Source organism: Hippoglossus stenolepis, chromosome 14 (assembly GCF_022539355.2).
Source record: "Hippoglossus stenolepis isolate QCI-W04-F060 chromosome 14, HSTE1.2, whole genome shotgun sequence".
Classification (NCBI taxonomy): Eukaryota; Metazoa; Chordata; class Actinopteri; order Pleuronectiformes; family Pleuronectidae; genus Hippoglossus; species Hippoglossus stenolepis.
In genome coordinates, this window is record NC_061496.1 from 16,650,137 (window position 1) to 16,719,923 (window position 69,787).

At 42.1% G+C, this 69,787-nt stretch overlaps 7 protein-coding genes across 10 annotated transcripts in view; 1 reads left to right on the forward strand and 6 right to left on the reverse strand.

The window, feature by feature from the left end:
* Nucleotides 1-2,945: 2,945 nt before the first annotated feature.
* Nucleotides 2,946-4,452, reverse strand: LOC124854777 (transmembrane protein 275-like). Its single transcript, XM_047343149.1, has 2 exons — nt 4,321-4,452; nt 2,946-4,095 (listed from the first exon to the last, which is right to left on the reverse strand). The coding sequence occupies exon 2, from the start codon at nt 4,013-4,015 to the stop codon at nt 3,392-3,394; it is 624 nt and encodes a 207-aa protein (XP_047199105.1). The 5' UTR covers nt 4,016-4,095; nt 4,321-4,452; the 3' UTR covers nt 2,946-3,391.
* Nucleotides 4,453-4,929: 477 nt separating this feature from the next.
* On the reverse strand, nt 4,930-13,288 carry mknk1 (MAPK interacting serine/threonine kinase 1). Its single transcript, XM_047343153.1, has 14 exons — nt 13,152-13,288; nt 12,438-12,499; nt 11,830-11,932; nt 11,062-11,160; nt 10,851-10,948; nt 10,563-10,642; nt 10,396-10,469; nt 10,181-10,285; nt 10,040-10,095; nt 9,852-9,947; nt 9,337-9,531; nt 8,197-8,361; nt 8,048-8,091; nt 4,930-7,028 (listed from the first exon to the last, which is right to left on the reverse strand). The coding sequence occupies exons 2-14, from the start codon at nt 12,489-12,491 to the stop codon at nt 6,806-6,808; spliced, it is 1,392 nt and encodes a 463-aa protein (XP_047199109.1). The 5' UTR covers nt 12,492-12,499; nt 13,152-13,288; the 3' UTR covers nt 4,930-6,805.
* Nucleotides 13,289-13,694: 406 nt separating this feature from the next.
* On the reverse strand, nt 13,695-21,245 carry mob3c (MOB kinase activator 3C). Of its 2 annotated transcripts, XM_047343289.1 has the most exons (4): nt 20,771-21,223; nt 16,491-17,102; nt 14,946-15,148; nt 13,695-14,129 (listed from the first exon to the last, which is right to left on the reverse strand). In XM_047343289.1, exons 2-4 carry the CDS (start codon nt 16,906-16,908, stop codon nt 14,100-14,102), a joined length of 651 nt encoding a protein of 216 aa, XP_047199245.1. In that variant the 5' UTR covers nt 16,909-17,102; nt 20,771-21,223; the 3' UTR covers nt 13,695-14,099. The 2 variants fall into 2 exon arrangements, with proteins under 2 accessions (XP_047199245.1, XP_047199246.1); XM_047343290.1 differs by lacking the exon at nt 13,695-14,129 and having other exon boundaries at nt 14,953-15,148; nt 16,495-17,102; nt 20,771-21,245.
* A 1,535-nt stretch (nt 21,246-22,780) lies between these two features.
* elovl1b (ELOVL fatty acid elongase 1b) lies at nt 22,781-42,232 on the forward strand. Of its 2 annotated transcripts, XM_047343214.1 has the most exons (9): nt 22,781-22,925; nt 25,350-25,490; nt 39,888-39,990; nt 40,085-40,275; nt 40,494-40,574; nt 40,690-40,746; nt 40,830-40,935; nt 41,199-41,335; nt 41,414-42,232. In XM_047343214.1, the coding sequence occupies exons 3-9, from the start codon at nt 39,921-39,923 to the stop codon at nt 41,720-41,722; spliced, it is 951 nt and encodes a 316-aa protein (XP_047199170.1). In that variant the 5' UTR covers nt 22,781-22,925; nt 25,350-25,490; nt 39,888-39,920; the 3' UTR covers nt 41,723-42,232. The 2 variants fall into 2 exon arrangements, with proteins under 2 accessions (XP_047199170.1, XP_047199171.1); XM_047343215.1 differs by lacking the exons at nt 22,781-22,925; nt 25,350-25,490 and adding an exon at nt 36,300-36,643.
* Nucleotides 42,233-43,400: 1,168 nt separating this feature from the next.
* On the reverse strand, nt 43,401-53,561 carry zfyve9b (zinc finger, FYVE domain containing 9b). Of its 2 annotated transcripts, XM_047342791.1 has the most exons (16): nt 53,225-53,558; nt 50,492-51,273; nt 50,258-50,357; nt 49,974-50,176; nt 49,703-49,814; nt 49,081-49,203; nt 48,722-48,877; nt 47,761-47,985; nt 47,593-47,675; nt 47,359-47,463; nt 47,108-47,258; nt 46,170-46,250; nt 45,754-45,916; nt 44,940-45,045; nt 44,672-44,851; nt 43,401-44,126 (listed from the first exon to the last, which is right to left on the reverse strand). In XM_047342791.1, exons 1-16 carry the CDS (start codon nt 53,286-53,288, stop codon nt 43,965-43,967), a joined length of 2,796 nt encoding a protein of 931 aa, XP_047198747.1. In that variant the 5' UTR covers nt 53,289-53,558; the 3' UTR covers nt 43,401-43,964. The 2 variants fall into 2 exon arrangements, with proteins under 2 accessions (XP_047198747.1, XP_047198748.1); XM_047342792.1 differs by lacking the exons at nt 43,401-44,126; nt 44,672-44,851; nt 44,940-45,045 and having other exon boundaries at nt 45,773-46,041; nt 53,225-53,561.
* A 2,708-nt stretch (nt 53,562-56,269) lies between these two features.
* Nucleotides 56,270-59,229, reverse strand: ptgfr (prostaglandin F receptor (FP)). Its single transcript, XM_047342793.1, has 2 exons — nt 58,438-59,229; nt 56,270-56,578 (listed from the first exon to the last, which is right to left on the reverse strand). The coding sequence occupies exons 1-2, from the start codon at nt 59,227-59,229 to the stop codon at nt 56,270-56,272; spliced, it is 1,101 nt and encodes a 366-aa protein (XP_047198749.1).
* A 9,928-nt stretch (nt 59,230-69,157) lies between these two features.
* The window catches only part of st6galnac5b (ST6 (alpha-N-acetyl-neuraminyl-2,3-beta-galactosyl-1,3)-N-acetylgalactosaminide alpha-2,6-sialyltransferase 5b), a 12,421-nt gene continuing 11,791 nt past the window's right edge, over nt 69,158-69,787 (reverse strand). Inside the window, exon 5 of the mRNA XM_047342786.1 lies at nt 69,158-69,787. This exon is cut by the window's right edge and continues 373 nt beyond it. The gene's annotated coding sequence lies outside the window, so the exon portion shown is untranslated.

A 69,787-nucleotide genomic window follows, 5' to 3' on the forward strand; every position in this document is an offset into this window, starting at 1 on the left:
CTTATTGAACAGTTGCAAGTGATTCCAGTTCATTGTTCTCTCACTGGACACGTTCATGTCTTTCTAATGGGAGCTGCAGACTCTGTCTCCTGTGAATCATTCAGCCCTCACTGACACTTCATGTGTCATCATGAGCCTTCAGCCTCACATTCAGTATTATTACATTCACCAGCCATCACTGTAATGAGGGGGCTGGAATTAAATAAATAAAATTACAGCAAATGTATGTGACTATTCAAGACAATTATCACTGATGATGATACTGAAAGCATCATGAGAAGATTAATCTGAGGAGCAACAGGGTGCAAAATTCTGCCGTGGCTCCAACATGGTAAATAAAAACAATTGAAGATATTATTTATCTTCACAAGCAACATGAAGAAAAGAGTTAATGAATCCCTTTGTTTTACATCGACTCTCTTTTTTTCTCTCTGCCATCGCTCAAAATGACATGATTTTATTACTGTTCCTATAAAATTAATTTATGTTTCCGAGACATAGCAAGTCCTGACTCAGTGTGTTTACAGAAACACTGACGTACACCCATTCATGGAGAAATATGATGCCCCAGCTGTCTCCTGTCGTCTTTTCTTCTGCTTGTGTTGTTGTGAGCAGAAAGGTTCTGCAGGGTTATTATCACAGCAGTGTGTTTGTTGGTGCTGGTGTGGAGGAAGGATCCCCACAGAGAGTCCACAGCACCGGGGACATGCAGGGACAGGGCTCAGCATCTCAGTGGGCTGTGCAATGATTTGTTCTGCTTTTCAACCAAATCATTTCTCATAGGGGCCTTTATATAATTTTAAGTATTTAAATTTTATCTTTGCCTGGAAATCTTAAAATATTTAATATTTCAGATGCATGGTGGGAGACATATTAAGATCCTTTCAGTGAATTCTCCTATGTTAAAGTAGCCTACTCTATTACAAGTCAAAGTAGCTTCAAGGTAAAACTAATATTCAAGTAAAAGTACAGTAGTATAATCAAAATATATTTTAAGTATCACAAGTAAATGTACTGTTCTGCAGAAAAATGCCTCCTTTGACTTATTTGTTTTTACATATGAGATAAATAAGTTGTTCTTGATTCATTAATGCATAAACAGCATTTTACTGCTGAAGCTGTTGAAGGTGGAAGAGAGAATCACTTATCTTCCACCTGGGTGTCAAACTGAGAGCAGCCCCTCCTGACCTGTGTTCCCTGGAGTTTGTCCCTTTGCTGGAGACCTTTAATGGAAATTCTTCCCCTACGATGAGCCCAGTGACCCAATGGGTCTAAGTTTGATCCTGACGACGGACTTAAGTCTCCACTCAGCAGGGAGGCTGCTCCACGTTCCAGTCCTCCTTAGCAGACCATGCTGCATAACTGCAGACAGCAAGCTGGGATCACTGCTACCCTCCCCAAAACAAGAGAGGGGTGAGGGAGGACATCACTTCATGTGTCAGGGCCTCCTGCAGCTGCAACTTCAGGACAAGAGCCAGTCAGATGGATTATGAGAGTTCAGAAGCCCATCAAAATGCTTTTATACCAACTCTTCTTCCTCCTCTTTTTGCTATGCAGATGAAAAGCTGTAGAACAATTAAGAAGGCCTGAAGAAACTAAATATGGTTCTGGGTTTGAACATCAGGCTTTTGGAGTTTGCACGTTCTCTCTGTTCCTGCAGACACTCAAGCGCACTTCCACCCTGTGATGGACTGTTGACCTGTCAGGGTACACCATGTCTAATGTCCGCTGGGATTAGATCTAGATCCTTCGCCACCTACAAAGGAGAGGCAATGTAGAGGGTGGATGGATGGATGGATGGATGGATGGATGGATGGATGATGAAGGGGTCAATGATGGATATAGGGATGGATGGATGGATGTGAGAAAAATTGTGATTTGTGAATATGGGCTATACAAATAGAATTTGATTGATTGATTGATTGGTGGGTGGATGGATGGATGGATGGGTGAGTGGGTGGGTGGAGGGATGGGTGATGGATGGGTGAGTGGGTGGGTGGATGGAGGGAGGGATGGATGGAGGGATGGATGATGGATGGATGTGAGACAAATTGTGATTTGTGAATATGGGCTATACAAATAGAATTTGATTGATTAATTGATTGATTGATTGATTGATGGATTGATGGATTGATGGATGGATGGAGGATGGATGGATGGTTTTCCCTCTGTTATTAATTATTATTAATGTTATTAATGAGTAACAGTTTTATTTTTCAATTCTATGACATATTCAGGTATTAAAATGTGACATTTCTGATCAGTGTGGGAGTAAGTAATCAGAAAAACTAAACTAGTGCAGACTCAAAAAGTTGCAGGGACCTGCACACGTTCAAAGGAAACTCTGAACTAATTCCACTGATTCATCCTTCAGAGCAACGTGACCTTGTTAGTTTAGCTAAGTGAGCTCAGGTTGCCAAGACATGTCATCCTCGTTGTAGAATCACCAGCGTTCCTATTTCTGACTCCCTGGATGAGTCCAGGCAGCCACACTGTCTCCATGCTGCCATTCATAAAGCTTCATGCACAGACCTTAATAACATCAGGCAGCAGCTGCTGTTATCTCCTCCAGCGGTGGAGCTGTTTGATGGGATCTCACTGTGTGTGCTGCTGTGTTTGTGGACGGCTGACGTAATGAAGAGTAAACAGGGCTCTCGCCTTTTTGCCGGCAGCTGTTGGGTCAGACGCCAAGTAATGGGTGACATGTTAGGAGGGGGCTGTTTGCACGGCCGCCGCCGGTTTCCCCCAGATAACAAGTGAGTTATCTTCACAGCCTGCACACCTCTCTTTTACAGCAGCGTGCGTGTGTGTGCTTTTGTTTTTATGGATTATGCACAAAAAAATCTGTTTCTGTTAAATAACTTTTAACATAATAACAGAAACACACCATATACAGTAAGTTACAATCAAGTAAAACTTTACTTATAAATTGTAAATGTCCCAAACATGTATAAGCATCTGTAGCTGTTATAATCATGGCACGACAACATGACCAATTCACTGAAAACACTGATTTGTTCCTGAACATCCATCTTAACACACCGCGACGTTACGCACTCACTTTGCCCAAGTAAACTTTAAAAACACTTTTTACTGCACTCACACAGGAGCAGCATGATGACTCAGAGAAGCTGCTCGACCGGACGCACTCATTTTCTCTCTGTACGGTGACAAGTTGATCCACGACACATGAACGCAGGATAATCTGCCTTCATCCGATGCATTGTACAACAATAAATACACAAACATTATGGGGCTGAGGGGCGACACTGAAGAAGTTACCTTCACACATGGTTTTTGCACAACACATTACAGACTGCAGCCTGAGAGTCTGCAGGTCATGGAGATATTTGGTCTGTAGGCTTTTGTACGGAAAGGCCAATCAGTCCTGTTAATTACTACAGACACTTCCATCCTGTGAACAGTCCAGGCGACGAAGAGGAAGTGCTGTGAGCATCTGTGTGGGATAGCTGCTGTCAGAGGTCACGGAGGGTTTATCTCCAGGGCCACACATCTCCCTGGCTCCATCCTGACAGGCAGGTGGAGAGGCGGCGGCGGCGTGGCCCCCCTGGCTGGAGCTGGAGCCGGACCTGTGCGAGGAGCTGGGGGAGTTGGTGGGGCTGAGCTGCACGGCCGTGGTGTCCTGCAGCGTGTGCTCGCTCGTCTCCATCTCAAACGCCGCCGTCCCAATCCGCATCAGCCCCCACTTCTCGCCCCCCGCGGCCTTGCGGGCCACGTGGGTCGGGGGCCTCCTGCTGACCACACAGCAGGCCGCGAAGAAACCCAGGGCTACCAGTAGGAGAATGGGCCCGATGACGATGGGGGGGTTGCCGGTGGGGATGAAGGTGCCAAAGGCGAAGGCCCCCACCAGGGTGATGTTGATGCCGGCCAGCATGATGCACAGGCCGCAGGCGCAGCACAGGGCCGGAGAGGGCAGGCTCTGGTGGGGCAGAGCGCGCTGCTTGGGGACCCTCTTGGCAGCAAGGGGTCTGGAGGTTTTATCAGTCAGTACCATGTCTCATGAAGAGCTCTGTGAAGATCAGATGAGCCACTGATCACTGGACTCATCACCTCTGAGAGAAGAAGGTGACAAGGCTGGGGAGGAAGTGAAAATAACATTTAGTTTAGCAAATAAAATAAAAAAAACATGAATGAAAACACTTGCAAAACTACAGCAAAAGGAAAACACATCATTCAAGATGAAAAACCACAAAAAGTGCAACACCTCCTGTAATTGTGAAGCAAAACAGAAGCAGCATTACTTTATCTTTTCATTCAGGTGATAAACCTGACAACACAATCATGCTCAGTGTCACTTACATGATCTCAGTAGGATCCAGGGAAGTGTTCTGCCGCGTGTCGTCCGTCCATCATGATGTGCAGGAGCTGGAGGAGGTGTCTCTCTCCTGCTGGTCAACAGCAGAGTGAGCGTCTGCTGCTGCTGCTCCTGCTCTCACACACACACCACATGTAATTATAAAGATGGGCCACTGGGGACGCTATATAGCTCCTTGACATGAGGGGTCCAATCAAACCGACATGTGAAGTGATGAAGTTTTTTGCTCAGTAAATTATACAAAGACACAGGATGAGACGTGAATGCGGTTGGTACTGTTCTAATCTATTACTGCATTTTCATTAAACTAGTTATTGTTAGATCATGTAAAGGTTTTTGGCATTTTAAAACCTTATTGTTCAGCAGTCGTTTCTCTAACCTTCTGATTTTAAATGAGATCTGAACGAGGACACGGCTTCTCTCAGAGCGATGCTATCTGCTCAGTGTGGTCAGGTTAGTCACGTCCTCGCAGTGCAGTGGGGGAGGACCTTCGCTGAACGAAACCACATTTCCTCATAACTCCTGAATGAAATCTCACAGTACAATCGATAACAAATACAAAGTTTATATAACAGACCAGACAAGAGAAGACATAGAGGATCTTTGTTTTGTTTATTGAGAACACAGCATACCAGGGAAAATCTGCATGTGAGTGAGACTTTCATGAACAGGACCCCATATGAGCTTCCCACTCAGAATTGCACACCAATTAGGCCACTGGATCTCATTCGCTGCCATTACAGGTTGATGTGGAGAAACAAACGAGCCCTTTTTATGGCTCATAATGAGAGCGAGAGGGCTTTAATGCAGCAAGTGGTTGTTTCCTCATGTGTGTTTTCCCTCTGAGCAAATCTCATGTCAATTCCTGCCAGCCAATAAAGGCCCTTAGTTGCTATAGGGATGGGGTGTCCATGGCAACAGTGTGAAATCTGGGGGCATGTCGTTTAGAGGGCAACACATAAAAGTAACAGTTCGGGGGAAATAGAAATGATAGATGGCCGTTGTGAGTCCATTCAAACACAGATAGGGTCCTTAAGTAATGAAACAAATAAAAAAGTAAGACTATATTTTTTATATTTAAAAAAATGGGGATGGATCTAAATCAGACAGTAAATTACTGCAACTTGATGGACCGAAGAAAATCAAAGATGGTGAAGTCTCGGTTTGTCCATCATTCTTTCAACGACACATTCACAGAACCCACAATACAAAACTGAACAATATACAAATACTTTCAACTATTTATAAAAATAATTCCCTTCAACCTCAGTATAGAATTCAATCTTAACATCAACTACGCACAAAACCTCCTTTAAGTCGTATTAGCTATACGGTACATACCATCAAACACAGATGAAATTCTCCCATTTCAAGTCATTCGGACCAAAATCACATCAAATCAATAGGACTCCTAAGTCTTTTTGGGATGATGCATTTGTTTACAGTACAAACACAAAGACGTGGTGCAAATAAGAGTCTGAGGTATAGTTGGACTCTACCGAGGAGAAAAGGTTGTTAACACCTCTTTGAAGATAGTTATTGTTGTAGGTGTTGTATGCGCATGACCAAACTGATTCAATGTTCTCCCTTTGAACTAAATACTTTAAAGTACATCAGTGCTACAGGTAGCTTGTGTTAATGTGAAAGCTGGAGATCAAAAATAAATACAAAAATATCTGATCTAAGGGTTTTCACTAATCAGATTCATGCACACTTTAAATCGCAAGGCTAGAACAGAATTACTTAAAAATGCAGGTAAGAACGGAGAAAACGCCATCGTCTCCTCCAAGTGTTAATTTTTTATCTTAACCACATACACACTCGCACTCGCACACACACACTCCAGATCGCATACAAGTACTGGCTTAAAAAATAAAATCCCTTTCCTCCAGTGACTGAGAAGCAGTTAGTAGCATTTAAATATCACATCAATTAATTCACAGTTGGACAACAAGGCAAATAAAAGCTATTAAATGTATATAATGTTGCATTAGGAGAGCAGCAGCCGCACAACTGTGCTGGACCTATGTACTGGATATGGCAATGTATAAAACGCTGGCATTAAGAGCCTATAGTCAGCTGTTCCTTGTTGATCATAAATAAATCTGTGGAGATTATGTGTAAATTTCTAAAACTAAAGATATGTTCAAATAAATATTTCCTTGTTTGAAATCTAGGCAGCTTAAAATGAAACCTGAGCAAATCTCAGGAGGTCCAACTAGGTTTGTAACTCTGAGGTGGTAGCTGAGGATGAACTGTTCCCTTACTGCTCAAACTCTGAGTGCTGATAAGATTACTGGCCAAGAGGAAGAGCTTTAACACCATGAACAGTCACTTCTAATTGCATGTACCTCCTCCTAGAAGTCTCCCAGTGAAACACACACTCACTCACACATGCACACAGGAGGAGAAAGCAGAGGCTGAAATCAGTCTGAGAACATCACAAAGGGGGGGTGTAACACTGGTGCTTCAGGCAGCAAGGTCGTCCGAGGCGGGTTCGAAGTCACTGGTACGCAGAGCATTGGACTGCGCCCGTCTACGAGCCAGTCTGGAGTTGGAAGGAGGAGAAAGCCTCATGGAGCAAACGATCCCTCCGACGTCCTCCTGCTGCTGCTCGTCGTGCTGGGATAGCTGCCGGTTGAAGGCGATGGCTTCTGCTGCGAACTGGGTCAGGTCTTTGGTGCTGCTGTTCCTGGAAGACAAGAGGAGGCAGAGGAGGATGAGAAAGGAAGCTGACGGTTTGTAACCTGCTCCAGTGTTCACATTGTCTTCTCTCTGCATCTTCTCATTCACTCCCACACTCAGGAGGTTTTCCAACCAACCACACAGGCCTATTGTTTTGTGTCAGCTCACTGGTATTTTCCAGGGAAGCACTTAGGTTATTTCTTTGAGCTCAACAGTTTAGCATTTTGGGTCCAATGAGAGGAAAGCCACATCAGAGGCTGTGGTGATGCCTATCCAGTGGCCCACTGTCATCTTGATGGCAAACACCAGACATGTTAAATAACCACAGATCAAATGAACGGGTGTTTTGGAACAAACTAAAAAACATTTAGTCTCGTGAGAAATCATAGATCAAATTAAACTCTCACTCTGTTATCTACTGTAATTCCTGCCGGTCCTATCCTCAGGCAACTGCTCTATGCGACATCTATTTTTTTAATGTGTCTGGACATATTTTTAATTACAACATAGGTTGAGGCTGTGATGAGTATCATTATGTGCTGTAGAGCAGGTAAGGTTTTATAGTTGGTGCTAATAAAACCAAGAGTGTTATTTTAAAAAGCCAGATTTTTCTTTGGATGATAGCAAGGATCCCATTTACGTGACAATAAGATGATTAAGCAGACGAGCTTTAGTTGATCGTCAGAGTTTATTTTTTGCTAGTAAAGCAGTCAAACCAAATTAAATGCAAAATGAAGTTAGACTACGTTTTAAACTCTACATTCGTTAGTGTTACTTCACTTCAGGTTATGGATCATTGTAATTACACTAACATTTTAATCGTAATGAAGGAATGATGACCACAGAATACTGAACATGTGCAAATTGAATTCAACATAAAAGACACATCATCTGCTCCTGGTGGTTTATATGAGCTGGGGTTCAGTATCTTGATCAAAAATACATTAGCACGTGGAATGGGGGAGACAGAGATTGAACCATCAACCTTCTGGTTAGTGGATGATCCTCTCTAACTGTTATTCTTACCTCTGTAAAACATGAGGGGTTGGAAGACCTCTCTCTGGAGCATTCTGTAGAGGAAAAAGAGAGGAATTAAAGTACCTAATCACACCTTAAAATAAACTAGTTATCACAATGGAAGAATTATTGTAGTGCACAGATATAATAATACACACCCCCTGCACCCAAGGGTGCTTTAGGACCTGAGCAGCACTGAGGCGAAGCATGGCGTCCCGAACCAGCAGCTTGGATATGAGATCCTTGGCCCCCGCTGTGATGTGAGACCAGTCCTTGTCTGGAAACTCATACTTGCCCTGCTGGATGCTCTCAAACAGGTTACTCTGAGGACAGACAATCATATGACATGCTGTGAAACTCTTCTGCTCTTCTGTTGTTCAACTAGAGTGAAGCAGAGGCAACATTCTCCACACAAACAAAACTGGTTAAAAAAAAAGTAAGGTCTCATCAAACTGGAGGAGTTTTCATGCATTATTTTGCATGTCAATATATTTTTTGTTTTTGTCTTCAGTACTTTCACACACAAGGTGAATATTACACAGCAACAAAGCAACATCATTTTAAGATTATTTTCATTTGCATAAATCCTGCATGTAATATTTATTTTTGTTGAACCTATTCAGTTGCCCGAATCATAAAACGACTACAAAACTAGAAGACATTCACCATTGAGAAGCTGGAACCAGGAAAGTCTGACTATTTTTGTTTTTGTATTTAAACTTCAATCTTTAATTGTTTAGAAAAAAAACTAACTTAAACTTTCTTTATCAATAGATGAATTACGTTACAATCATATTTACATTAAGATAAAGATAATTTAAAGCCCCTGCAAGGAGTTTTTAACTGGTTATGAAACCATGTATTTAATACTCAATGGTTATGGTTATCAGTTTCAATAATGTTAGAAGATTGTCTTTACTGACAAATGGGTTGATATTTTATCTATCTTTATTTTGTATATGAATATATTGAGTATTTTCATCTTTTAGGTTTTTACGACAGGTGACAGTAGGAACACTACCGCATTTGTCCACAGAGGTGCCAAAATCAACGAAAATGAAAAGTTCCTTGTAGGAGCTTTAATACCAAAGAGCTGGATCTTAGATACCACAGTAACTAAGAATAATCTCAGTTAAAAGAGGAGGCAACCGTAATGAAGTTTTCACAAACTGCTGTAGCTTTAATAGTATCTTTGCTTCAGTGGTGACGGGGAAGTATTCCCTACTTTTGTTCTGTAAAGACTGTGAGAAGTGAACACAGACAATGAGCGAGCACTGAGACCCATTAGACAACCGTACCTGGCAGGTTCTGCAGGTTTCACCCCGGTCCCAACCACAGTCGGTGCCGCAGTGGCCTGTGAAGGGGGGGCTGCCGCTCAGCAGGATGTAGAGGATGACCCCGAGGCTCCAGAGGTCACAGCGCTTGTCGTAGAAGGAGGCTTCATCAGTAAAGACCTCCACTACTTCTGGAGCCATGTACTCAGCTGAGCCACACTAAGAGAGGACAAAATAAACACAGGAGGAGTCAAGTCATTTGTTAGAACATAGGATAAGATCAGCTGTTTACATACATACAGGCCGAACTTGAGGATACGCTGAGGCTAAAAAGGTAAATCGGACTGGCTACTGGCTTGTATGGCAGTACTATGAAAGCCATGAAGCCCGCTCAGTAGATCAGACATCATTACCTTGGTGCCGTTTTAAGCTGAACACCTACTGTCACACGCAGCAGAGTCAAAAGAGGTCCCATATTAGAACTGTAAACTTTAGATCGATTCTGTTTGTGTGCTACAAATTCAAAACCAGACTGTTACCGGTGTGGTGAGCTCTGGAGTCGTTATGGGTGTACAGGCACTGCTGAGCTTCACTCCGCTTCCCAAGTCAAAATCACAGATCTTCACTGGCGACACCTGAGTAGAAAGATCGAGGAAAAGCATTATTATGCTATTAGAGGTACTTGTTGTCCTTCTGAAAAGGTTCTTGTCTCTTAATGGCCACTTACCTGATCAGTGTATTCACAAAGAATGTTCTCCAGCTTAAGGTCTCTGTGGGCAATGCCTGTAGATAAGCACATTGTCACCATGAAGATCAACGGGTTTTCGGTTTGTAATTTGCTCGGAAAGCTGGTGGGCTATTGACCCACCTTTAGTGTGTAAGAAGTCAAGTGCTTGGGCAATATCCCTGACGACCTTACTGGCCTCCAGCTCATCGAAGTGCTTTCGATTCTGGATGTGTGTGAGGATGGAGCCTGAGGGAAGAGAAGAGAATCACTTGTAGCAGTCAGGGCATGTTATTATGAGTCATCTGGAACCGCTACAGGCACTGTACATGTGTGGTTAGTGAGTCGTTTACACTCACCTCCACGGAGCTTTTCAAATACCAAATAGAAGCATGAGCTATCTTCAAAGAACTGGATCAGTTCCAAAATATTCCTGTATCAAGATATTTCCAGCTGATTAGAGTCTGATTCATTCTGTGCTGTTTTTCCATTTAAAAATCTCTCTTTAAAAACGAAATGCACTCACTTGTTCCCCTGACACTGGTAGAGTGTCTCCACTTCTCGAAAGACGCGGCTGCGGCTGTGACCGGCACTTTTCTCTATCATCTATGCCAAAAAGAACAGACAGAGCACAATTAGTTGTCTGACTAACATTTATATTTTCAAACTGTCTTTTTTATCATTATTTCATATTCATTATATTTTTTTTAATGTTTTAACTTTTTAAGAAGATGTGGCTGTAAATGAGTGTACATCCTCAGCCAATCTACACAGTTAAGTTGAAATGACTACACAGACAAATTTCCTTGCTTACCTTCACAGCAAACTCCTGTCCGTTCTGTAGACTTATGCATCCTTGAACTTTAGCATATGCCCCCTGACCAAGAACCTCATCTGTCAGCTTGTACAGGTCTGAAAAAAAAGGAAGCAAATTCAAATCCACAGCAGGTATTCACCAAGTAGTGGAAATGGTAACATTTTCTGTATTTTCATTAAAGGTCTCACAATAACATGAGTTTTCTTACCATCAAAAGTGCCAGTGAAGCTGTCTGTTGCCCTAGTTCTTTTCTTCTTCTTTCTTTTAGCTGCGTCTGGGATATTCACTGGCTGGCTTTTCTCAAAATCTGCCACAAAACAGAAAAAACACAATGGACTGCATTTATCAAGTGCTTTTCCGGTCTTAACAAGCACTCGAAGCACTTGTGAAACATCCGCTCATTCAGATACACAATTCATACAGCATCTATCACTTATACATCCCAATAATACGTTGGCAGCACAGGCATCAGGAGCAATTGGGGGTTTAGCATCTCGCCTAGTGACATTTTGACATGTGGACTTGGAAGAACCAGAGGATCAAACCACCAACCATCCCATTAGTGGCCATCATGCTCTACCTTCTCAGGGTTTCTGTTTAAACAAGTTCAATTTAAGACCTATGTCAAGTATGACAGATATTAAGGAATATCCAGAGTCCCAGAATCCTTTACACCTGCCCACAAATGAAGATAAGGTGAAGTAGCCAAGTAGAGAATAACCCTGGAAATAACATACTATCTATCACACTACAGATAGAGGCAGTAGGTATGTATAGTCCTTCCCACAGCCATCTGTCCAGGGTGTTTGTATCCGTTCCACGTTGGTCTTGTTTTCACTGTTTTTTAATAACATTTAATTTAGATTTCCTACAGTGATACACTAAACAAAACAAGAGGACAAAACAAAGGTCTATGTTTTGTTTGTAGTTTTATTACTGCGTGCTATCATCTAAATTGTTGAGAAAGCTGTTGTACCTGATGGGCCCTGGGAAAGGTGCCGCCTGTCCTCTGTGGGGATCTCATTCTCCTCAGTTGCCCCACAGCTCTGCCCTACGTGACCCATAGACAGGGAGTTACCCTGTAACAGGAGGAAGACAGATAGGAGGGGGAGAGAGGGAGGGAAAGTGTTAGAGTGGTCAGAAAGATCAGGTGGTTGTACTGTAGGGAAAGGAGGCCTTAACTTTGTCACTTTATAGAAATGTAAACCTGAAATTTCTTATCCTTCATCACGACGTCATACAACTGAAAAATCCTTCAGCAACAATGAACCACTATAGCAACATAGTCATTGTCACTACTGTTGCAACCTCATTGGCTAACTTCCCCTTTGGCAGTCTGCCAAAACAGTGGCCCAACATGAATACGGGAAACCCCAGGAGAGGCCTTATCTCACCCTGGATATTACCAGAAACAGTCACAGCGCATGACTCATGGAGACTGATGAAACTTCTGCTTCAGTGTGGATAACCTTGTGTGCGTGTGTGTGCTTGTGTGTGTGTGTGTGTGTGTCTACCACTTTCTGGCTCGAACACAATATGTTTCAGGAAGTTAGAGGAGTGTGAAATGTCCAGTAATAACTGTACCTGGAGAGGCTTCTGGAAGGCTTGCAGCTCCGCCATCACACTCAACCTCACCATATCTGCAACTGTGCCACACAAATATTCAGTTAGTCTGGAAATTACTGGATCAGCACAGACATAGATAAACGTAAATACACGTAATTACAAGTCAGACTTCCAGTTAAAGAATGTGAGCTATGAACAAATCACAGAGCAATCAATCTCCCGAGGTTCCCTCCTTCTTTCACTGTGACACACTTTATTTCGCGATGGTTGCAGTTTTGGATCGACTGATAGTCTAAACTGTCGGTTAGTTAGCTTTAGCCTCCTGTCCAGGGGGTAACAGAAAGTACTGGGCTACTATTAAACACTTAACATGTTACTGACGCTGGATATATTTAGCTCACTGTTGACGTAGTTTACTAACGTACTTGAATAAAACAGAGCAAAACAACCACTAACAATATCCACATCGATACTTAACATTAGCAACGTTGTGGCACAAATGTAGGCACCGTCAAGAAGAGAGACATGAAATGTTAACCAGGTCAATATGATAGAAAAGACAGAGTTAGCCTTCTGATCCGACACAATGCTGCTGGCGTTAGCCGCAACTAGCTAGCTAAAAGAAAACCTTAGATAGCTTAACAGCTTTAGCGTCTATTTGCTAGTTTGTGCTGAGACACCGGTTATCGAGCGTTAAAAATAAACTGTAGATGCAATGAAAGCCTTCCTCACCTGCTTCAAACCAGCCAGCTTCCCTCTGTCAGAGCCTCGGGCAGCTGATGTAAGCATCCATAGCTGAGATCCATCACACAGACAGCCGGTGACGCGCGGGGCGGGAAAACACAATAGCAGACGTTTGACCCCTCCCATTTCCGCATGCCCGCGTCTCCCATTGGTCGAGAACTAAGCTACCACTAGCACGTCGCTTGGCTTTGTTCCCCGCCACACCCCCCACGCTACGTAGAGGGAACTGACATCGTGTATTATCATCTCTATTTATACACAGAAGGTGTGTGTGTACGTGTTCATAGTGACGTAGTGGGTGTGTGTGTGTGTATCCATAGTGCCATAGTGAGTGTGTGTCCATAGTGCCATAGTGTGTGTACATGTGTGCCTGTGTGTGTCCATAGTGCCATAGTGTGTGTGTATATGTTTGTATGTGTGTCTATGGTGTGTGTGTGTGTATATATAGTGTCTCCTTTAAACATAATCATCCCAGTGTTTTGATGCTTGTGTGGTGCAGTGTCTTAAAAATAGCAAACACAACATCATTGGTCATTTTCAGGCTGTATTTTTTATGTCAAGTTCAAACTAGAAAAAAACACATCAAGTAAAATACAAAATTTGATTGGTCGAAAAATAATCAACAATGCATATATCTAAACATATAAAAAGGTCGGACACAAACATACATGCAGTAAAGAAAAGGGATAAGGACATGCAGTATTATAAAGCAATACAAAGTCCACAAAGATGGCATCACTGCACTGTAAAGTAAACACACGTGTGAAAGTACAGCGTCACCATCTGAAGAAACGTGTTACACTTAGAAAAACACTCATGCAAATATATGTAAAAAAAACAAAAAGTTCTTTGTTTTGAGTGTTTTTGAAGCTGGTGTTTTTTCACGGGGCTCAGATAACGTCGGAAATGTAAACTCCTTTGTCCATGTGGTTCTGTTCAATTGCATATCTTATCCGTCATCTCTTTCTGTAGGGAAAGAAAACAAAGGACACGTTAAACACATCAAGCTCATATCATGTTGTACGAGGGGATGATTGTTTTATTGTCAAATACAATGAAGAAATACATTTTTAACATATTGTTCCTATAGGACCGATACAACAATCGACTTGGCTACTTAAGGTAGGACAATAAAACCGTGTCTGTTTATATGATTTATTTTTCCTGCAGTGTATTGACATAAATGTCTCATCCCTGTTTCACGTTGGGAGGGGAATTACACGGGCCGAGCAATATAATGATGATAACTGTGGCCTTTTATTGACGTGTGGAGAACCATTCTCCATCAGCTCATATGTGATGCAGCTCCCTTTATTGGAAAAATACTATGCAAACTCTTGTCTCATTACGACGGCACAAAGTCAGCAATTTCTCTTATGTGGGCTGTTGCTGCAAACCAAACCAATTTCTACAAAGAAGTTAATGAGTTTCTTTCATGATGGAAAACTGAGGGGGGAGTAGATGATGATTTCATTCCTAGTACGAGACGGTAAATTATGTGTGTGTATTGTTGAACACGTGTTGTTGTGTTAAATGCCTAGAGAGAGATTGTGTAGCATGTACAAGCTTCAAGACAAATTTCCTGCACTGCGCTGACAAAGATGAAACTCAGCCTCATTGCAGCATGGTGCATGGCCAGGTTATAGACCTGACCCGCTGACATTTTCTTTCCAGACTGAGAGTCATGAGAGTGACACTGACAACTCATCCGTTAGAAACCATCTAACTGATCCTCTCCCTCACTTCGCCCTGACACATATCGAGGTCGCGCTATCGTCTCACCAGGGGCTCCAGCTCAGAGTGATCGATGAGGTTGAACTCTGTGATGAAGTAGTAGTAGTGCTTGTAGCAGGTGTTGATGTGGGCCTCTGCGCCCATGCTGCAGACGCTGTCGAAGTGATGGATGTAAACGTGCACGAAGACTCTGAAGAGGCGGCTCAGGATCTTCTTGCACACCTGCTGGAAGTTTTTGGGGAAGGGCACACCTGAAGCGGAGAAGAAAAAGAAGTGTCACAGAAATTATGAGACTTCCACCTGAAAAATAGTTTGATTTGATAATATAATACATCATTTCTATATTTCTATATTTCTCCACAGCGTCATTCCCTTAAAAATCGGATGTTCATGGATAAGTGAGAGGAGAGCACTAAAATCATATTCCATTGCACCTGTAGTCCAAAAAGTGTCAAAAGACAGTTTCAGATGCCAAAAAGCCTCAGTCGGACAAAATGTTTGAAATATTTCCAAGTAAATGTGCATTAGAGCACTGGTTCTAAACCAGGAGCCTGGTTACTAAGGATAATGTCTACAGATTGTGGAGCAGCCCAGTGTAGTTGACAAAACAGGAGCTATGGAAATTATGCAAATAGTATTACCAATTTGTTTTGAACCTGATATCACAACAACCAATAACACGAAGGGTCGATCCAGTAAAGGAAGATCAACTCAATATCTAAATTGTTTTTAAAATGTCGCAATGTTAAAGATAGTGAAAAGCTGTGGACCAAAGTTTGATGAGCTCTTCCCTGACCCTTACAGCATCGTTCCACCAAGTGTACATTTGTTTTTGTGTAATCTTGCTTATAATCAAACAAATGGACAGGGGTGAAAACATAACCTCCTTGGCGGAGGTAACAACAACAACATTAAGCCAGGATCGCAATGTGTTGGTGAGTTGGGAAGCTGCCCCTTTCAGAGGTGTAAAAATATCAAACACTAGCTATCGCACCTATGGTAGGCGGGGGAGAAATGAGGGAGATCTGGGATAAAAAAAAGGTTTGTGTACCACTTAACTGCAGCACATTGATGCATACACTGTACTAAGTGCTATCATCCAGCTCAAGGTCACGGGGAATTGTGCACATACTGGGTAAACAGAAGTGAAACACCATGGACCAATTTCCCAATCTATCACAGACTAACAAATAGACTAAACACATTCACATCTGTGGGAACAAGTTTATTTTAATGTCTTATACGTCTAAATCCACAGAGAAAAGCTTATGACTGGTTCAAAACCGTTGAACCACTGTGCCGCCCCCCGCCCCGAGCTCATATACCTCCATTACGACCAAGAAATGTTGATGGTCACATTAGGTGCTAAGATAAAATAAGACCAGGATCAGCCGTTCACTCTCTCTAAATGCCAGCCTGATTGTTTAATTAACCTCTGCTTGAACTTTATCGTCCCATTTGCGATGTTGATGACGGAGAACACACTTCAGCTCTGATGCTGCACAACGTTAGTGTCGGCTGCGCTCATTCATGCATTAGGTGACACGTTCAATAATGACCCGTGGCCTTCATTTGTCGCCCCCTCACACACACCTACTCTGGTGGGGAAGATGTCCTCATTGTTGATGAGGGACTCGATCCAGTCCATCAGCAGGTTCATGTACTTGAGAGCGGGCAGCTTGGTGGGCTTCTTGTAGTCGTCCCCGTCCTGCCACCTGTACTCGTACCTCAGCCCCCCAGACATGATGGGACACGTGCGCTCGGTGCAGTACTCGCTCATCGTGCCGTAGATCAGGTTGATCCTGTTGAAGAAATCCACCACGTGGACAGCGATCCAATCATTGATGTTCTCTCCCTCTGGCAGCTGAACCACCTTCCTCAGGTCCAGGCCGGACTTGAGCGAGGCCTGGGCCTTCTTGTACAGCTCAAATCGCTGGGTGCCGGGCTCGAACCGCTTCCTTGGCCTGAATGTTTTGTCTTTGCTGAACACTTGTCCAAGACACAACGCCATTGACTTTGACGTTTCCCCCGAGATAAGGGGAGAATGAGCGCTCCAGAATGATGACTAGTTTTGAGTTTGGTAGAGGGTGACCTTCCTGAGCGAGGGAACCAGGCCGGTGGCAGCTCTGAAATCAGGTCACGCAGGGTCAGCGTCTGTCATGCAAAGATTGCACAGGCGCTTGTTTTCAGATGGCGAGGCCGTCCCTGTGAAACAGAAAAACAGGAGAAGTCGGCTTAGGCAAGAATGACAAAGAAAAACAGTATTTGAACATGAGCAGATAGAGCCACAGAACTACACATGTCCCTGGGCATAACATTAAAGTTTACGTCTGACATGTCAAAAACTAGGTAATTAAAAAGACTCATGTTCAACTATCTATAAATGATTTTGTATGTTATCTCTATCTCGGAGAAAAATGGATGTGCCATGAGGGAGAAGGCGTCTTATACTGTGCTGGAGAGGCTGTGAGGAAACCTTCCTTGTAAACTGTTATATGTTGTCGAGTGTTTGAACAATACTATATTTTTCTGTTTGTGAGTTGATTGATCTATCTTTTCATTTATTCAATTCTATTTTATTTTATGAAATTTATTTTAATTAGATTTCATTTAATCCATACCCAGCTGACATTGCCTGAGAGGCGGGGTACACCCTGGACAGGTTCAACAGCGTATCACAGGGCAAACAGAGAGACAAACAACCATTCACATTCAGTTTCATACCTATCATAAATTTAAAGTCTCCAATTAACCTAAACCCAATCTGTATTTCTTTGGACTGTGGGAGGAAGCAGGAGTGCCCAGAGAAAACCCAGAGAAAACCCATGCAGACACAGGGAGAGCATGCAAACTCCACATAGAAGGACAAGGATTCTAGCTAACAGTGCTACCCACAGCCCCACACTTTATTTTATTATAACTTGCTTTATTTTTTGTCTATAATATTTGACAAGGGTTTCTGCACAATCCATTTTTGCACTATTCCGATTTGCACTACTCTTATCCTATCCACCGTGTGCCTTATGACTGCATACTATGTCGTACTTTGTACTTTGTCTTGAGTAATTAATATGTTGCATACTTATATGTTCTGTCTACTTATGTAGATGAGAGATGTGGGGATGAGAGAGAAATGGCATTTCAATCCCGCCTATGTCTACATATGGCAGAATTGACAACAAAGTTGACTGTGACTTTGTTGTAAATATTTGAAGTAATGTCATGTTCCTTTTTGTTTTTTGAAATATTTTGATGTTATAATAATGTAAATGCTATCCAAAGTGCACACTGCAAAGGAAACAGTAGGACAAACCAGTGAGTCCATCACAAATGCACCATTATTGCATCATCTGCTCTTCGTGACCAAGATTACCATTAGTCCCCAGTGATATAAATAGAAGCTGTTTCAGTTTGTTTTGGAAAAATAGTTTTCAAAAAAGTAAAAAAAAAAATCAGGCCACTAGAGTCAAATATAACTGTGGGAATGAATAACAGGCTGCAGCTCAGTGAGGATGAAAAAAGACTTTCAATGCAACGTGAGAGAAAAGGTCCTCGGCCCAGTTGTTATTGCTCAGGGAGAGCAGAGCACTATCACTCCCATTCACAACAGTGGTGTGTAAATGTTGATGCTATAAGAAACACTGCAGCCTGGTGTAAAAACACTGAACCTGACAACTGATGGGAAACAGAGAGTCAGCCCCTCCCCTGGGAAGTGACTCTCGGGATATGACAGGGGTTCAAAGGTTCAAGGTATCTTTATTATCCCAGAGGGGCAATTAGTCGTAGGGCCAACAGTAACCACACACGGCTAAAACCCATAATCACAATGAGGCATTTAAAAGGCCGGTGGCCGCAGGAGTAAATAACTTTTTTTATCCACTACTTCTGTATCTTTGCAGACTGTAGCTGAGGCAACAAACGCTCACTCTATAGTGGCTGGCTGAATTCATGGAGGGCTGTTTTGGCCTTCTTGACCTTGTACAGGTGATGAAGGCTATCTATCCATATAGATACCACTTATCCTTCGAAGGTCATGGGGGGAGCTGGAGCCAATTCCAGCTGGACATGTCGCGGGTGTATCGCAGGGACAACATACAAAGACAAACTAGCGTGAACACTCACATTCATACAGTCAATTTAGAGTCTACAATTAACCTGACTCCCAATCTTCATCTTTGCTCACGGAGAAATGATACAAACGCAAGAACGCAAGTAAGAACCGGCCGTAACTGGATTCATACCGATAACCTTCTTGCTGTGAGAAGACAGCGCTAACCAGGGTCGTGCTGCACACATCTACAATAACCTCCACCCTTTGAGGGGAAGAGAAAGTAACAACAGATGAAACACTACTCGTAAATTATTGACTGATGATTGTATTTTTTTCTGGTACCTATTAACCATCTGGAAGGTAATACACACTGATTGAGGGTGGGACCTCTCTGAGTGATGATGCTCTCCAGTGCCTTAATTGCTATGATAAAACGTGAACTGTAGCATTTGAATATTAACCGAGAGGGCTATTTTTAAGTGTGAATGAAGAATGTGAACCTGATGGGAAAAAAATAACTTCAAAACTTTATTGAAGGACTGATGGATTTTTTTGGAAAGTTAGGCCCCTGTAATTGAATATCTTAAACTACCACGATGATACAGAGCTGTACTGAGTTAATCCAAGATAAACTATGCGACACCTTCAGGAAAAGATTGTCACAACATAAAATAATTTGGGGGTATTTTCAGTTTCATTTTATTCTATCTGAGCTTTTAGTTTGGTCATGACTTATTTTCTTATGCCGAAATGTGTACGGTTCTTCTGCGTCTCTCATTGTACTTTTTTTCATTGGCCGCTGTAAATATGAAACGCACAAATATTAATAACAACTTGGTTTAAAAAAAAAGAAAAATAGGGTGAAAAGTAAATACGAAATACACACTATATTCTAAAGGATTGTAAGGGGTTAATTTCAATGTGTTACACTGGTGACACTCCGTGGAATTGTGTGTTGGTATCCAGTGCCCTGGAGGATTAAAACATGTCGCCTCTGTGGGTTCATTTGACACTGAAGTCACATTCAAGTGACTGCGGTTGCAACACGACACTATACATCCGCATTTATGTCCCGAGTCCGTTTTGCAGCACGAGTCTTAACATTTCCTGTGGTCACTTCTCAATTTAAAAGAAGTTTCGGTCTCTGAATTATCATCTGCTCTCACATAACAGAAAATAAACACTGATACTGGCTGTTTGCTGTGAACTTGACTGAGAAAAGTCACAAGCCACAGAGGCCTCACGTGTTTGTTAGGCTCCTTTTCTGTTTCACCCTTTGAGTGAACGGTGAGGATTTAAAAGAGCACATAGTGTTGGATATATGAGAAGGGGTACTTTAACTTTCCACTAGCCTCCACAGTCCGTCTGATCTCAGCTTAAAACTCACCACTGGGGGAGCGTGAATACGTGGTCATGAGATAGCTGTTAAAATGTGTCCATAACAAAAGGGCTTGTGTGGAGGGGCTTAAAGTCACAGTGTTTCGTTCTCCCCCAGACAAATCTCAAACTTGGATGATGAAGGCGTGAACGTTGACACAAAAGGTGACATCATGTGAGAGAGAATGACTTCAGTTTTCATCTCTGCTTGCCTGAACAGCCTCCTGCATGTCTGAAGCATGTCTTATCATGTGGGTGTTGGCAGCCCTGCATGCATACTCTCAAGTGTTTTCATGGACTTTGCTTCTGACACAAGTCGAACACCAGGCATTACATTAAAAGGAAAAAAGAGAGCAGGAGCTTCTACATGTGAAACAATAGAGGAGACGGAGGGAGATAAAAAAAAAGAGAGACTACTGAATGGAAAAACCTGTCTGTACTGTACCTGGCTGAAATCCTGGAGAGTCTGGAGTCAGGCTGGAAAGTCATGGGAACTTCAGGAATGTTTTTTGACGTTGGATCCTTTAAAATTCCCTCTGGAGGTCAGCTCCAGCCGCTCTGTCCCCCCCCCCTCCTCTAGAGCCCCTCTGGGTCTTCTCCCTCCTCTGGAACTTCTCCCTCCCCACCGGCCACGACAGACCGAGAGGCTCCAACTTCCCTCGGCTGCAGAGACGGAGTCACAGTGAAGGGAGAAAAAGTTGTTTGGCTTCTCTTCCTGTTGGTGATGTCACATCCTGACTTTGTCTACTTTGCCCCGCTGCTGCTGCTGCTGCTGTCTATGTGTGTGTGGGTGGGTGTGTGTATGGAGGACCTATAAATTGAAAGAGAAGAAGGGCTGGTAAAGGTCTCTTCAAACCCCCACTCGGGCCTCCCTCTGTTCCATTTTTTCCCCCTTCTTCTTCCCCTCATCCTGTAAGCAGAGGAGCCAGCCCACTTGTCCCATCAAAGCCCGGCCCTCTGGTAAAAGGTCCTGAGAAAACAACCCCTCCTCTTAAGCCACATATAGGACACAAGCAGCAGAATGATCCCACAGACATTTCTGGATGTTTGGCAGGACACGCCGCTCCTTGTATTTGTGAAGTCTCAGTAACATATCATTTAAATTCTTGGTCTTTTAAAGACATTGTAGTTGAACTCTGACTTTATAGCCTTAAATAGAAAATTTGCTCTTTTTTAAAAAAAAACAGACAAGAATCTGCGTTCCACAAGCGAGGCGTGTTCGACTGAGCCGGTCCATTTTCCCTGTGCCCTGGAGGGCCGAGGGTTCCTCTGATAGCTGCTCCCTTTGTCTGGAAGGTGAATAGGTGCCACAAAAAAATGCAACGGGTGTCTGTTTTCTCTCCTGTGTAATGAAACACAACCTGCAAAAAGAAGCTGGCTACAGACCTTTTGTGACATGATTCTCAGTGGGAGGGATGAAACGGTTGGATGGGATAAAGTGACAACAAGCTCTAGTGTTTAGGTTTGCTGCTGTATGAACAGATTAAGAATAACTGTAAAAATGCAGCTGCAGATGTTTGAATGTGTGGAGGCAACAGTTACTGGGTTGTAGAGGACACTAGAGTTTATGGATAACTGTTGATTAAGGAGCAAAAGTCAGATGCAACAACAACCCTAACAATAACATTTTGTTTTGGCCTTCCTATATATTTGTGGGTTTCCTCTCTTTTTTGAACACACGCTATGTTGTATTATATTGCAGTACTGCTGTTTGATGGGTCCTCCCTGCACAACTATCATACATTTGAAATTTTGTTATTTATTTATTGCTGCTAAACTGGAGGGAGTCTAAACCTCCCATATCTCACACTTGATGGATTCAAGATGTTTTTATTCTATAATGTTGTCAGAACTTAATTTAAGTTTACTAACCAAAAACTCCAATAACAAGATCACAGAGAAAAGGAAATTCTGAGATGCAGTGACCCAGCATATCCACTTGGGGTCACCATTACTGTTTTAATGAAAGGTGCATTATAACTTCTGTATCTATCGACGAGGCAATCACTGAGTTACACATCTGAGAGAAAATCAATATAAAATAATACTGTTTCATACTGGTAAAAAAAAAGTAAGGCTACGCTAATGTTATTTTTGATAGTTTACATTTGTGATTAGGTGTGGATTTAATATTATTTAGCATGTATAATATAATCAAAGTGGAAGGGGTCAAATTTCACCACTACTTTGATTAACCTGCCAAACTCAATTTTTAAAAAGTCATCAGTCCTTTATATGCAAACAATTACATGAGATCTAACAAAAAGACCAAAAATGAGGATTAAACAGGACCTGGTCAAACAAACATTATTCAACTTTTTGCAAAGATTCACCCCAACAGGGACGACATTCACTGGATGTGTATGCATGGCCTGCAGCTACATGGCCTGCTTTGCACTCGGTGTGACTGTCACCACCCAGACATGTGACACAGGAGGAAGTGGAGTCAGTCAGGCCTTCTTCCCCCTTTGATCATCATTCAGCATAGTACTCACAGTCATTATTCACCAAAACACGCTGCCGGTCGCTCAAACCCCTTAAACCGCACATTCCAAACAGATCAAGGACAAACTTTACACACACACCTGAGGAGAGTGGAGGTAAGTGATGAGCCTGTTGTTTAAACTGCTGCCACCATCTTATCAGATAAAGTGAAAGTTAAATCAGAAAAAGACAGATTTTATTTTCACTTTCTCTAACATTCGGCATTTGCAACCTTTTCAGCAATTTCTCAGAGAATAATTGGATTGATTCGAGAATAAATAAATAAATAACCAGACATGTTTAGAGGAATGATTTTATGAGTGTGTGTAATTTGGTGCAGATCAAACTAAAAATGTGGATCTAGTGAATTCAAATGTTGTTCTCTTGAGGGGACTGTTGGGCCTTGGCAGATGTAAGCACTCTCTCAGGGATCTTCTTTTATATATATATATATATATATATATGATTGAAATATATTGTATAGTGTATACACTATTTATTATCAGTTCAGCCTTTGTCTGTGATTTGTTAGGATTTTAATAATATAATTAGACACTATAGCCCCGAAAAGGATAGATTTTTTACGCGCACCATGTTTGTACCTTAACAGAAAGACTTAATGTGTGTGTGTCTGTGAAGATGGCAATGAAACTGAACTCTAAACAAATGCAGTATGTTGGACAGGGGTGGGGGCAGGGGCAGTTTGGGCTGAATATGTGGGAAACATAGTGACTGATAGTAGCCGTTGCTGGGTGGTTTTAATCTTGAAGTTGATTGTTGTGTGTGTGTGTGTGCGTCACATCGCAGTTCAGTCTTGCACCTGTCTGATAATGCCTGTTTGAGAAGACGGTACATCTGTGGCATACAATACACTGTACTTTAACTTGTTCTCATACCTAACTTGCTATATTACAGCCTAAACTCCATTAGCTTTATTCAAACATCACACATACATGAATGCACTGTTTTCTTAAAAAACTGTGACATACCCTTAGAAAGAATTCAAGCAGCTGCCACTAGGGTCTGAAGGACAGATAGGAAAGGCGTTGTTTTGTCTAGAAAATGCGCATGCCATACTGAAAACTCACAAGCTGTCAGCCGATTCAAGGCTTGTTTTAAAACACCAAACCAAACACTGTCAGAATGTGAAGATTTTCCCAGCTACTATCTAAGGAGGGACGAAACGGGGAGCAGCTCCTCATCATTGGCGGATTCCAGTACCTAGAGGCTGGGACCAGCCTGTGCACTAGCCACGTGACTCCCCCTCGTTATTGACCAATGAAGTTCTACCTATTATTATAAATATTGCACCTGTCGTCCGTTCGGGGCGACTCTTGACTTCCCGTGCTACTAGAAAGCCGAGGCTGTGTATTGAGTGCCCATAGCTATGTGCACATAGCTATGCTGTACCTTTTCATTGCTTCTGAATAAATACTTGTTGAACCAAACCGAGACCGACTTCTCATATCTCGGGATAAAAGAACACGACAGTTTCCATAAGGAGACTGTTCTGTGTCTTATTTGTTCTCAAACTAGTCACAGATTGCCTAACCCTTACCCTAACCCTGAACCTAACCTGAATCTAAACCTAATCCTAAACTTAACCTAACTTCAAAACATGTCTTCACCTTAAAATGTATTGATTTGTTAGGTGGACTTGCTTTTTGTCCCATTAATGTGACTGTGTAAACAGATTTAGGTCCCCACAACATGAGAAATAACTGGACCACACACACACACACATATGCACACACACAGGTTAGGGTTCGATAGGCCTGACATCTAAAGCAGCAGGTGGACCGGTAGCCATCACACACATGGATGATTTACGATCAGACCAGGTGTCTAACACACTGAGCTACAACTTGGCTGTAGGCGCAGAATATTTTCTCTCTGTAATCATTTTTCAACCAGTATGATGTCACCCTTTCATCTCACTTCAACAGGCTGTTTAATTTGAGAGTAAAGGGACACATACCTGAGCTGAGGCATAGTTTGTACAGGGGAGTTTATCTGTGTATGTAAAACATCCTGGTAAACACATGTACAATCATGTCTCTGTCTTCACCAGGGCCACATGAGGGTTTAGAGTCTGTCCACTTCTTCTTAATATAGTATCTGTATCCACCTCATCACTATCAAGGCATAGAAAATGTCTCTATCCTGATTCCGAACAGTTTGTCCAGTGTTTCTTTACAGTAAACATCTACCTACACAACAGTCTTGTATACATAACAACAAAAGATGTATAGTTCAACCTACAAGTTGTCAGAAAGTGCAGTAATATTCAATGTTTTTTTTTTTGTATCTCACCTGGATACATTGGATGCAAACATTTACAAGTCATTTCTTTGACTTCCAGTGAATTTCTCCACAAAGTCCAGAATAATCAACCTGGGGGCAGAACTGCAGCTTGTGTGAGCGACGGTGAAACGCGAGGCTGCAGATCGAGGCAGACTTACAGTTGATTACGTCCATATTAGGCGACCAGCAGAGGGGTAGAAAAATGACTCCACCTTTTTTTTTCCCCCCCCCCTTAGCAGCTCCATCAAAGGGCTGGGTCATGAGGAGGAAGATTTAAGCGGAGAGGAAGAGGAAGAGGAAGCGGGGCTAACTTCACACGGACAGACACGCCCTTGGCCACATTACCCGGCTGCTTTCGACGCGTTAACTCGGCGCAAGTGAGTAAATCTTCACCGAAGATGTGTGTGTGTGTGCGCGCCGGTTTGAACTGCTTTTCTTACACTGTTCACGCGCTTTTTACACCGCGTCTCGCTCATGTTTCATTCATTCAAACGGCTGTGTGTGTGTGTGTGTGTGTGCGTGCGTGCGTGCGTGGTTGCCTCCATAACTTCATATAATCTAAGGGATGAACTTTAAAACAACAGATTTGCTGCTAACGTCAGACTTGGTTTCGATCTTCACTCATGAACTCGTAGCGGTGCTGTATCCACTGGAGACGTGTGGTTGCAGGGGCCATTTGCAAACCTTTCAGTTGAGTTATTGGGGCTATTGATTGTGTGTGTGTGTGTGTGTGTGTGTGTGTGTGTGTGTGTGTGTGTGTGTGTGTGTGTGTGTGTGTGTGTGTGTGTGTGTGTGTGTGTGTGTGTGTGTGTGTGTGTGTGTGTGTGTGTGTGTGTGTGTGTTCCTCCTCATCATTGACATCTATGTTGCCTGTCCTGTGCAGACAACTGTTCACTGTCTGTTTGAGGTTGTCACATCCATTTGAAGGAAGCGATGGGGAGGTTAAGTAATGTGTGTGGGTGTAGTTTAGATGATAAAACATGACGACACATGACTTTTTCACAATTTTTCACTTGCTTTTTAAAAGAATTCTTGTACAGTCTGTTGATTTGTAAGAATGTAGAAAGTGCATGAATCTGATCGGAGTTAACCCTCAGAGCTGATTTTTATATTTATTTACAGCTTCAACACAAGCTGCCTGTAGATGTACTTTAAAATATGTTGTTCCAATGGAGAATAGTGAATCGGTTTGGCCAGACAATGTCTATTCTTCGCCCTCAATAATAAATAATTCTCTTCTGAGAGGTGTTAACAACTTTCCTCTCGGTAGAGCCCAACAGTACCTCAGGCGCATCTTTGCACCATGGTTGTACTGTAAAGAAAAAGCAACAAATCCAAAAAATGAAATCTCAGTGTGTGTGTGTCCGTGTTTAACAGGTAGGCAATGCATTATTGCAAATATAGTTTCGCCATCGTGGACCGTGAAGGAAAACCTATACCTGCTGGTCAAAGGTCACATGTCATAACGGTGAACCGCTGTGACTGCTGCCTCTCACCTTGCATGCTCCCTCACATCTGTTCTGTAAGCCAAGAGGTCAAATCATTTTAAAGTCCCAGCAACGTGTTTGCCTTGTGCACTGCAGAGCAAATGGATGTGGTTGGCGTGTGTCGGGTGATGCAACAAACTATCGCAGTTAAATCGTTCTGAAGTCACTCTTAACTTCACCCTGAGTGGAAAATCATAAAATAAGATGTTCATCTCGTTACTAAGAAATGATTAAGATACTGAATTTTACCTCCGCTAAGGACGGTAGGTTCTCACCCCTCTCTGCTTGTTTGTTGGTTGTTTTTGTTTGCAGGATTATGCAAAAATGACAAAACTGAGAAAGGATAAGGGACATGGGCCAAGAAATAACCCATGACAGCACGAAACTATCATTTTTATTTTATTTGTTTTCTGTAATATAGTGAGATTGAGCACTTTATGACTTTTTTACCAATTTCTCAGAATAATTAACTGATCTTGATAGAAATAAGAAATCGGGCACATTTAGGGAACCGATATTTGAGTATGTGCAACTTAAATTTAACGGGACTGTTGGGTTGTGACAGAGACAACATTCAAGTTTTTCAGGATATTGACACATAACTCTATCCAGACAATTTGTCAAAGCCTTAACAATAACTAATTGAAGCGCCGTCAAACTTTCTACTGTGCGAGTTTTCAGTACAAGAGCAAATATGTACACCATCTTATCATATCCAGTTAATGCCCTTTATACTGATAGCTCTGCCACGCACACCTATTTACTCAGTGTAACAGTATAGGTCATGTTAAACTCTTGCTTTATTTCATCACTCTGAGTCAAGACAGAACCATATCGTGCACCAACTTGTTTATGCAATGCACGATTGCGGAACAGATTCTGCTGAGGGCAAAGCTGCAGGCTTTTACAACACATGAACCACACAGTCTGCCAACTGAGAGCACAGTACCATCAGATAAAGTGGCACTGTGTCCAATTTAAATATTTGCAATGGACACATGTTAAATTAACACTGTGCACGTGGATTTTGATGGACTTTTTTATTTTTTATTATTGCATAAGTAACTGACTGTACTTTGAGAACAGGATTTACAAAACATGAGCTCAATGTGTTTTTTAAGTATTTAACAGTAGACCTGATATATGGAAAAAACCATGTGCATTGGCCCCTTATTGACTCTTTGGTCTCTGCGGGTAGATAATGGATCACTAACCAGGTGTAAACAGTAGCCGCAGCTAGTGGCTGTGGGATGGAGACAACGGGCCCGAAGGTCAACCAGCACCGCAGGTGTACCTCTGATAGTAATGTAAACACGGCTGCAGCATTGTGACTGTTAACGCAAACTCAAGTTTGCATATTGTTATCACCTTCATCAGTGACAACACCCTCACATCGACTGAACTCTTCTTACAATGGAGGTTGAAGAATAGAGATTTTTGAGTGGCTGACATTGGGCAGCAAAAATATTTGCAATACTGATTTTTAATTGGATCTAAACCAAATTGCACACACATAAATATCAGTCCCCTAAACATGCCATGAATTATTCTCCTGAGAGATCAAGAAAAATGTTGAAAAATATCTAACAATGTTAAAGAAAGTGGGAGAAAATAATCCTGGATTTGCCCCTAATCCGGATCCACGCCGAAATTAAAGGGCTTCTTTCTGGGTAATGCCCAACCGCTCGTCAACATTTCATGGAAATCGGTTGAGTAGGTTTTGCTCCACATGTGTAGTACTTGAATGCAGAGAAAGTGCATATATTTATGTAAAACATATTAACCCCATGGCACATCTGCATTGTTTATTCTGTAAAACCAGTTTTCAAATTGGTCGAGCTCAAATATAAAGTCGAAGTTTCAGCCAGGAGAAATGACTCCTTTTTTTCTTTTGTTTGTTTTTAAGAAAACTCATGCAGGGCTGAGCTGAGTGTGCTTTTCTTTATGCTGCAGTCCCACTTAACACAGTTGACCTCTAACCACTTTTCTAGAAGTAAAAGGAAAATGTTATTCATTGACTGTGCCGTTACTACATATTCCTTACCAGTGTGGCGTTCGAGGGATCCTTGTCCAAACACTGTTACTTCTCATTGAATTAATTCACTGACGCACAAAGTGAACCAGTGACAGCGATACAGATCTGACGTCCTACAAAGACGTCTTCCCTGTTCGCCCGGGTGTTTGAACAGCGTTACAAGCTCCAGATAATGATCAGTCCCATCGAGATGGAAGTCTCTGTTGCTCCATTGGATGTTGGCAGTTGATTTAGGGCTCGTGTTTGTTTAGTATAATAAATGAATATTTAAATCTTGGTTGTCTGTGAAGTTTACCTTATTTTTGAAGACCCATGTTAACGTTAAGAGGATGCAAATAAAAAAGGTCAAAGGTTACTTTTTAAAACCATTTGAACGGTTGAGTCCTGCTCTTTGAACATGATATTCTTTTGTTGTTTTAGGAAACAGATGTTTTAGGGCTGCCACCAAAGAGGTTATGTTTTCACCCCTGTACGTTTCTTGGTTAACTTACAAGTACTATTATTCCTGTACTGTTGTAATTGTGTTGAGTTGGACAAATATCAGCTGTATGATTGAGCTTTAAGGGGACTGTTGGGCCTCAGCGAAGGTTTCCCCTCCACTGAGTGTCATTCTAGATCATGTGAGTGTGTCCTCCTGTCACTGGAGAAACTGTTGTACCTGACATTCAGGTAAATGTTGTGTTAGACAGAATCCTCAAGTGGCCCTTCAAACTGTGTAAATTTGTCTTCTAGCAACTTTCAATCCCCCTCGCTTGAGGCTTGAACCCTTCATGGTGTCATTGTAATGAGTGTGAGGTTTGATTGGTATGTGTCAGCATGTTTGAACCCACCTGAACCAATGCAACTGTAGGTTTCTACATTACATCACATGCTTTGGTGTTAAGTTAAGTTTTGTAGAGGCTGTAAGAGTTCAAGGTTTGGGCTGTACCTTCTGTAGCCAGCTCAGGACAATATGTACACACTTAAGTACATGTTAAATCAAATACAAAAATATAGAGACTTGCATTATTAATATGTTGTTTATCATGATGCCTAAATGTTTAGTTCTGCTGCTGGTTAAATATGCACCCGTTCAATTCAGTGCAAGTATTCATACACTCAGGGTATATAACTAAATAGAATGTGGAGTGAATTGTAAGTACTGACCTTGTTGTGTCTTTTAAATATGTCGTTTGTTATGACCAGCATGCTTCGAGAAGTCCATGCCAGGTTGTGTGTTTTTAGTTTCATCACTGACTGCTTTTGGAAAGTTGACTTTGCTTGTTTTGTAAAATGTAGCTTTTGAATTTAATTTAGCTTTTGAATTTAAGCTATTCCCTGCCTAGCTGTTTTTTTGTTTTTTTTTAGGTCGGTGTCTTTAGATTTTGGAGAATTGGAAAACATAAAAAAAAAACTGGACTGTGTGTTAAGGCACTGATAACTAATAACTAGCCGACTGGCAGATGCTTCCAGATATGCATCAGTCCAGAAATCTGTTCAACATTCCCTGATTTTAAAATCTTAAAACTGAATTAAATTATCTTGTGTCTATCAGGTTCCTGCCTGTATATGACCGAACTAACTGCATTTCAGTCAGACAAATCACTTTCAAATGTTTACTGCAACAGTAGAACAGGTTAGTGTTTGGCATATAGGCTCTGACTGAATCACGTATGATTACATAGATATATTGGGAATGATGAGCAAATACTTGCGGATGGTGGAGGGGCTGAAGCAACCGGCAGCTGTACTGATGCAGCAGCGGGGCAAGCCGAGGGAGTGATGGGAGATTATCTCTGCTTAAATAGGCCGCCTAATAAGGTGGGTGTGTATTATAGATGATTGTGGCGAGTGAGGTATGTCGCATGATGTAGTATGTCACATGATTGGCTGCCTGAAGTAGCTCGCAGGCGTCGCTCCAACACGTGGCCCATCTTTGAACCATAATGACAAACTAGAATGTCACTCACATTGCATACCTCCAGGTTTCAACAGTCTCCTTATGGAACTACATTTAGTTTCACAAGATCCAGATTCTTTTTGGATCTGACATTGCACAAACTAATTAATATCAATCCCCTAAACGTGTGTCGTTGTTTTTATTTTTCTTCAAGATCCATGAATTATTCTCTGAGAAATCAAGGAAATTGTTGAAAATCGCCCTCACAATGTTAAAGATATAACTTCACTAGTAGTGTTACAAAAAAGTATTTACATTCATATTCCTGGCAAGTATTCAGACATCAGTAGGTTGTATCTGGGGAGGAGTTGGTGTTAAGTGTTGTTCAGTGCTTGGTTTTTTCTTTTGTCCCTCCCTTTTTGTTCCTTTTGTAAATCCCAGTAAATTTTTCCTCTGGAATCCAGGATACTTCTCACATGACTCAAGCAGAGACTTGTCTTTTCTTTAAAGCTCAGTCTTGGGCTCGCCCTCTTTGCACCTTCACAACCTGGGACGTAAGAGGAGAAATCCTAACGTAACCTGTCCATTAACATTCATCAGATAACGACTTATCGGTTCAACTTTGGCCCACAGTAATTTCCACAGTTGTTTTGCAGTGAGGAATTATTGCAGCTGTGCTTTTGCCTGTGAAATGCTTTGATAATCTGACTAAATATTTGGCTTATTACTTGTTTGAAGAATACGTTTCTGGCCCCATTTGACTTGGTGACATCAAACACTCAGATCTGTCTTTTCAGTATGTTATAACTAAAATACACGATAAGACACAATTGCCCTCTAATGTTGTGTAATCAGTGCTTGTTCGGTCCTATCTAATTCATTTTTTTCTCCAGAACATAATCCTTTGCAACATTTTAGCCTAATGGCAGCAGCAGTTTTCTGGTGGATCTATGTTTTTGCAGAACTTCAGTTTGTGGAGAACGATGACACCGCGTGAGTTCACTTTCCTCGTCGCTCTATGAACCTGTTGACGTTTCTCTATGATCTGAATCAGCTTGAACTCCTCGTGTGTGTGTGTGTGTGTGTGTGTGTGTGTGTGTGTGTGTGTGTGTGTGTGTGTGTGTGTGTGTGTGTGTGTGTGTGTGTGTGTGTGTGTGTGTGTGTGTGTGTGTGTGTGTGTGTGTGTGTGTGTGTGTGTGTGTGTGTGTGTGTGTGTGGAAAGTTCCAGAAATCAGAGTCGTCGGAGGGGGAAGTCTGCAGAGGGAGGGAGGGGCGTGAAGAGAAAGAGACCAGTGTTGAACAGTCGGTCTTGTCTGAATTCTCACAGGTAGGGGTGGTACTGCTCCCCCTACCTCTGCCACCACCTAAACACAATGTAGAGAAGATGACGTAGCCATCTAGGTCCAGAATCTAGTTCAGCAACATACTTTGCGTTTTTTGTTGGGGGTTTGACAGTGCTCAGCTTGTATACCATTAAGTCACTTGTATTCATTGTTATCATACCACAAATCTGGTTGGAGACCAGTGGAGGGGTGTGTTATGTGCAGTCACTGATCCAATATCTTCAAAAAGTCAGATGTCTGTAACAACCATGTTTTTGCATAATACAATGTCACTGGGCCGTGCATTTTTTATTTCAGATAAGGCAGAAGACGGATGCACAGCAGAGATGCAGTGCAGGGTTTAGCCTGTGACATTAATAGATTGAAGGCGTGCTATGAAGTCTGCTGAAGATGTTTATAGAAAGGTCTGTTAAGTGGTCTGTTTTGTTAGTTTTACAGGATTATGCAAAAAACAACTCAACTGATTTCTATGAAATTTAGTTGACTGGTAGGACATGACCCAAGGAAGAACCAATTACATTTTGGTGTGTATCCAGGAATTTTTTTCTACATTCTTAGATAATGCAAGATATATATATATATATATATATATATATATATATATATATATATATATATATATATTATTTATTTTTATTTATTTCTGTTGAATGAATCTAGAAATCAGACATTTTTAGGGGACTGATTTTAAAAGTGTCAGTAATTTGCAGCAGATCTAAATAGAAATCTGCATCTGGTGAATTTAAACGTGATTTCATAAGGAGACTGTTGGGCCTTGGCGGAGGTATGAACTCCATTGAGTGGAATTATCAGTTTTTGAAGAATTCAATAGATTTTAGAAAATAAATACTTTAATTTACACTTGCATAAACATGAATACAAATCACAGTTGGATCAATTTCTTGCCTATTTGGGTTTTTTGGCTGTGGGAGCATCAGTTTTTGGAAAAGCTGAAAAAGCTGTTTTTAGAGAAAGACACTTTTTAAAAACTGGACTGGGTGTTGCAGCATTGATGGGGAAACCAATAATCAGCCAGCTGGCAGATGCTTCCAGATGTGCAGCATTCCAGATAGCACAGTTAAACACATCATTTAGAATCTGTACATTAATTTGCAGTTGATATTGCCAGGTACTTGCTTGTAATTCTGGATCAAGTGAATTTAAATGTGTGTTTATAAGGGGACTTTTGAGCCTTAGCGGAATTCTGTACTTTACTGAGTTTTTTTTAAGGCTAATTTAGCTTTTGAGGGTTAAATGATATATTCAGAATATGTGTGAATATATTCACACATATTCAGTGTGTGTGTGTTGCTTCTGGTGTTTCCGGTGTTTCCATCCGTACTCGGGCTCACACCCTCTGTCAGCCACACCCGTGCGTCTGTCTTTTTGTTGTCATGTGAAACTAGTGTCCATTTAACAGATTCCTTCTATCAGTTTCAATTTGGCTTTCACTTAGTTTTCAGGTCGGATGTTTCTGCGACTCAAGACTGTCTGATGACCTGTTTAAAATTGTAAGCGCATGAAGGAACTATGATGTCACTCAGTAGAGCACATGCCTCCGTCGATTCATGGATATCAGTTCCCTAAATATGCCAAGATTCATCAAGATTATCCCCTGGGAAGTCAGTGAAAATGTCGAAACATGCTGTCTTGCAATGTCAAAGAAAGGCATGGAGAAAAAAAACTTGTTAGTTCTGAGTCGTCCATCTTAAGTTTTTTGAAACTCTTAGACATTAAAGGTGATTCTTTGTCTTATGACTTCCCAGAGCAAAACCTAGTTCACCCTCCTACGCAGCAGTGGAGGTTTCTCACATATTCAGGCCTGCTATTAGTTCAGTCGCGAGGCCTTGGCGACAAAGTCAAACTCCTCGCACCAGCGTGTCACATGCTGATGGAAAGTCATCATGTGCTCGTTGCTATAATGCATCTGCTGCACACATGTATGCTCCTGCATTTACACTCTGCGTGTCAATGGATCGTCCATGGCGTTATACAGTTGTGATTATCAGTAAGTTCAGAGTTGAGCTTCCAAACGTAGAGATTAATCGATTTTTTTATTGTTACGTTTGGGTCCAAAAGTCTGCCAGGCCTCCCAGAAACAGCAAAATGTTCCCCGACTTTTGGACCCTGCTGCGGCTCTTATTTGTATCCTGATGGAGTCGTAGATAGCGTGGTTAATCAGTACAGTGAATCGGTTTCTAGTCTGTAATGACGAGATGCATTTTGCTTGGCACTGTGCCCAGGAAACATCAGTGTTTATCTGCAGCACCTGTCTAGTCCCTGGTTTTTAAAGTAAAATGTTTACGCCCTGGTTGTACTATACACGACTGCTAAAGCATCTGACTTTGCAAATACTTACAGGTCGCTCACAGCTCATGACGTAAGTAGCAAATAGCTGCACGTTTCTGGTTATCTGCATCATCGAGACATCGTGGCAACTGACTGCGACAGAGATAATCTATAACACCTTTAAGAATTTGAACCCTTCAAAAGGTTGTCACGACATGAAACCAATAATCTGTTGATCTATTCAAAACACTACTTAATCGTCTAACAATGGCTCAAGCGTGAAAACAATTTATTGTTTAAATTTTTTTAATTGTGACCGTAAAATCAAAAGTCAAATCAAAACCCTCGCTTGAATCCAAAAAGCTCAGATCTTTACTTGCATAATTTAACCACAGTCTTTTTTTTTTTTAATATGAGTACTTCTGATTTTTTTTGTTTGTTTGATGGATTCTTGTTGAGTCGCAGCCTGAACGGGAGCCTTTTTGATGATTATCGTATATATCGGCGTCAAAACCACATCAGCAGTCAGGAGTTAAATAGCTACTTCTTCTTTAAATACCACGATGGGCACTTCCACGCTCATTTTGCAAGCTCACGGCACAAGATGTTTATCATATTTGAATTGTCTTTGTCAGCATCTACTGCAGCGAGCGATGATGTATTTTGTTGTCTGGTGTGTTTTGGTATTTCGGGGGGAGGGGCTAAAATACACTGGAGTTCTGCCACTATCACCCCCAGCTCCCCACCAGGGCCAGAGTGACGGGTAGAACCAGCCCAGTCAGTCAGATGCAGTGCGAGGAAGATAACCTGTGCAACAGTTTCAGCTTAAACAGACCAAAAGGGCTTCTTGTTGCTGGATGAATTTTCAAGTCTCGCTTTTGCAAGGCAAATTTTTTTTTTATTTTGCTCATCTGTTGATCTGAAGGAGTGAACGCTGCCTTGCAGGTCGAAAAGCAAATGTTTAACTTGATGTTTAAAACCACTGTGTGAATCGTTGATGAACGGCTGGTCACATTCACAAATCTGAACGTGATGAATGAAACTGCGAGGTTTAATTCCCCTGTTCCGAAAGCCCAAAATCACTACTACTATTAGTGTTGTTGTCGTTTTTCCCTCTTTGGATCAGCTGGGTGTGACGCAGAGATCAGACCGAGTGATTCCCTCTTGCAGCGAGAGCTAAATCCTCCTTACGCAACACTCTATGAAGAATTTTTAAACATTATCGTGTGAGTCATCTCTTCCCTCCACAGCAATACTTTTCTTCTGCCATTGGCTTCCCTACCCAGCCCTGAGTAAACATCAAGGTTGTGTGACCATTCACACTGCCTATGAGCTGTGGAGAGGTTTTCCTCTGCCAGGCTGTTAGGTTGTTCAGGAATCAATGTTGGATCAACTTTAAAAATTACTTCAATCGGTAACACTCAAATAAATTATTTTGATTATTAATGAATTTTAAATCAAATTCATCAATTTTGTTAATATAACTCAATAATAACAATAAACGATAAATAAACTCAATTAATTCTTCTTTTTTCAAATAAAGTTTGCAATTGTGTTGGTATAAGTTGTTCACGTTGAACAAACGTCAATAATTTGTGTGTCACTAATTGAAGTAAATTAAACTATATTGAGAAACAACTGGAAATTCTACACAGGTTGTAATAAACCTGAAGTTCACATCTACTCTGACTTGTTTCAGTCCTTTTAGACATGACATGATGTGGATTGTTCTACAACAGAGAAATAGAAATGGACGATAGTCTTGTTTTATGGGTGTTGGCCGGCGAGAGGCTCAGTAAACAATGGCCCCTTCATGATAACAGAGTCTCCACTGATTTCTCGCCCGCTGCCTGTGAATAATATTATCAGCCCACCCCCGAGAAAGGAACTTACAGGGTGACTCCTGAGTCGTGTGTGTGTGTGTGTGTGTGTGAGGTTCAGCGGGTGTAGGGTGTGATTGGGAGAGGAGGAAAAAGAAGGGGAACTCGCACATGTGGAAGTCAGGGGGGCAGCCACAAAATAGAACCCAGTTGCATTTTCATTTGGCGGGTGTTTTTTTTGTGCGGTGGGTTTAAATAGGGGCCATCTCGCTCTCACCCCAGTTGTACTCTCTCTCTCTCTCGCTCTCTCTCTCTTTCTCTCTCTATGCGGCGTTACACACTGCGCTCGTTCTCTCTCTCTCTCTCTCGGCTCGGCCTCCTTCCCTCCCTCTCCTTCTGTGAGCTGGTTATTCATCCACTGTGTGAGTCAGGGAGGGTGGAGATTTGGACGACTGCTGTACCAGTCACACTTTGTCAGTCTACTTTCTCATTCCCCTACTCTTGTCTCTCTCTCTCTCTCTCTCTCTCTCTCTCCCTGCTCTGCTGCTGTGCTGTGTTTTTTGCAGCTGCATGTCTTCCCTGTCCGCCTGCCCCTTTTCTTTTTATCGATTACCAAGAGGTGAAAAAAGGAGCCGTTTTTCCCTTTTGGTGATTTAAGTGGAAAAAGTGTCGGCAAGGTAAGTTGCTCAAAGTTACATAAAGATGGTGAACTAACTTACGTGTGGAGTTTGCTCACATGCTGAGCAGCCCGGGGTGTGTGGTTTTATTATTTTCTTCCTCCTCCTCAAGTTTTCATTCGGTGTTTGAGGTTGTTCTGTTTAAAGAGACTTTATTATGCAGTTTTCCTGATGGATTCCTGGTTCCTCTTCCATGGTTTTCTTCCATCTCTTCTCCAGCTTGTTCATCATTAACTCTTAACCTCGTGAGCTCCCTTTTTCCATCCCTGTGAATCATGGACATGGCTCTCATTGGAAATGTTCCCCCTCCCTTTCCTCTGTACTACGTCCCCTTGGTAGACGTAAACCAGCCACCTTGCACCTTGTTGTCAAGGTTGCCTGATATTCAATGGGGTTGTTGTTGATGGAATATTCTCTCCTGGACTTTTTAGTTTGGTCACAAGAATAAGAGTGTTGTAACACAGGGCCGTAACTTTTTGTGCCTCAGTGGTCATGTGTCTGCATATAAATTGCGTCACTCTTTCATGAGAATGGTACAGGAAACCCTTCTCTTTTCTTTTTTTTTTAAACCTCCTCTCTCACAGTTATGAGTAAGATCCGGTCTTCTCGTAAAATCTCTTTCTACTGCTGATGTAACTGAACAAGGTATCGGGTGTCTTTGAGTTCATTGATAACTTTCAGATAATGAACGGTACAGATGCATCAGAGCAGTGAGAGATTGTGAGATGGTTTTGTGGTTTCACTGAGCTTGAATGGAAGGGGGCTGCATTTTCGGTTTTCTTGGAACTTTTGTTCATCTTCCATCTGGGTCTCTTATTATTAGAGTTGTCTTGATCATAAGACTTTATTCCCCTGACTCACACACTCAGTCGGTTATTATTAGTCAGTTAAAAAAAACAACTGTAAGTCACATGTTCCTTCATAGGAAAGTAAGATGACTTTATTTAAAATTCCAAACCCAATCATACTTATGTTGCAGTAGGATTTCTGAATTTAAACCTAAACTAAATCTGATTTCACTTGTATACAAACTCACAGCAACTTGAATTTAATGCATTACCCTCATAATTTCATGATATATTCTTGCCTTAAAATTTCCACAGAAAGGAAATAATAAAAAAAAAACGATTCAAGGTCGCAGTGCTCCAGTGACTCTAGCAGACTTCCCCACTGACCTGACCAGAGTATGATCAAATCTCTGTACCTGTTCAGCATTTTTCCTCAGAACAAGACAGACTCTGCACCACTGACATGATGGTACTCTTGTTGCAATGTGAGGCGTCTGACCAAACGCCTCATCGTCGCTTCAAAAGCAACCACAGCTATTTTGTGTAAGAGTTATCTGAAATGTCAAATGTGTCTTAAAACTGTCATTTACCACCACCAACACCAGCATTTTGCACAAGACAAAAACTGAGGGGGAAAAAGTTGGTCAGTGGTGTCAAGTGCTGCTGTCAGACATCGGTGTGTGTGGAATGCTGTACTTAGTCAACTGCAGGCTGAAACCAGAAGGAGATGACCAGAGAGATACAGTGGTGTTGACGTAGGCAATGACTAACAATGAACAAACCACAGTGGTTGTCTGCAGGAGCAAGAGGAATGTCCAGTTTACGACAGAAGCAGTTTTTTTGCTGTGCTCCTCACAGTCGGGTTTAACCTCGACACAATGAATACACCCAATATTAAATTAGACACTTTTTCATTTAATTCAAGATGAATTTTGATGTTTTTTCCTCTTTCTGGATACTTTTTAATCACAAAAGATACAACAATTAGATCACGGATGATGATTTGTCACAATTGTTGGTTTGTGTAAAAAAGGGCTGAATCTCGGTGTAAGTGACCGGTCACACAAATGTATCCGTGGCGAACCTTCACCTACAGTTCACCTCCAATCGGTGCAAGGGAGGAGGTGAATATAACAATCACTTCCTGTGGCGAGGCATGGACTTAACTTTGGTGAACGTTGGCCTGCGATATTCACTTTTATTCAATTTGTATTTTTAACTTTAAGTAATAAAGTATCTAGTGTCAGTGGCAGATGTAAAACCCCTGAAAACACACGAAATGGCATGCAAAAGTACATGAAAATGACACCTTGCAAATTACATTTCTTGTTCGACATCCTATGAAAACAAAACATTTTAAAAGCGATTCCAAAATTAGGTCGACATTTTCTTTTTACTGCATTTCTTTCTTGCCATTTTTTCCGCCCCCTAAGGTCCGCTCCCTGTCCTCCGTCCTTATATGACCCTCCCATTACTTACCGTTAATGATATTGGCTCAAGGAGGGCTAAGCTTTAGTTCTCACACTGTAAAAAATCGGAGCGTTGCAGATTGCACATCAAACAATAGCCCCCCTCTGGGTCGAGCGTGTTGAAAGGAGACCACACCCGGCATTGCCCTCTACATTGTGTCTACACTTTGCAGTTTACAGTTGATGAGATAAGCCCATTTGTCAACAGAGAACCTACGAAACCATAGCAACATTCCCGCGTGCAAGTGGCACTTGACATTAGTGAAATGCATCTCGTTATATTGGATGTGCTGATGAGGTTTGAGTATGCGGTGGCTGTCTTCCAGTCCCGTGTGGTTTACTGCATCCTGGATTATCTGTGTCAAGGTTCAGCAGTTTGGAGTTTCAGGTTTTCGTGATCAACAACTGGGGGGGTGTGTTTGAGGAGAGCATTTTGGATGTTGTGTCCTGACTCGTGAGTGTCACCTCAGTGTGGGATGAGGGACGCCTCCCTCCCACCTCCTTGTGGCCCCTCCTTTCTGATATCAGGCCATGTCTGACGAGCAGCTGGAGCCACGGCAGAGCATCCTGGGCTTCTTAGTGGGAGTGTTTTTGTTTGGCGAGGGATGAACTTCTTTCCCAGTAATTGCATTTCAGTCTCGCTGAATCAGGAAATGTCACAATTGCTTCTCCTTGAAGACATTTATTGGTCATGGGTGATCACCAGCAACACGCAGACAAAGAATTGAAGACATGTGAATTTTATTTTTGTCATCAGTAATTCACTCTGTGTCCAGTGTGGCTGTAAATTGTGTAGAAAAAGTGTCACACAAGCCATTTCCACAGAAAATAATACATTTTTCAGTTTCTAAACATACAACAAAATATTGATTTCTTGAACTGAATGATATGTAAGTGTTTGAATTGCTGTCATGGGACTGCTGGAAGGATTGCTGCTGAGCTCGGCTCTGACGAGCAGAAACTAACAATGGGCTTCTTTTTTTGCAGACAATTGGATCCTAACAATACAAGACGGTAACCATGCTTCAAGCGATCAAGGAGATTGGCTCACACGCCATGGATATCTATGACTACCTCCTGGCCGGATTTGGTAGGTGACTGATCCCTAGAAACACACATACTCATATTAATTTTTTTGAATCGTTTTGTTTTGAATTTCATGTTGTTGTCTTTTTCCTCTTTAGATCCACGGCTGAAGGACTACCCAATGATGCAGAATCCCATTTCCATGACTGCGACATTGCTTAGCTATCTGTTGTTCGTAATGTACCTGGGACCTCGCTTCATGGCCAATCGCAAGCCCTTCCAGCTGAAGGAGGCAATGATAGTGTACAACTTCCTGCTAGTGGGGCTGTCGATATTCATCGTCTATGAAGTAAGACGCTGTCTGCAACACTTTCAGAAACGCTCACGCGCTGCTGCTGCTCTCTAAACTCTGGCTAAATCAGTATTGTTTTGTTGACTTTCTGTTTATATGGTATTTTTTTTTTATTTTTATTTTTTTTATGTATATATATTTGCTTATTAGGTAATGACTGATGACTTCAATCCAGTGTTTTGTCCCCACGTAAAGACAGTTTACTTGTTCTTTAGTTCCTGATGTCCGGCTGGGCCACAACGTACACTTGGAGATGTGACCCAATTGATACCTCAAACAGTCCTGAAGCTCTTCGAGTAAGTCCCCCACTCACTTCTCAGTCCCGCACACTTCAGTCATTGACCAAAATCAGCTGCATTTGTTCGTAAATAACGATTTCCTGTTAACTTGACTCTGCACTCCCTTCACTAGATGGTCCGAGTGGCCTGGCTGTTCTGGTTCTCTAAGATCATTGAGCTCATGGACACAGTAAGTCCGCTTCCTCAACCCGACGCCTCCGTGTTTGATCGTAAGAGGATGACTTCAGCTAATCAATACCCTCTCTCCGTCAGGTCTTCTTCGTGTTGAGGAAAAAGCAAGGCCAGATCACATTCCTGCACATCTTCCACCACTCCTTCATGCCCTGGACATGGTGGTGGGGAATCTGCTACGCTCCCGGTAAGTACACATTAACTGGAACTCTGCTTGTAGAAGATTTTAGAATCTCGGGTGTAGCAGTTACTTCTTCCTGTATTCCAGTCCTCCCGTACATAGACCTGTACGATCTGTCACAATGTTCTAGGCAGTGCAGGCTACCAGAAAAGACTTAAAACCTCCACGTTCTCTACATTCTTGTTTTGTATTATGTTTTTTGCAAGGCTTTTGGGGGATTTTGGAGTTGGTCTAATGTGTGTGTGTGTGTGTTGTCATTATTACTCCAGGTGGAATGGGATCCTTCCACGCCATGGTGAATTCTACCGTCCACATCATCATGTATTTCTACTACGGCCTTTCAGCTGCTGGACCTCGCTTCCAGAAGTTTTTGTGGTGGAAGAAATACATGACAGCCATTCAGCTCGTATGTATACAATGTGCACAAAGATGAATCCATCTAAGTAAGTATGCAAGTGGCTGACTCCTGATTCCTTCCCAACAGATCCAGTTTGTGCTGGTGTCTCTCCACGCCACCCAGTATTACTTCCTGCACAGCTGCGACTACCAGTTCCCCATGGTCCTCCACCTCATATGGATGTACGGAACCTTCTTCTTCGTGCTCTTCTCCAACTTCTGGGTGCAGGCGTACGTGAGGGGCAAGCGGCTGCCCAAACAGGACCTCAAGCAGAGTCAGAACGGCTTGGCCAACGGCAAGTGCCACGAGAACGGCATCAGCTACAGCAGCAGCAGCAACGGCTCGACCAACCACGACAACAGCAGCGCTCACATGGGCAAGATGAAGAAGGCCTAAAAGATCTTGGGAAGAAAACTCCCAAGAAGTATGACCCAGGAACCTGTTGTTGAAACTACCTTACATTCCAAAGATAATTCCGCCGTTCTTTTCCTGTTTTTAGTTTTATATGCAAAACATGGGCAAAAGACGTGGTCAATGATTTCCACAGTTGGGGTCTCACGTTATGGTTTGTTTAGTTTCTTGGAGTTGATGAACCATCTTTGGGACACAATGTATGAAGAGAAGATGTTTTTAAGCTAAATGTTGTCTTCAACCTCCTTGTTCAGCGTCAAACCCGGTTGCTTCTCACCCCTCTTGCCTTCGCTACTTATCTGACACCCCTGTGATCCCCCCTCCCCCCTGTGGACAGATGACTGTACAGTTTATATCAAACTTGAACATACTTTTTGTAAATAGTTTTACAAAAAAAAAAACACGAACTAATTCTATTGGTATGCTTTAGACTTTCTAAATTTTGTTACCTTGTGTATTTAAAATAGAAATGCCAATAAATTTAATTTTAAATTATCTTGTTGTACAGAACTTTCACTGCTCGTGTAACTTTCTGGACGTTCTCAGTTAAAGGGAGACTTGCATTGTGCTGTGTTGCAGCAAAGAATACGAAACAAAAGGTTTTGCGTCGCTTGCTTGTGCCTCTTGTCTTCGCTATCTCAAGTATGTGGAGCGAGTAGGAGGCGGAACAAGAGAGCCATTCTGCTTTGTTTGGAAAGATCCATCGGAAGAGGCAGAGAGAGAAAGTATCCTCCAGACTGACGAACGCCGCGGGTTCATCAGGGACAGAACATGGGTCATATTTCAATATTGCTCTGTAAAAACCTGCTGCTTATATTCATTCACTGTGGTTATGTATATAAGCTAAATAAACCACTCATCCACAATGAAAAATAACGACTCTTGTCAAGTTACAGACTGAAGCAGCAGCTTCTCTATTTACTGTAAGCTGCTTGGTCACACCTGGAAATGTGCCTCCCTCAAAGAGCTGTGTGAAGCTGATATTGTCAACAGGAAATGCTTTAATTTAAAATTGTAACCAGTATTGGTGTCATTTCCATAAGTAAAACCACCATTTAAAATATAGTGTCTTTTTAAAAAAAGAATTTTTAACGTTATTGATGAGAGGAATATTGATCCACTGATCCAATCAGAGCAGACAGTTAACATTCGACCCCGCCTTCTTCAAGAAGACCTGAAATGGGTTCAGAAGAGGCCGAATGAGTCTGTGCTGTTGTTGTATTAAACAGAATATACAGCAGGCATAGTTAGTAATGTAGTTGACCAATGCATTAGGGAATAGGATACTATTAGCACTTTTACTTATAAGAATATATAAAAGCAAGTATATTACTAACTTTTGCTCAAGTTCAAAAGTTAATGCGGCACTTTTACTTTAGTACGAGTACTTTTAATACGTTAAGTTAATTTAAATGTTTGTCCTTACCTTTTACTCAGAGGAGAAAAGTTAATGTTTTCCTATCTATTTGTAATTTTAATTAAGTAAAATATTTGAGTGCTTGCTCCACCAAACGAGGATGTACACTGTATTTGTGCAATAGTGCAAGGAGATATATACAGTATGCCTATATAGACTGTTACTTAAGTAAAAGTACTCCAGTTTGTACTTGAGTAACTGTACTGCGTGTTGTGCAGAGAGTCCTGGATAAAGACGCAGTAATAATCCAGTCATTGTTTTAAGTTTAATTCCAGGCTGACATAACATTTCATTAGCAGTCAGTTAAAACACATCCAGTATGAAAACATTCTTCAGGCATTCATTCTCTGTGCATCAGGTTTCTACAGATCTACTACGTACAGTTCTTCAAGTCATTCTCTTCTTTTCTTTGCTTTAGGGTCGCAGGGCTGAATCCAGCTCCCACTTTAAAGGTTTTCTCCATATTTGGAAACTGTATTGAACGTTGAGACATGAGTGATATCAAGCTATGAAAATGCTACTACAGTGCAAGTACTGAGCACCTTGATCTGATGGTCCATCGGAGGTTTCATCATGCGTACTGGGGATTGTCTGCTGCAGGGCAGAGTGAGATCCGAAAACCACTAAAGGAGTCAGACCACTTCTCTCTACTGTTGAGTGGGTGAGATGGATGCAGACCTCGGGTGTGGTCTGGTTCGCCCTTTTTGGAGGCTTTTAATCGCCCTGAAGCCAACAGCAGCGCTGATGAGACGTGCCCGCGACAGAGTCGTGGTCAGGGTTTAGTAGATGAAATTGTTAGATAAGTGCGGCCTAAGTAATGTTCTCAAGGATGTAAAAGATGAGCTCCATCACTATGGGCTCGTCTCCCCTCTTTCGCCCCCTGCTGTGTATGACAGGGATCATCACACTATCCAGGGCGTTGAGATACCGAGCAGGGAGTGGCTGCCCGTTGCTCCCGGCCACAAATCCAACCTGAAATTACAAAACAGACCACTAATCAGCTTCAATATGGTCACACCCAGGAGCCTGAGTTATAAACTATACCACTGCGCATTATGAGGCACACGTTATATTGCTACATCTGTCTGACCATATATTTATCATTAAATACATTTAAATATGGGTTTAAAGATAAATTTAGTATACTATGGTGAATTTATAAAAATGTTTATGCATACATACGTATGTATATAAGCATATATGTATGCAAAAATATACATATGTATATATAATACAGATACAGTATACAATTTCATGCAATCATCCTGAGTCACTGTACTTTACTCAAGTACATTTCTATACAATATAATATATAATATTCCTGAAAGGTTTACATTAAGTAAGTTAATTCTGACAATCTGCTGCTATAACAAATGAATATCAGTAATGTTGTTTCTTATCTTATCTGATCTTATAACAGATGTCCAAAAGTCAGATTTTAGAATTCATGATGTAAAGTGACATCTGACGTTTAAGAGGCTGATTTTGAACCTGATGTATCAGACATCTGTTCTGACCTCTTGAGGGTCAAACGTGACGCGCAGCCCCAGTTTGGCCATCCCGTCCTCCTTCAGCAGCTTGAGGTGCGGACACAGTGCCAAGCAAAAGGCTCGGGCGATCCGCTCCGTCAGCCGGTTGTGTTCAGCAGAGTCACTCGCTCCTCCTTTGGGATCATCCCCCGTCTGCAGGAAGAACACCTGCAACAACACATTCACACACATGTTGAGAGGGGAGACAGTTTGAGGTGGACTCGTTTTGGTTTCTTCAGCAGATCAACATATTTACTTCTGTCCAGCGGATGATTTTCCCATTTTCTTTGTACTCGGACTTCTGGAACATCTTCGTGCTGCTGATGGACTCCATGGATTTCCCATCGATGGGGCTTATGACTCTGAGGAAACAAATGTTTAGACAACCAACAATTTGACACAGTGACAAGAAAAATGAGGTCTGGATGGTTTTAAAGCTTCCGCTGGATTGATTTGACAACTCCTAGGACACAAGATGATATCATTCTGAGTTATGGCACTACAAGGACTAATTTCTTTCAAATGTGCAATACCGATTTGTTTGTGTAATCAATCTGTCACTGTGATTTAAACATTTTTAATGTTTAATTTTACACTACATATATATTTTTGCTTTCTTTTGCTTTTGCTTTTCTTCCTTTCATTTATGTTGCAATTTTAGAATCTTTAACATTGCGAGAAAGGGCATTTTTCTAATTTTTCCTTGATTTCCCAGAGAATAACAGACTAAATCAGGTTTAGGGGACTTACATTTTTGAGATTTGGTCCAGAAGTTAATTTAAATGTGGTTCCATAGGGAAATTATTGTGCCGTGGCAGATCTCTGAATGCCAATCTAGTTTACAAGTTACTGCTAATGCTTCTATTTTGCTATCCCCTATGAATACAGCAATTTTCCCTGCTGTGGGAGTAATAAAGGAATATTACACATTACATTGATATTCTCTAATCTTCATCTACTATTCTAATCCCTTTGAACGTTTTCATGAGGCTGTGTTTGAATGTGGCCGTTCTGTTTTTCTCTTCGTCCTGCAGCTGCCACATGAACTTCAGACAGGTGGACACACTCACCCTTTATTCACAGTGCACCTCTCCTCCACCCACTGTACACAAACAAGCTCCTGGCTGTCTGATTGGTCAAGCCGTCCGCAGGTGACAGTGTAGTCTTTCATCTCCCGTAGCGACCGGCGCAGCTCTGCCATGGTTTCCACGGTGATCTGCACCATTAGCCCATCTGAGGAGAGGGGACAGCGATACGGGAGAAACACACATACAGACACCAACGGGGAGACACACACACACACACACACACACACATACACTCATACATCAACACATACACACGCCTAGACACACAATCTTTTAAAATGTAGACAGACACACACATAAAAACACCAGTTGGAAGGCAGGGGTGTTAACATGCACTACTTCATGTAAACAGGTGAAAGTCAAGGTCAACCTGACCCCCCTCTGACTGAACATCCCACCTTCTACTATGCTGGACTTGGCCAGGTATCCTGCAGATGCTTTCAGAGCACTGCTGAAGATAAAGAAGCACGACCCAGTGACTGTAACAGAGCAAATATTTGTACAGAGAGAGAAACAGACTTTAGACACAACTGGTTTTAGTCCATTTTCAGTGAGTCTATACAATGACAGGATGATGCAGCATCATCTAGTGTTAAAAAAGGGAAAGTGCACCACTGACAAGACTCTTTTACCGGGTTTTTTTCTTCACTATTCCAGGTCAATTTGATATACCTCTTGTGACTTAACATTTATGTCTTTTGTTAAAAATATAGTGTAAACTACTATAACTACTAAAATAACCACTAGATTCCTTGTTATCCTTTGCAACCCTGACATTTCCCCTGCGGCCTCCAGAGGAAATATTGTATTTATAGTTTAATTATATACTGTATGTACATCTTGATCTATTTATGCCTGTTTCAGTGCAGCTTAAATTCAGTGTAATATTAAAATCTATAATTTCTTTGGCTGCACATTTACACCAACTGGCATTATTTTATCTACAGTTCATAGACCGAACTATAGAATATTTCATATCTTGTGATTTACAATGCATTTTTATGGGTTTGCACGTCATGCAGTTGCGAGAATGCATTTTGTGCAGCAATGCTCATTACTCAATTAATTTATTTAAAATGTTAAAAATTTAAATTGTCAAATTTTGAATTAGTAGATTGCACCAAAATGTCTTTAGCAGGTTTTTATACAAAGTTTCTAACGCAAACTCAGATTTTAGCTTTTGTACAGATGTGAGTGTGCTGATCATAATTAGTGCATCCCTGAACAGCAGATAAATGCAGCTTATCAGTCCTCCACTGCTACTAGATTACAGAGCCCAGACTCTGATATACTGTCGGTAGTATGCTGTCTCTTCCTGTTTAACGTCAGGACCCACCTTTGCGTGGCTGATTGTGGATGCTGATGGCTTGGGTCTGGTACTGGCCGCCGTCCGCTTGCACACAGATCAGGTGGGAGTCTGCTGCCTCGTTGAAGCACGCTGCGATGGCCAGCACGTGCTCATTGGACTTATTCAAAGCCTTCATTAGCTGGTGTGACACAAGCAAGCAGAGAGGGGAGGATGATGGATAATGAAAAGCATGTAACCTTAGCACTAAGTGGGAGGCGTTTCATAGCGTATAGCCTGACCTCATTATACCCGGTGGTTGGTATCTTTATGCAGGTCCTCTGAGCCTCTAGATCCACGGTGAGCCCGGGCACCACTGGAAGGCTGTAACGGTAATTCCTAAAGTCCTGGAAGAAACAAGTGACTGTCTATTATTCAGTTTGGTTAAGGTTACAACACAAAACGTCCTGTTTATGATGTTAAATGTGGTTTTGTAACATTCCCAAGAAGAAGTTGTTGCAAAATATCACACTCACCACTAGTAGTCTCATTATGGTGTGACCTATTTCCCCAAACAAGGGCTTCCTACAACGCACGCTGTACAGGGGACACGGGTAAACTATAAAAAGAGAAAGAAAGTAGGTAACTTGAGAGGAAAGGTGTATTATAACAGTTGTGAGGTTTCATACCAGCACCTGGCTTACATCGGTACTCGGCCCCCAGTCGCAGCATGAGCCGCAGGGGGAAGGCTTTGGCCCAGGCCACCTCTGCTCTGTGGACCAGCAGGCCGAAGAGGTAGGGCTGGTTTGGCAGAGGTAGACCTTGCAGGGACTGGAGAGTGGAGTGCACGTACAGGAAGCCTGCGTGCTCCTCACTGCCGAGGAAACTGCTGCCAAACAGGGAGAGTGACAGGTGTTGCACCACCTTCCCTACAGAAATAAACAGGAAATAGTTAGATGGGTAATAATGTGCAAATATTAAAATAAACTAGTATTACCACCCTGAGGTTAATTGCCTCTGCCAGCCAGTACAATTTCAGTCCAGTTTTTCCTTACATCATAATTATGTGAGGTCACTGTGACCTTTGACCTTTGACCACTAAAAACAACTTGAAACCAGTTAATCTGGGAGTCTAAGGGGAAATTATTGCCAATTTAAAGGATTCTCTCAAGGCGTCCTAAAGATAACACGTTCACAAGTGAAAAAAAGGTTTCGTGAGGTCACTGCGACCTTGACCTTTGACTTTTGATCGCCAACATCTAATCCGTTCATTTTTTAGTCTGAGTAAACATTTCTATTAAATTTGAAAGGATTCCCTGGAGGTATGTGTGAGATATCGTGTTCAAAAGGTTCAATAAATGAGTTATGTGAGGTCATGAGACCCTGATATTTGACCTTTCACCAGCAAATTATATTGAGTCCAAGGGAATGTTTGTACCAAAATTGAAAAGATTTCCTCAAGGCGTTGAAATATATTCAGAAGAATAGGATGGACGGACAACTCAGAAACGTAAAAGAGAAGAAAGTGCATTGAGACTCTTTTCCAGAATGGGTGTATTATGGCCCAAAGGTGGGGGGGTGATACTCAACACAGAACATCACGACTAAGTACTGACCAGTGAGGTTAACAGCATGTTGGCGTATATCTGTCTGTGTGTCTCTGACCTGTGAGCATGTCCCTGTACAGCTGGATGAAGTGGCTGAAAATGTCTTTGGGGAAGCTCTTCTCTTCTGGCAGGCACTGCAGCAGCACCACCACCTCCACCTGGCCCACAGCATGCATCCCCTTCGTCGTCACGCACCAGCACTTCCTGTTTACATCTGTCAACCAATCAAGTCACAATCTCAGTGGTCCACAAGGAATTTTGTTTGCACTGTGTAGAATTTTGAAAGTATAAGCAAGAAAAAGTATAAATACTTCTAAATGGCTTTTTAAATTAGCTCCTTAGTCATTTAATCATACCAGCACTGTCCCACTTTATATGTAGTTTATCATTTAGTGTAAAAGAAATAAAAAGACGTACAGTTGACCAGCTTGACCATAGCGAGCAGGTTGGCGTTGAGGACAAACACCAGGGGCTTAGGTCTGCCGCTCTCCAGCTCCTGAATAAGCAGCATCTCAGAAGGCTGCTCCTCCACAGTGTAATCTGAGCAAAAACACATGTGTCACAGCATTTAGACGTTAGTGTCTTTGAGTTTGAAAAGCCCATTACAAATGACAGAAAAAGACAGATTCATGTTTAAAGTTAAGTTACGTACAGCTCTGTAGGGGTGAATAATCGCTGGTCAGTGAAGAAGGGTTGGGTGTTTATCTTATTGAATTGTACTGATTTCCCTTGTGACACGAGGCCAAACTGAATCCATATAATGATAGGACATAAAGATGGACAACGTTTTTTCCACTTCCTCCAGCTATCCAGAAATTAAGCCAAAATATCCCGGATATAAACACTGACATCCTGCGCATTTATAGCCCGAATTTGCGCAGTAGAGATCGGGGGACAGAGTAGTAAGGTCCCTCGGATACACACACTTGACCAATCCTGAGTGAGTCTCAGCTGTCAATCATGACGTTTCACACTGTTTATATATCATCAAATCTGATTCTCGCTGTATTCTCCAAGTGGATCATTGCACCCGTCTTACCTCCCTTGACTCCTGTGGAGGTGAGGATGGGGGGCAGACCTTCCAGGGGGATGAGGTTGGCCGAGCTGCTCACTAAAGCGGTGGTGCCCCAGCCGTAAGGACCACAGGCCTCCTGGGAGAAGGGAGAGACAGAGGAGTGGGTCGAGGTTGCTGTCAAATCTACGATGTTGTCAGAACTAGCAAACAGAAGGCCGTAGGATTCATTTCCCCCTTCATCAAGTATCATGTTCTCTGTGTTCTGTCTTTGGTGTCACGTTTTGGATGACCCTACACTGATAGATGTCCCATCCGGCCGCGTGGCTCTCCTGATCTGCGGCGAGCCCACGGGACTTTTAACCGGCTCGCCCAGCGCTCGTCTCGTCAGCGGCGAGAACGTCGGCCCTCTGACTGGCGTGGTGGGCGCAGACTCCGACCGCTTGTTGGTGAGGATTTCGTCAGCGAACCACACCCTCCTCTTCCCCCTCGGAGGTGTCCCTGCGGAGGAGATGTCACGATATTCATGCAAAGTTTCCTCCAAAAACGATGAACTATAACTAGATGTAAATATGTCCTCACTTTTGATGAGTGTTGAGTGACAGCAGACACACACTCGTCCCTCCTTGCCATCCAGATGTGTAAGTCTGAACTTCAGATTGGAGCAAAGTGCACAAAATACCTGACGACACACACATGCACATGCACACACCAAATAAGCACAGATGTACACACACACACATTTCCCACATCACCTATCAAGTCACTTTTTTGACTTTGAATGCTGCACAACACATGTAAAAATATGATGCTCACCTTCCCACAAGCACGGCAGTGGTGCCTCCTCTTAGTAAATGTAAACTTTACCCCACACTTCATGCAGACCTGAGCCTGAGCATCAGGGATCCACACTGGCGCTACCTCCCCGAGGACGCTGCCTCGATCCTTGGACAGAATACCAGCAGGGCTCAGCTGGGACTCATTGTCAGGATCTTCACAGGAGGACGCAGAGTCTCCCACTGCTCCCTCCCAACTGGTGTTCTCCTCATCTCTTCCGTTAGATGTGGTCTTCTTAAACTGACCCGGAAGCTCCCAGGACACAATGCCACACGCCTCCTCAGGTGTTGCAGTCGCCTCTGAGCTGCAGGGCTGCTCCTGCTGCTGCCCGCTCTCCTCCAGCTCCTTCTCCTCAACCACAGAGTCCTCCTTTGACAGGAGAGCCTGGGGTTTCTTCCCCTCCTCCACCAACTCGGCCCCCTCTTCCGGCCATGCAGCCTCGGCAGGGCTCAGCACCAGGGGGCTGGCGGACTCCCCGAAACGACTCTCACCCCATGAGGAGATGGCGGTCACAGTGCAGCTGCCCTCCTCCAGCTGGGAGGGTGAAACTGTTTTGGCAAGGTGTTCAGATGGTTTCTGCTCGCATGGCACCAAAGTGGTTCTAACGGTGGCATCTGAAGTGGCCTTGGAAGGAGACTCTGCTCTGATCTGTCCGCAGCCCAGTCCGGGTTTGGACACGTCCCCATCTTTGAGCACCAGCAGGCAGGGTCTGTTCAGCCAGTGATGCTTGGTGTCCTGAAGAGACGGATTGTCTCCTTCATCTGTATCGAAGGGGAACATGATGAAACCATCAACACTCACTGCCTCTGGCACCTCTTTCTGTCGAGCTCACACACACACACACACACACACTTACACATGCTATGAAGCAAGCTGATTAATAATGACTCATTATGTGGAAAAGCTGTGTTCACATGTGCTAAGTGGCCATTTAGCAGCATGTGTTAATTCACATCATCACCTCTCAGACACCCCGTGGCTTTCAATCACCTCTAAAGGCAACGTTATAGCATGTGGTCGTCCTTGAGAACTGATCCAAGAAAAGACAGTGCACGTTTAAGAAAATAGATGAGTGTGAACTAGATACTGATCTCAAATCAATAAGTGATTGATGTTACCACATACATGTAGAACTGCTGGTTCCCCAGAGAATATAAACACGTCAATACACTGCCTGTGTATATGATCTCATATTAAATGTCTGTATTGCAGGGCTAGGGTATGGGTTTATGTTAGAGGCCGACCATTATGGATTTTTGGCGCTGATGCCAATACCGATATCAGGGAATGAAAAAATGTTTCGACTGATATATCCAACAACTATATATTTTTTAATGACAGTGATTTGTAAGATGTTATCAAACCTAATACCAAACTCAAAGTCATTCCCTCAAGCTGATCCGAACCCTAACCCTGAACAAAATGAAAACCAAGTTCAAGTGAGTGTTTATACCGAATGTGAGAGAATGCCCTCGAGGCGAATCGCATTCACAAGGCAAAATATGTACTTTGTGAGTTCACACTGACCTTGACCTTTGACCACCAATTTTTATTCAGTTCATCATTGAGTCCAAGATAATATTTCTACTAAATTTGAAGAAATTCCCTCAAGGAAGGCATTCTTCAGATATTGCGTTCCCGGGATGGGACTGATGGACGGACAACCCGCAAAAACTGAATGCCTGCAGGCACTGGCTGTAATTGGCTTGGAGTCATAAAAACAAGCATGGTTAAAAGGCTTTGGTTCTAAGTTATCCATTGATAACCTGAGTGTGCCCTCCATAGATGACTGTGTTTCATTGTGAGTATATAAATATATACGTCACTGCTCCATTCTCTGATCCCTCCATTCATATCCTCAACATCAGGTTCTAGAGAAAGGTAAATTCCTCATGTTGTTACATCCAATTACTGTGTCGGCATCAGCCATGATACGACGAGCACATTATAACCATTACTGTGCATTAGCAGCAGCTAATTCAACTGGAGTTAATGGGGTTTCACTGATGATTGTGACTCAGGAGCCTCTGAAGAACTCATCTGCGAACCTGAACCACTTCATACTAAAACGTGTTGTTGTTGCATTGTGGGATGTGAGGTTTGGCACTGATGGAAATGATGTTGCATTTGTTAAAACTGCTCAAGCTGCACATGCTCCAGGTTAAACTGCATTGCAGCTCCTTCACACGAATCTTACAAAACCGGGGGGGAAATGAGAGGCGGGTGGTGTCGATCCCTCTGCGGACAACACGGAGAAGATCTCCTCACACATCAGCCTCAGTGGCTCTCTCTCGCTCCGCGGGACGGTGACGCATCAACACACACACACACACACACACACGCACGCACGCACGCACACACACACGTGCACAGTCAGATGTTGGATCCGGCTCGCAGGCAGCGGTCCGGCGGCACTGCGACACTCTCTCGCCCCGTTACATCAGCTCATGGAGGTGATGGTGCTGCTCAGCTCCGCGGCTCACAGCGCAGCCTGCGGGCTTATGTGCGCAACACACACACGCACACGCATCACACGTCTCAGGTGATGCTGACTGTGCGCAGGCAAACGCTGCATCAGCGATTTTCAGTGACAAACACAATCACCCCCCCTGCAGCACACACACACACACACACAGGCAATGAATGGGGAGCATGCACGGACTGAAGCATCCCCCAGTTCAAATCATATGCACGTCTTAATGCACGTCTTACCCTCTGTTATTGCTCCCAGCAGGCTTTCATTCTCGTCATCCCGCGCAGAGAAGAACTTCAGCATTTTATTTATCCCGTTACATCTGAGAGGAGGACGGATTCAAGCAGCAGCAGCAGCAGCAGCAGCAGCAGCAGTGGCTTCCCTGACAGGAGGAGGAGGAGGAGGAGGAAGATGGGATGGTCTCTCTCTGCCCCACACTCAGCTGTGATCTCCCTCAGTCCCTCCTCCCCTGTGCTCCTCTGCAGCTCTTTGAACAAACTCAGGAGGTGTGCAGAAATGTCCCTCCCTGTGTCTCCACATCCCGCAGAGCAGCGAGCGAGCCAAGACAACACAGCTGTGTACGATGCACAGATATGCACAGCTCTGCCTGCATGCACAGCCTTGCATCTACGAGTAAATGTGTGAGGTTAAAGCTCCATGCAAAGAACTTCATCATAAAATCTGTCACTTGGCTGAGAACCATCAATGTTCTCAATGAGGCTCCATTCAAATATGTTAAATTACTTTTATTTTAGTTATTAACCTAATAAATGTATTAGACTACTGATGACCACTGTAACCCTGACCATTTCAATAATTTGTATAAGTGCACAAGCCAGTCTGACTCATTCCGTGTACATATTTCTACTCTGACCTTTGACCACTGAAATGTAATCACTCCATCTTTGAATCCAAGTTGACCTTTGACCTCCAGGCACCAAAATCGAATCAGTGCATCTTTGAGTCCAAGTGAGTGTTTCTAACAAAGTTGAAGAAATTCCCTCCAGCTAATCTTAAGATTTCACATTTACAAAAAACATTAACAGAATTGTGAGGTCACCCTGACCTTGAAGTGTTGGCTTCCAAAATCAGATCAGTTATTCCTTGTGAGAGGATTCCTTCACAGACAGACAACCCAAAAACAGAATGCACAGGGCGACACCGCGGAGGCATAAAAAAGAGAGACTTCTCGGGTGGCACAGGGATTGCTTGTTTTACCTAACATCCAAAAGTCTTCTTCAACTCTACAGGTATTCAGGGTACCTCCCATTGGTCAGTTGGTAGGTACAGCTTTCTTGTCATCTTTAAATTATAATATAATAAGGGGATTTTACTGAATAAGTCTTATTTTTATCATTTAAATTTTTCAGTTTTTCCACTTGCATGTAGAATAGAATCCCACTTCACAATCTTCTTTACAGACATATTAACAGTTTACACTTTATGATTACTTTGATATAACTATAAGATATTTTAAGATGTGTCAGCGGTGCGACACCTGGAAATGATATTTCTTGTGTTGTTACTCATGACCAGTTTAATGTGCTATTAACATTTTACTTTCTTTTAAGATGCAAACTCAATCATTCAATTAGCTTTTTGAAAATCATCATGATTGAGTCATTTTAATTGATTATAAGTGAGCACTGTAAGAGTCTATAATAACCATCCCATATAATGTAAAATGAGTCCCATATTATGTGATTATAACGAGACATTCAATTTACTGTAATGTTTTTTCCATTTGTTTTACCATTTCACATTTGTTACATTGTTCAGTCCAAAGATTTCACATGAGGAAGTTGACATACTTTATAAACACGTGTGCACACCATCACATTTAACATTGATTTACATATATTACCAACCAGCAGATGACTGACTGACATAACTGTCATAACTGCCTGGAAACAATGTTACATGAACTTCTGATGAAAGAGACCATGAAAATCTCAGATAAATTTGTGTTGCAGTAACATTCATTATCTGTCATGATGTTTTGTGCCATCAGTTGTGGCTCAGGAGGAAGAGCGGGTAACTAACCAGAAGGTCACTGGTTCGATCCCCAGGGCCTGCATTGCTCCTCACAGCTGTGTATGAATGTGTGTAAAAAATGTCTCAATGCAACGTGTACTGATGGACAAGACTAGAAAAGCACAATGTAAACACTGCTCCTTTACTATTTACCTTCATCAGAGCGGAAATTTCCATTTCATGTAGAACACAGGTCAAGATGGTGAACATCCCCTTTATGTTTAAAGGTCTTACGCACTAGTTTGATGTTAAGTTTCCAACCACCAGCAGATGTCAGAGATCACCAGCAGATATTCGCAACCACCAGTGGACTTTAGGGACATATCATCAGTTGGTACCTTACTGTCATTCTGCCTTTCAATCACAAGACACCCTCTTCTAACGCAGGCCCACTACAGGCTGATCAGATAGGCCTGTGTCCCAGACATCTCAGGGCCCAGCTGGGGTCTTTCCTCCGGACCTAGACCCATTACCTCCGGACCCTGTTATGTCTGGTGCAGGGCTTGTCCCAGGATTCCTATAATATAGGAATAAGAGCCCACTGATCTCCAGTAACTGGCTGAATGAAGATCCATCCCACCTGCTATGTTCAACTCCAGCTGCCTTCAGACACATCCTCACTGGTTGTAAACTGAGTCTCTCACAAGGTAGTTACACGTGGAGAAAGTTTTTTTCTCTCACATTGTGTTGATCAAAGTGTGACTTGTAATTGTTCAATATTATAAACCCTTAAATAAATAAGGATAAATATGTTTGTGGACTGGATCAAATCTGATGGTGGGTTTTACAACAGTCTCAGGTTAAACTGCACATTCTGCTGCAGACGTTTGTTTTGCCAAAACAATAGAAACTGCATGAAGCTGCTTCCCATTACAACTAAAACATCACATGTAGCTGTGTGCATCACTGCACGATTCAGGTGTTTATGATTCTACCAGTAACACCAGTGATAAAATAAGACAAGGAGAAACAAACACATTCAGTACAAATAGTTCCAATACAAAAAACACAATCAAATAATATTATCATAACATATTTACATACAAACATTAATAACATCATTTATCAATGATCTAGACAGAGGTTGTTTACAGGCTCTGGTGCATAAAACAGAGCTTAAAGTTAAGAACAAAAACTTCATCCCATGTTGCACAAAACATCACAACTTTCTAAATGATCAAAGTTCTCCTCATCTTCAGCCTCCGCCTGTTTTTCCTCAGTTCTCAGATCAGAACCATTCAGACCAGGTTTCAGGTGATTGTTCTGATCACAGTATCCGGAGGAGGCAATCTGCCGTGGCAGCGGCAGTCGGACGCTCCGATACCAGAGTTGCTGGTCTCCTGGGAGCTGCGGAGGAGGGTGCACTGCCAGCGGGGAGGGTTGTGAGATTTTGAGCAGCAGCGGAACAACATGAAGATTTTCCTCAGCACGGCCCTCCTCAGCAGGATGTACACCCAGGGGTCCAGGATCTGGTTCCACGTGGCCACACGTATCAGCATCAGCAGAGTGAACGACGCAGTCTCTTCTTTGGCTCTGGTGCTGAGGATGAAGACGTGAATCTGGTGGGGCAAACACAAAAAAGATGGCAGTTGCAGAAATATTTCATTCTTGTTCAAAATAATGGCTCCTCAATCCAGCATCAGCACTTTACAAAACGCAAAGCAATAACCACCACTGACTTTCATTGTATTTTGTATTTTAGTGTATTTTTAAGCACCGTACATCCTATTCTATCTGTATTTAATTTTATTCGGTATTTTACAGGGGTAATGTATTTGGTTTCTTCTCTTGTTATGTGTTTTGCTGGGATTGTTGAAGAATCTTGAAGAAGTCATGTTTGAAGATGTAATATTGTGGTTTGTGCACAAATCCATCAATACAGACCTTAAATAGCAGAAATAGACGAATGCATGATTAACAGTGGTGGTTCTCATGGACAAATGAGTTAACTCTATTGTGAATTATTTAACATAACTGTCTAAGTCTTAATTAAGAAATCCCACTGGGTGATGAAAAGCTTCATCTTGTGTGTTTTTGTAACGTATGCAAATGTGGAATCATCTTTTATCGCCATAGTAACATAATGAACCTTTAAAGCAGCGAATAATGATGGTATCACTCATTAGTTCTCTTCACTTGAAAAACACAGTGATTATAATCCACAAATGTGCAACAGTTCAACACACAGACATCTTTCAAACGATGACTCAACAAGTCATTGACTAAAGTGGAAAATACATTTATTCAAATGTGTGAAAATAAGTGAAGAGCTCAGACATTGTGTTTGCTTTCTTTTTACATTCTACCTTAATCTCACTCTGTCATGTTCACACAGCGGAGCTTGTTTTCACCTGACTTTCATCATGACAAAGTCTGCCTGGTCACAGCCATCACAAAGTTTAGTGGCAGAAAAAAATTGTTTGGTGTATTTCTTAACCCCCTCTGTGCTGTCTGTGTTATTGCAAATTCATCATGAAATAAAACAGTGTTGAGGAATAACCTACATTTTATGAGTACCATAAAACTATGTGAGAATGAGAAGGGCAGTCAGTCAAGCATAAACCTCTGCCAAGGCCCAGCAGTCTCCTTATGGAACCACATTTAAATTCACTCGTTACAGATTATTATTTGGATCTGCACCAAACTGCACACACTCGTAAATATAGAAATGAGAGAAATCAAAGAGAATCCATGAGAAATCCGGCATAAACCCCCTACTCTGGATCTGCACCAAAATGTAATGGGTTCCACCAAGTTCCGGGGTAATCTGTCCCGTAGATCTTGCGCTATCCTACCAACTAACAGAATAAAAACATAACCTCATTGTCGGAGGTGAATAAAGTGTTTTTCCTCATTTCAATTTGAGGCGGGTGGGTGGTGAGGGTATATTGAGCTGATGGGAGTGTACTCTGGGAGTAACAACAAGGGGTATTAAGGGATCATTTGAATGGAGAGCCCATTGTGTTTGAAATACATCTCTTGTATGAACGTGGATATTATGAAGGGCTGTTAATTAGGAGTTCAGGGAAAAGGCCAAACAGTAAACTGTGGAAATGTTTGAGTGCTAAGCGGATAAGAGTCTCAGCAACAGGCCATGGACAGGTTGCAAATGAATGGCAGCTTTATAGCTATTCTTCAGTCATCTTTTCATGACACTTCACAAATAATGGGACCTAGCAGATTTTTGTCTGATTTCAAAAGCCATCTCACTGCCTGTGACAGTTTGTACCTTGCAGTGCTCAAAATCTATCACAGCCCACTGACAACTCGCTGATTTGGCTTCAAGATCCGAAATGCAACATGGAAATGTGCTAACTCATTTTAAGTAGCGTCAGCATCTTGAGCCAGCACTCTCAAAGAGCGGCTGCAGTGTCAGCCTGCACTCTGGGATTTTATTAAGCTGAAGATTAATTCTTACCAGCAACGGGCCCCAGCAGACGCAGGACACCAACATGATGGCCAGGAGCTGGCAGATCATCTCTATGTGGTAAGAGGTGCCTCTGCAGTGATGCTTGCGGCGGAGTCTGGCCTGCAGCAGGGTGCAGCTTGTCAGAGTATTGCACACAATGGAGAGCAGCAGGGCCAGCAGCCCGAGCATGGAGAAGAGCAGAGGCAGGAATATGTCCAGCCAGTCTTCAGGTCCCTCCATGTGGAAGAAGCAAAAGCTCCTGGAGCTCTGAACCTTGTAGCGCCTCCACGGCAGCGGCAGAACGGCCACCAGGGCAGCGAGTGGCCAAGTGAGACCCAGCAGCCTTTTCATGTGGTGGGGAGCCAGCACGGTGGAGTGGAAGATGGGCCTGGTGACCCCGATGCAGCGCTCCACCGCCATGACACTCCCCAAGAACAAGGGGCTCAGGCCGAAGAACACCAGGCACGCCCCGAAGGCGCTGCACACGATGCGGTGAGGGTCAAACGATTCCCATTTCTTTTGAGAGCTGTAGACAAACATCACCATAGTGCCGTTGACGAGGTGACCCAACAGGTCTGTGACCACCAGGCTGCTGGCGAACAGCAGGAAGGACGCCCTGGACTTGCTGCGGATGCGCTTGTAGGATTTGACCAGGATGAAGATGGCGAGGCTGTTGGAGAAGATGCCCACAGTCATGGTGATGACGGACGACGTGATGGCGTGTTTGCTCTGGTTGTAGGTGCTGCTGTTGGGTCTGACCTCTGACATGCAGCCTGACTCTGAGCTCTCATTGGTCGACATGGTGGAGAATGAAATCTGAAGGAGAGAGGGTAACTGAGTGATGGGCTGTGAATCAAAAACATTGATTTTGAATAAAACTTTTGAATTTAAAATGTTGTCTGGTGATAGATGTACTTGAAAAATGATCAGTTCAGCTCAACTAAAAAAATCAATGACATCTTGCAGACTCACCTTTTTAAGAAAGTGTGAGCATTCAGTTTGTTGCTGCTCACTTTGGAACTCACTTAAAGCACAAATAAATGTATACAATAGTTATTAATTCATTTTCCAAACAGCATGTGATTTACAAATTGCTTTTAATTGTTTCTTATTTTTTGCATTTTAACTGTTTCCCATTGTTTGCCTTACAGTTTTCCTTTTTAACCTTGTAGCCTAACTGTTGTTTAAACTACTATTGAAATGCAATGTATTATCATTATTATTATTAGTAGTAGTATAGTAGTAGTAGTAGTAGTAGTAGTAGTAGTAGTAGTTTTCACAAAATAATGATTTATGAAGCATAAATAGTCTCCTGAAACGTAACAAAAGCCACTTCAGTCAACAAAAAATAGATTTTACTTTCCCAGATTGTAATATAAACCTTCTCCAAATAGTGGTAATACAACAAATAACTTATGTTAATGACAGAGGGACGATCGATATGTGGCACTGCTCCTTACCTCAATGTCGGTCCCCTCTCTCACTTCTCTCCATTAACCAGCAGCCTCTTCACTCCCTGTCTGTATTGACAGTCAATCAATAAAACAAAGTGACGTCCTCTCAGATCAGCTGTAAACACCATAGAAACCTTTCTCCTCCTGTCGAGGCAGCGATCTGTGCCACTCGCTCCGTGCGCGTCAGCTGGTGCCAAGTCACAGGGAGCGCGCACCTCAAGAGCCTGAGCAAGTCTGTCGCATTCAGAGAAAATCGGCGTATCTCAGTGCTCAGTGTGCATGTGCACATACAATGTGACTGGGAATGACAAAGGAAATAACTGTGCCCTGATAAACCTGTTGCCAAAACTAAAGATGAATTAGTAACGCATGACTGTCCTGCTTATTTCTGACAAACCCTTCAATGAGATCTCCAATTTCTTTTTTTATTTCCGCTCTATTTATAGGCTATCTTATTTTGTACTTCTGTAGCTATGTGATTTTGAGGCTCCTGAGTCAAAATTGAATCCCTCTTCCCTTCTCCATCCTCTCACTGCTTGTAGTTCATGACACCTGTTTTGTTTTCAGAAACCTGTTATCAGCAGCGCCATGGTTCCATGGATGTGTCCTTGAAAGCATTTAATCCCCCACTGAAGTCATTTTGTTTGTGCAATTTAACAAAAAGAAACATTTAGTTAAAAAAAAAAAATTAAATTCCAGGATATATATCTGACTCAAAAAGGCTCCATCATGCACCTGCTTTGATAAAGGTTTATTTGTGTATTGGTTCAATCATCTGATGGGTATGGGCTAAACAACCTTTTAAAGTGGAAAGATGTGGAACATAATGATCTACATGTTTAACAGTCTTGCCTGCAGTCCTAACTTCATTTAAGTTTCACATCAAAAGATTCAAAATGTTGTTGTTTTTTGTAACAGCCAAAGCTTAGACTCAGTTGGCCATTGGCTGTGGGTCACAGCAGTATACTTTCATTGAGCTGTTTATCTGGTTGTTTTCAACAGCCTGCAGCCATTGTGATAAGGAAGCAGAATGAGCATGCTTCATTTGAGAAACAGATGCTGGATTCTCCAAGTCCAAAATGAAACCTGTCCTGTTCCTTTGCATCTCATTCCTTTTCATCAACTCTGTCTGTTTTCTCTCTCTCCCCCCCTTATACTCAGAATGATAAATAAAGAGCAGCTTATAGCATAAACTGTAAGGTGGAAGTTGTTTTTCATGAGAGTCTCTGAGGTGCTGCCATGGGTTGTTGCAACAGGGGTATAAGCAAATATATATATATATATGAATGGATAGTGTACAGGAGTGTACAGGAACATCTGTGGGGGTTTTGAAGTTGTGAACGACAGAGCTATGATGCTGACGGACTGACAAACAGCTGCTGGCTAACCAACAGGATAGTTGTGGTGGACAAAGAACATGGGAGGGCAGTAGTGATAGATGTGGAAATCCCAGCGGACAGAAAAATCAGGAAAGAGGAGCACGAGAAGATCGAGATGTACCAAAGGCTGGGAGAACAACTAGAACAGCTGGGGAAGGTGAAATCCAAACTGATCCCAGAGGTAGTCGGAGCATTAGGGGCTGTGACCCCCAAACTGGTCGGAGAGGGTCCAGCAGATCGGGTACAACATCTGAAGCCTCTGAGAGTGTAGTCCTATAGGAACAGCTAAGATACTGGGCAGAACCCTCAAACTCCCAGGCCTCTGGTTGAGGACCCGAGCTTGAGGAAGACATAGCACCCCTACCCATTTCTGGAGATCTTCCCCTCAAAAGTGTTTGCAGTAGTTCTTCCCACACTCTTACTTACGTACTCAGCTTTTGGAACAGCTCAGTATTCAGACGGGATATGTCTGAGTTGTCTTGTACAGGGTTTGTTCCTCTTGAATGAAGATCATCTAATTTCTCTGATGAGGAAGTCAAGTTGCCATCGTACTCGACGTTTTCTAGCAGATGTCAACGAGAGAAATAATGAACTACCACACATCACATTCAGAAAAGTGCAGGCGCTGAACCTGTAAGCTCATCACTCCATTAGACTCCAGCACCAGCATATTGATGTATTATAGATTCTGTCTCCTGACCTCAGCCCAGTGCTGAAACACTTGGCAAATGAGTCAGAAAACCTTTGGGTCACACTCCCGGCTAAACGCAAATGTCACCTAATATATAAACCAAATTTCTCATTACCCTTTAGCTGTTGTTTTGTAGCACTTGCACGTAGAGAGTTGATAGTTTTCCCATTTTATCGTGTGACTGGTTTTAAACTAAAACCATTCACACACACATCCATTTTCTATTTTTCTGCAGCACTGCTTCTATCACACACCATTCTCTCCCTGCACAGCCATAGGGGCATGATGTGGTTCAATATCTTACCCAATGACACTTCAAGCGAACTACAGGAGCCAGGGATCGAACTACCGACCTTCTGATTAGTTGACAACCCACTCAAACTCCTGAGCCACAGCTGAACAAAAGAAAGTGTAATATGCCGCTATCGGAGTCACCCATTTTTTATTTTATATGTTATGTATTATATGTTATATGTAATGCAGTGTATTAATGTAATTTCTGACCATAACTGTCCCGGGGTTGCCATATCAACCTTCAATCTATGTAAATGCTATTTCCTTTAAATAATCTCATCTGAAGTGAAGTTTGTTAAAACACTGGCATCTTCTTTTATTTTACTGCTGCAGCCTGGAGGACTTTAGTGCTTCATGGTGCCTGAAGTTTGAAGAAATACTCCTCCACAGATTCATTTCCTCTGTAATTTATTTGCTCAACAGATGTTGTGTCAAATGTTCTCTTTGTTCTCTTTTGCCTTTTCCTCCTGCAATATCAGCAAAGTGGAGAGAGAAGGGAGGGAAGTCAGAACCAGGGACGAGCTATAGTCTGAAAAATACTGTAACATTTCTCTTTATGCATTTCATAACATGTGTGTATTTCTTTGGAAATAAAAACGACTGAAAGGTATAAACCTTTGCTCATAAACTCGCCAACTGCTTCTGTCATGTTAGTTACAAAATATACACTTTGTGAAATATTTAAAATGATGGGATTCCCCCTTTAATTGACAAGTGACTTGTAGAATAAACGCGCTTCCTTCTGTTTTTTTCTGATACTAAGTCACCAGGCAAGGGATGAGCCAGACCCTCCACTACATGTAGAAATAGTTTTCAGTCACTGCTGCACAGCTGATGAAAGAGTTCTGGAAATGACAAAACGGAGAAAAATAAGTTTTTTTCTTTTTCATGCACACGACCTGATATTTTAAATCTGTGATGGAGTTACTGTTCCTCTCAGTGTAAAAACAGGATGTCTTGTCCTCTCTAAGTGTTAATGAGACATCTTCCTCCTCTTTCTCGTGTTGCCGAATGGTCGCAAATTATCCAACAAGGTGACTCTTGATAAAAATCTTCTCCCAGGTGACATTGCACCTTCAACGTGTGGTGTCGTACGGTATCCATCTGCTGTAATGAGGGGCGGCGGAGTGGTCGGTCACAATGCAAGGCCAACGCGGGCATGGGTGCGCAATCACATTCTTTTGTGGAGAGCTTCAAATCAGGCCTCTGTAATGGACTGACTGTCTCAGTGGGGCACAGATAGAGTCAGCCGTAGATTGAGGGTTGATGGGAAAATAACTCATAATACAGGCTTTTTGCCAGCAGCAGCAGCAGCAGCAGCAGCAGCGGCACTGTCGCCTCCTTCTCTGTGTCTCCATCTAATCACAAACACTCTCGAGCTGCAAAATTCACAGGTAAGAAAGGTTCAGTCCCTCAGTTCTCACTCATCCTGTTTCTAGCATTATTTCCTTTCTCCATCTGTCACCAGAGCTGCTTTCAGACGAGCACTGAAGTCCAGACATTCTCCTGAAACTTTCCGGAGCGACTTATATGTGAGAACGCGAATGTCCAATAAGTTGCTCCCGACATTTTTTGAACTTTTCGTGCCAGCCCCCTGAGGAAAAACTAGTACTTCACAAAATAATGTTGCAGTGAGCTCATGTGAGAATACAGCAGGGAAATTCAAAGCGAGTGAGTGGGGGTGTTGATGACGTTTCTAACACATGTCAGATGCAAAACTTAAAAACAAAACAAAAAAACAATACAAACATCACAGATTTGAGAGCTTTTGACGACAAGGGCCCACAGAGGAGTTGATGTGATATAGACAAAAACATTGTTTACAATTTCCACAGCAGAGTGATATTGCTGTGTTGCGTGATATTTTCCTGCTGCGAAGGTGTCTGACCTGGAACAATCTCCTGCTGCATTCTTCATGTGTGAAAGTCAAACCTGAAAGGGGCATCAGTCTCTGAAATATTTTCCCTAATTTTGGAAATTGTTCAGGGAGCAGAGTTGGTGTCATGAGAGGAAATAGCTGAAGACAAGAAAGATGTCCAGAAAAAGAAAATCCTTGGTAGATTGGATGCAGGTTTGGTCCCTCGTCCTCCATTAACCTCAAATTCTCACCATCTGTTCAATCAAACCATAATGTATAAGGTGAGTGGCGATTGAATGATGGGACACTACTGAGGGAGAATTAGAGGACAGCTGTCAGTATGAGGCTTTTACCTTCCAGTTGTGTAACATGGTAGCTGGTGAATTCATTTAGTCCCACAGGGTCTGTCAGACTGAACCTACTGTGTGACCTTCATGAAGGCACTGATAAAACACTACAGCTATAGATGATGGTGCTGATATGGATTAAAGGTTCAACAAAGGCATCAGTGTAGATCTGATAACTACTAATAATCGATGTGTCTATCAACAAGTGTTGTTTACTCTAATAGGTATCTATAGAACAAACATGGTTGTGAGCTACAAGATTAATATCGTACATTCTGGAGTCCCCATCTTGACTTCTCTCTCATACTTTCTCAACCATAGAAAAACCCCAAACTTACCAAGAAAATTCTTGAAAAAACTTTAGTGTGATAAGAACTACCCGAAATGACAGAAACCATTTTTGAGTAGAATGTGTTACTCCACTAACATGGAGGAGACTGGATTATGACCAATACTGTGGTCAATACTGCGGCCAACCACCAGGTGGTGTTCAAGGCATTTTGGCTTCACTTTTGGGGAGCTGTCATGTCTTCCATCTTTATATACAGTCACTGACGTCAACTGTAGTGCCTTTATTAGGCTACTACAGTGGCACCTAGTGGTAGAAAGTAGCAGTAATACAAAGAGTGAACTACACAAATTAAATCTCAGAGTTCTGATTCCTTAACTCCAAGAACACTGCTTGTTTTACAATGTCCCGTCAGTCTCTGATATCATACATTGATATAAGAGATGGTGTTTGTGTTTGAGAAATTTTCACACACACACACACACACACACACACACACACACACACACACACACCTTAAAAATGTACGTGTATTTGTTTCTACTCATCAAAAGAAAGACTGGGAGCATTTAAGAGCTTGAGGTTCAGACATGGTTTTTGCACTTTGTGTAATTTACCTGTGTTTACATTGGATGGCTCCTGCTCTGACTCTGCCCTGATGGAAGAACAATTCAATTAAGGGTAACAGAGTGCTGTGTAGAATGACTCACTTTTCTGTGAGGAGCTTTTTAATCATTAAGCCGGCAGGACAGAGGCTGAGGACCCTCGCAGACGAACAAACACACTGATCCATTAGTGAGGAGCATCATGGGAAAGAGCTTACGCAGTTACCCTGGACTGAAGAGGGTGGAGGCAGCATTTACTTGAACTTTATAAAGTTTCATGATCCTGGACAGAAGGGCAGGAAGGAGATCTTTGTCATTGTGTCTGCATCTGCTGGGATTTTATGGAAAAGACTCATAACATTTCACAGTCATTAAGCTTTAAAGATACATAATTGAATAATAAACTCTAATCTGTGATTGCGGTGATTGATTAAATTTATATATCTGACAACAAGTTGGTTAAACCACACCCATATCCATTTATTTGTTTTCACACACACAAGTTCAATTTTAGTTTCATGTCTATTTTGTCTCTTGCTTTTCATTTATCAATATAGCTGCACCCATGTCTCATTTGATCCAAGTGTCATATTGTATGTGCATTTAAAAATGTATCAATAAAGTAACTGGAATAATGTACCTCAGATTGTGTATCATATCTTCAGAGGAGGTAATAATGACAAATGTTGCAGCAGCAGGGATCCATATGGTGATAAATGCAAATACATGCAAATTGTATTTTGATGGCAAGACTAAATTTTGTGACTCCCAACAGAGCATCATTTAAAACCTGCAAATGGTTAAATGGTGCAATAAAACTTCAGAGGATGTTGATCATGGTGCAGTTTAGTTTCCAGCATCATCAGCTATAGTGAGGTTGATGGATGTGAGAATGACTGAGGGACAGCAGATTCTGACAGTGGTCTCATCAAAGCAGAGAATTAAAACTGAAACAGATTTGACACTGATGAAAGGTCATCTGATTAATTTAAAAAACTCACCTTATAAATAAAAATGAAATAAAGCATCAGATCTGTGAAGCCCTCTCCGGTTCGTTGCTTCTCAGCCACAGTTTTTTATTTTGCACTTTTGTCATCAACTTTTAAACTTTGAAATGATTTAATTCATACACTTATCATTGTCACTGACTCTGACACTACTACACAACTAACTTATTTTACAATTCTTTAGCTACGCCTGTATAATATACAAAATTATAAAATATAAAAGTGTTTTAAAGCCTGAACAAAAAATGATGAGTTCAGTTGCGACCACTAGATGCCAGTAAAGATTCACAAAACACAGTCAAGTAAAAAACTTGTTTTAATTGAGCCTGGCTATATTAAAAAAATGTTGATGATGAGACCTGGTAATGTGTTGTGAATCATAAAGTCTGGAAAGGATGGTGGTATATTGTCGAGCGTATCTATCAGGAACAGTGCAGATGTGTAAGTCACAATGTGGCTGCAGTACGTGTGAGATGAGTCACAATGGGATCCAGAGGAGATGAACTGTGAGTTCACGCTGCTGAGCTGTTTGAACACACGTCCCTGCCAAGAGAAAGTGGAGCTGTACGGACATAATGGAAATTAAAAATCTGGAGATAAGAGGTCATGATTTATTGCTAAAGAAAATGTCTCTCACTAAAGTTTGAGAAGAACCAAATTAAACTGCATGAAAATATCACTATAAATGGAAGCCAAAGATTTGTCTAGTTACATTAATAGCGTAAAATAGTGAATTATGTTTTATTATAGGCTACTTGGTCAAAATCCAGACAAAAGAGATGTCACAATGAATAGCAATGCTTTTCTCTTTGTAATCACATCTAATTATTCTTTTATGTTACACGTCCTGATTTAGTTTTGTATCTAAACCTGTCAGGAACCCCTCAGTATTTTCCATTCTCTGTATCTCTAGGTTTTTGTTTGATGTCACTAACCACCCCTCTCGTTTCAGAGCTCACTTCCTCCTCTCGTGTGCTTTACACTGCCATGATTTTTTATTAATTTGCACTTTGAGTACTTCCTCCACCACTGGACTTATTGCCCCTCTTTGTGTATTTAATCTTTTCCCTTGTGTCATTTCCCGGTGAAGAGCGTTCCTGTCATTTTTCTAGTATTATTCTTCCTAGTATTCATTACTCAGCTATTGTCTGCCTGATCCTCTTCTGTTATATTTGCCTGTAATATCGCCTACATGTGTATCGACCTGTTTGTTTTAGTGAATTTAGAAAATTTCGTGCATAGATGTGTGCCCTTCTGGCTCTGAGCACTTCAGTAACCGTATGCGCTCCTGACGTTTCGAAGTTCAATGAAAATCCCAATGTTGCCTGAAGCAACTGTTTAAAATCTCAACATCAGACTCAGTAGAAGCCAGTTCATCCTCTGAAGTCTTTAAATTCCAACCTGTCTACATGAAGGGCCAGTGCTCAGTGTGCAAACCACACAACACAGATCTGTTGAGGAGCAGCGAGCGCACTTAGCACGACGGCCCAGCAGTGCATGGGCTTCTCTGCGAGCACCTGAGAGCTTTACAGCATTAAGATTCCACCTGAGTGCAGGCTCCGGTGGTAAAAACCTGAATTAACGCAGGAACAGGCACTAGTCAGTGCCCTTCCCCGCAGGACGGCACATCTTGGATTCTGCAGCAGTGCTGCTCCCCTCACCCTGGAGATGTGGTTGGATAGTGCACTATAATCCCCTGCTGACAACCAGCCCCCCTCTGTATGCTGAAGAGGTGGAGACAGAGACCTGAGTGTCAGGACTGAAGAGGCTGTGAACATTAGTATTAATTTAACAGCGGCTGACGTGCTCTGTGGTCAGGAAAAAACGCCTTCGAGTGCTTGTTCTCATTTTAACATAACAGGACGAATCAGGCTGCCAGGGCCGTTCTGACCAAGGGCCATCTGCTCTGACCTACAGAGGTTCAAGGATCTTTCTGCTAAAATTTATAGCTGTGGGTTAAATATTCACATTGTTACAATTGTTTGAAATATTTTAAAGTCACCAATCTTTTGACCAGATTCAAGTGAGAAATTCAAGTTGATATTTTAACAAATATAAGCTCATTACTTCCAGAATGGGCTGCTGCTCGGATTTTAGAAACATACTGATGTCAAAATTGAAATTATATTATATTTTTTAATTTGATATCTTCATTTCATCTTTGACTTTATATTTATATATAAAGATTGATGACGTGACAGCTCAACAAAAGTAAAGCCCAATCAAGTTGATTGCCCCCTTGTGGCTAGCTGCAGTACAGGTGATAAAGCCCACCTCCTCCATGTTAGAGTACGGGAAATGGACCAAACTAAAAAGTCAACGTATACTGTACGTCAACAAATGTTTTCTCAAATATTGTTTCTGTCATTTTAGGTCGTTCTTATCACACTGATGTTCAAGTGCTCATTTTTCCAACACGTTCAACGTGATGATTGACAGCTGATACTGACTTACCATTGGTTGAGAGCATGTATAAGCGGGACCTCGATCACTGATCACTACTGTGCAAACTCTGGCTCCAAATCCAAGATGGCAGCGTTCATATCCAACAATTAGTTGATTATTCACATAGTTGATCAATAGACAATTTAAGAACAACAGTTTTGAGGGATTATATAATTATATGTATACAATGAACACTAACTGCTCCCTGCTGTGACGGTTGCTTTTCTCTGACTTATATCATTGCACTAAATATCTTGAGGAAGTGGACTGTTTATTTCTAATGATCAGTTGAAGCTTTAAACAAATCAATAGGTTGATCAGTTACGTCATGATGAGTTTGAGACATTGAAAAAAAAAAGACAAGATCTAGTTTTCTTTTATTGACAATGACAAAGTGGAAAACCTGTCAACCTCTAAGAGCCGCTAACACCTGGACTTATGTCAAAAAACTCAACTCCTTCTCCTTTTTATTGGTTTGTATTCTTTTAATTCTATTAGTATTTCCTTTATTCCTTAAATGTATAACATTATACCCCACACCTCGGTATAACTGGCTTACTGCAATAGACAGACTTGTTTTATCTTTGACATGTATGAAAAGAATGTATTATATATATGTATATACATATGTGCTGTTGTCTTCCTATTCATTTTGTCTTTTTGAAAATGTACAAACGTATAAATGAAACGATAAAAATTAAACGTAGTGACTCTAAAAATATCACAATTAGCTTTAAAAAACACAATTTGTTGTGTGTGGCTGTAGAATATAAATTCATTTAAATAAAAAATGAAATGTGTTGTCTCATCATGTGTCCGCTCTCTGACGGCTCGAGCGTTATTAAGGCAGCTCTACACAGAGTCAAAACACACACTTGAGCCGGCCTCCATGAAATCCATCCTATAATAGTTACACTTCTATACCATTGTTGAGCCTTTGTGCTGCTAATGCAATGATCCCATTCTGCCAAGCTGCTTACAGTACAGGCC

Coding starts and splice junctions, on each gene's coding strand:
- LOC124854777 (XM_047343149.1), bottom strand. CDS start 4,015: ATGGTACTGACTGATAAAACCTCCAGACCCCTTGCTGCCAAGAGGGTC.
- mknk1 (XM_047343153.1), bottom strand. CDS start 12,491: ATGGTGAGGTTGAGTGTGATGGCGGAGCTGCAAGCCTTCCAGAAGCCT. Junction 10,286..10,395: donor ATTTGAAAAGCTCCGTGGAG/GTGAGTGTAAAC, acceptor CTCTTCCCTCAG/GCTCCATCCTCACACACATC. Junction 10,096..10,180: donor TGACTTCTTACACACTAAAG/GTGGGTCAATAG, acceptor GCTTATCTACAG/GCATTGCCCACAGAGACCTT.
- mob3c (XM_047343289.1), bottom strand. CDS start 16,908: ATGGCGTTGTGTCTTGGACAAGTGTTCAGCAAAGACAAAACATTCAGG. Junction 15,149..16,490: donor CATCTTCCCCACCAGAGTAG/GTGTGTGTGAGG, acceptor TCTCCGCTTCAG/GTGTGCCCTTCCCCAAAAAC. Junction 14,130..14,945: donor ACTCTGAGCTGGAGCCCCTG/GTGAGACGATAG, acceptor CTTTCCCTACAG/AAAGAGATGACGGATAAGAT.
- elovl1b (XM_047343214.1), top strand. CDS start 39,921: ATGCTTCAAGCGATCAAGGAGATTGGCTCACACGCCATGGATATCTAT. Junction 39,991..40,084: donor CTACCTCCTGGCCGGATTTG/GTAGGTGACTGA, acceptor TTTCCTCTTTAG/ATCCACGGCTGAAGGACTAC. Junction 41,336..41,413: donor ACATGACAGCCATTCAGCTC/GTATGTATACAA, acceptor CCTTCCCAACAG/ATCCAGTTTGTGCTGGTGTC.
- zfyve9b (XM_047342791.1), bottom strand. CDS start 53,288: ATGCTGAAGTTCTTCTCTGCGCGGGATGACGAGAATGAAAGCCTGCTG. Junction 50,177..50,257: donor TCACTCAACACTCATCAAAA/GTGAGGACATAT, acceptor TCTCCTCCGCAG/GGACACCTCCGAGGGGGAAG. Junction 49,204..49,702: donor CTCCACAGGAGTCAAGGGAG/GTAAGACGGGTG, acceptor GTTTTTGCTCAG/ATTACACTGTGGAGGAGCAG.
- ptgfr (XM_047342793.1), bottom strand. CDS start 59,229: ATGTCGACCAATGAGAGCTCAGAGTCAGGCTGCATGTCAGAGGTCAGA. Junction 56,579..58,437: donor TCTGCTGGGGCCCGTTGCTG/GTAAGAATTAAT, acceptor TTGCCCCACCAG/ATTCACGTCTTCATCCTCAG.